The sequence below is a fragment of the Apium graveolens genome, chromosome 8, assembly GCF_009905375.1.
Source record: "Apium graveolens cultivar Ventura chromosome 8, ASM990537v1, whole genome shotgun sequence".
NCBI lineage: Eukaryota > Viridiplantae > Streptophyta > Magnoliopsida > Apiales > Apiaceae > Apium > Apium graveolens.
In genome coordinates this window covers 29,663,954-29,736,042 of record NC_133654.1, presented here as the reverse complement: position 1 = coordinate 29,736,042, position 72,089 = coordinate 29,663,954, and the positions used below count along the sequence as shown (strand labels likewise).

The window sequence follows — 72,089 nt, the reverse complement described above, 5'->3', positions numbered from 1 at the left end:
ATATTGTGGTTGTTGTTGTTGTTCATCAGCTACTAGAGCAGTAGACGTGCTGACCACTCTTCCTTTCCCGTAAACTTCCTTCTGCTGAATCTGCTCCAACTCATAAGTCTTTAACACACCATAGAGCCTCTCCAAAGAAATCTCACTCAGATCTCTTGCTTCTCTTATGGCAGTGATTCTATGTTCGAGATGAGTTGGCAGTGTTAAAAGGAACTTTTTGTTGACCTCCCTGATGGAATAGTATTTACCATTAATGTTTAGGTTGTTGATCAATGCATTGTACCTCTCAAACACTTCAGTTATTCCTTCTCCTGGATTGGATTTAAAGTATTCATACTCAGAGGTTAGGATTTCTAGTTTGTTCTCCCTAACTTCCTCTGTGCCTTCATTAATAATCTCAATAGTTTCCCAGATATGTTTGGAATCTTTACAATTCATCACATGTCTATTCATCAGGGGATTAAGGGAATCTACTAAGATTAATTGAAGGCTAGCATCCAGGGAAGCTTCTTCTATTTCAGCAGGAGAGAAGTCCTCAGGATCCTTCACATAAGTTCTCGCTTTGGTGATCACCACATCATTTTCTATTACCTCTGGTTCCATAACCATAGGAATTTTTGGACCCTTCTTCAACACTTGCAAATATTTGGGATTAGCAACCTGTAAAAACAGTAGCATCTTCTTCTTCCACATAACATAATTTTCTTTATCGAAAAGTGGAATTTTAACGGTTCCAACTTTTTGTGTAGTCATTATGAATTTTTTGAGTGAATAAAAAATTCAAGAAGTGAAAGAAACACAAAAGTCTAGGATCTAGATTTGTACGTTAATCAGAAGGCTCTGATACCAATTGTTAGGTCCCAATTTGTTTTAGAAGGGGGGGTTGAATGCAAACAATACCGTTTAGTCGAATAAAATGCGGAATAAAATTGTGAAACAAAATTCAAGTTAAATAAAACTTTTATTAAACTTGAAAGGTGTTACAACTACGGTATCGGTTACAAGGGATTAATCTCAAATCAATTATTACAAATTTAGAATAAATTCGACATGAACTTTTTCTATTTTTGTAATTAAAAGATCAAATGCTAAATGCGATTTGAGATTAAGTTCTAGGGATTTTAATCCGCTAGATTGATACACAAGAACAAGATAAGTATTTCTAGTTGATTGGATTTAACTTTACAATCTAGAAATTGATCTTGAAGTTGCAGATGAGATGTAATGTTTTTCTGCTGCTTTTATCTTTTGTTCTTGTATTGTGTTCTGTTAGATTGCCTTTTTATAAGTGTGTATGAATTGGATGCTTCTGCTTCTTTTAATCAACACAGCCGAGATTAATGAACTGGTATGACAATCCTTTGTCCAATAAGACTTTCGGTGTGACAATCTTTAGAGCTAGCAAGACAATTAAAATGAACTAGCAAGACTTTCGGTATGACAATCAATTGTCATACTGATTGTCATAGTAGTACAAATGAAATTGTCTTACTGAATTAATAAGTGATTTTAATCTAAATAATAATTCCATCAAGACAGTCAACTGAATTAGCATGACTTTCGGTATGACTATCAATTGTCATACCGATTGTCATACTAGTACAATTAGTTGTCATACCGATTGTCATACTAGTACAATTAGTTATCTTTTTAGAATTAAAACAGATTTTAACCAATTAAAATTTTGTAAATCCTTAATATTAATTCTAAATTAATTAATCAATTTAATTCAATTAATCAATAAATTAATCCTTGCAGATATAATTTATTTTCTTAATTAAATTATATGACTTAATTAATTAATAGAGAATTAATACTAACTCTGAGCAGCATCCATTCTTTTGACAATCTTCTGAAAGTCACTGAGACTTATGAATCAATTCCGCCACTTCAATGCTGACACTCGATGTACTGTCTGGTTCATGAGTGACTAACTTTGGTGACGTTTCTTCATGTCTTGACTTTGATATTCTGATTGAATCCTTGTAATAAATAATACCTTGACGAGATCTCTGTCACTTGATTAAATCCACGATCTTGATTTATATCACTGAGGCATGATCAAATTCTTGAACTTCTTCCAGTGAATCTTCAAGTCTGCAGATGAACAATGTTTCTTTATTCTTTGACAGATGTTACTTTGTGAGATCTCTCTGATGATTAATCCACTATTTACTTATTACATTCTTATTTGAGTTGAGTTAAATACTCGAATAAACGAGTAGGCTATGACATATGCCTTTCACCCTTGGTTTAAAGAATTGTTTCAGCCTTTGGAGATTTGATGCAGGAAGACCGTCCTCTTTCCAGATAGTTCATGCTCATCTCATTCATACTAATTTGCTTGACTTGAGAGTGATGGATGGTTGACTTAACTGGCTCCTTGACTTAACTGGCTCCTTGACAAGTTCAAACTTCTTCTATATTTCCTCATCAATCTTCTCCCAGTTGACTAAACTCAACTTTTCCTTATCAGCTGCTCTTAAGTTGGCTGCTGCTGCATTGATCAGATCTATACTATCTGTAACTGATGGCTTTGAGATAGTAATTGAAGGTACAATTACTTTAGTGATTTGAATTTGAAGCCTCTCCCCCTCACTTGATCCTTTCTCCCCCTTTTTGTTATCATCAAGTTGAGCAGATGAGGGGGTTTGAGCAGCCACCAGTTGTAATAACCCCAATTTTTGGAATTTTTGAAACACTGATGAATAGTAACTTTTACTGATGATGATGATTAAGGAAAATTATCATATCACGCTATATAGGAGTACTGTTATGGAAATTCTAAGCTTATATTAGTATTGGAGGGTGAAAATAAGTGTATGTAAAAGCCGTCGGATTTCGAAAACGAGCACTTTTATTTTTCCCCGAGATTTCCACCAGACATTAAGGGATTTATGGAATTAATATTAAGATGAAGGATTTTAAATTCAAGAATTATAAAAGAGAATTAATTTAGGTATTTAAAATACCAAGAAGATTTTATCAATAAAACCATTGAGGTATTTAACCAAACGATCAACGAGATTGAGTGATAACTGGAGAAAGAAATGAATAACGACTCTTGTAAATACCTTTGCAAGTGGCAAGGCAAGTGGATGGTTGATCAACCAAGAAACCAAGTGATAGTTAGGAAGGAATGGCTAGTTAATTATCTAGTTAACTAGGGATGATCTCATCTCACCACAAATCACCAACACATGGCAAATGGTGAGATCATCTTCCACTAACTCCTTTTTTTATTATTAGCCTATCAAAATATCAAGACAACCCATCATTATCCACCACATTATTCCACCAGCACAAGAAAGCAAAAGCATTTCCTGCCCCATTTCCATTGCTCTCGGCCAAAACAGAACCAGCACATTAAAACTGTTGTATCTCCTTCATTTCTCACTCAAATGTTGTGTTCTATAGCTCGTTGGAAAGGTACTGAGATATCCTACAACTCTTGTTCACAAGTATCATCCAAATAAGGATGGTAAGACCCTCATTTTTACATTTCTTTCAATCGGACTTTTAGAAACTTCAAAGCCTAACTTTGTGTTCTTGATTTCTTTGGAAAGATCAAGCTTGTAGGAGGCTCCCTAAGGCTTCCTAGCAACTTACCACCTCCCAAGGAAGGTATAAACTTCAAACCCTAGCCTTTAATTTGATTATTAGTGATTTTGATGGTTGGTTTTCTAAATGAGAAGCATGACCTTTGATTATTAGTAGTTTGATTTGGATTTGGAGTGATTTGGTGAATGAATCTTGTTATAGTTAATAAAACTTGATTGTGGTTGGTTGAGATGAAGAATCTGGAGAATAAGGACTGGTATATTATTATTTAGTTGTGGTTTTTATGTGTTAATAATTGTGGGTTGTTTGGTGAGGTTTTGGTGTAGTGAGAAACTTGAAAAACTCGTAAACATAGCCGTCGTAATGCCCGTTTTCCGTTTTCCTTAGGCTGTTGTACATGAATCTCGGACCAGATAACTCACTGAACAATCTGTAACATTGTCATGATTAGCTAGAGCGTTTCGTAATCTTCGTTTTGATATGTGGTACACTTGGTTCCGATGTACGGTTTAGGAGAAACGACCGTTTTAAGTAACGGCGTTTCGCGAATGAACCTTTACCCCTCGCTTTACTTTGAGACCTTATTTAAGGCCCTTCAAAGAGTAATTAGATTTTGAAACAATTACTTAAGGTGGATTAGGATGTTGGTAAAGTACTCGCGAAAGATTCACCTTAAAATTCGTAATGATTAATTTATTAAAATTAGTGGAGCCGAGGGTGTGCGAACGATTAACGCAAATCGTTAAGCGTATAAGCGACGTTAGGGTCTAAGTGGATAAAGTCTAGTTTCTTAAGAGACCGTGGTTTAATTCCGGCTTATATTGTTGTTTATAGGTTACCGGACCCAATCTAAGCTAAGTCTACCCCGGAGCACTCATGCAAGTTTTCTACCCGTTATACTGTTGTTGTGATGTATATATGTATATGCATTATCTTGTGATAAGTGCATGATTATTATTAGCAAAGTCTTGCGATATATTGGAGCATGTGATATGATATTTATATGCATGCCTGTTTCGTAATCTTGATATCTAATTGTTGATTCAAATGCTTATAAGTTGCTTAATACCTATGCTAGAGATAAGCAGTAGTTGCGTATACCCTTAGTATAGGGGACCCAAAGGTGAACATTTTCTAAACCGGGAGTCGATGTTCCCGAGTATGATATATATATTTATATATACTTATATATGGATATAGTTTTCAAAACTATTAATCGAATAAGGTTTATTCGATAACTTTATTTTATTTAATGAATATTATTTTGAATATTCGTTCGAGGACTTATTACTCCGCTTATTTTTTTAAATAATATTCTTTATTTTATTAAAGAATAATGTTTCGATTATTCAAATAAAGATCATACTTTCGTATAAGTATATCTTTGGTTAATTATTATTCATTTCAAGTATGAGTTTTAAAACTTCTACTTTAATTATTTTTATAAAGATTATTTAAATAATAATATTCAGATATTTTCTAATATATCGGGACTGATTTATTTTATTAAATCAGCATTACTCCAAACATTCTTAAAAATGTTTTCGAGTCTTCAAAATGATTTTAAAAGTTAGAGCGGATCCCAAAACTCGTTTTCAGACTTAAGATCTTCCTTTCGAAGAGGATTTAAATACTCGCTCAAAACTTAAAGGATCCGGCTCTGTGGTATATTTTATATTCGCAACGTGGTTGCTGTTTTGAGAAAACAATTTGATTACTTGCCCAATGTTCAGGAAGTAAGTCCATCTAATTGAGTCGGCATAAGCGACAGGCCAGGGTACGGTCTATGAAGGTGTAAGAGGCTGGGTGACAATCCATCCAAGCGTGAGTGGTCGGGTAACGGTCTAGCGCAAGGTCCTAATGCGGCCAGGGTGATGACTGGTGAAGAATTTATCCATCTACAGTAGAATTACTTAATGGGTATCTTTGCCTGATCAGCAAGATATCGGGTTTATGCCAAAATTCTTTTTTTTTCAAATTCATTGGATATTACAACTTTGTTCATACTTTACATGACAGAGGTTTTCAGGAAATGTATGAGAGAGATATATGGATATATATATATATATATCGGGACTTAATGAAGTATCTCGTAACTTCATTTTTTTTGAATGATATTTCAAAGATTGAATCTATTCAAATCTTATCTTGTAGTCTCATCTATGTGATGAACTTTTGAAACTGATTATACCTTGAACGATGGTAGTTCAAGTAGTATTCAGAAAAGATATAAGTATATTGGAGTATCTCGTAACTTCACCTTTTTAACTTATATCTGGTTAGTGATTATCTTATGCATGACAAAGATTTTCAGAAAAATGTTGAGACAAGGTTAGATATATGAGATCACCTTGCAACGATATTTTTATACAGTTATAAATTGGAACTCTGTGTATATTATGCATGGCAGAGGATTTCAAAGATTTTGAAAAGTATATATGTATATATATACTGAATATTTTGCGACTTCGTCGCATTAAGATATCAAACTTGGTTCATTTCTTTTTGACCAAGACTTTCATGAGTACTATGATGAGAATGCTCATATATTGTTAATCATTATACATATTATTTTGGTGGGCTTGTTGCTCACCCTTGATTTCTTCTTTCATCACACAACAACAAATAGAAAAGATTAACAGGACCAAGCTTCCAATTCGGAAGTGGTTAGGAAACGTTCCGCGGTTTTCTGGAAGCGTTGATGCCGCTGTAGCTGAGGTAGGAATTACCAATAGGCTAGGCTTCCAACTTTTGATGCACCAGACTTATGTATCTATATGAATTGTAATAATGGAAAGGAAATGTAAATTTATTCAGAAACCCTTTTGAGGTATAATGACTTATAATTGTGGAATAAAATGACTTATGTTATTTTTGGTATTCATCTCTGAGACTATAACTTGTGGTGTGTGTGTGTATATTGTGGGGTCACAGTACGCAGTGGTTGGTTGTTTATTAAGATTAAGAGTTGTTAAGGGAATTGGAACTCGTGACAACCCGGATCCCCGACCCCGGATTTGGGGGTGTTACAGAAATGGTATCAGAGCTAAGCGTTATAAACCTCAGAGATGATGCGTCGTTAAAATGATATGTTCACTAAGATAATAAGAACTCTTTCCAAGTTCATAGTCGGACTACCTAACGTAGTACTGACGGTTAAAACCCTTATTGGAACCCTTATAAATATCGTGATAGAAGCGTAGTTCGTTATCGTATATGGTAGCGGGACTACGAACCCTGAAGTTCAAGAGCAATAACATGATGATGTTTTACTACATATTGGGGATCAGATTGTGGATCCAATGGAGCACCCTAATGAGGGACCGGATGATATTCATATTGAGGATGTAGCGGTTGAGGATGTTATCCCAGAAGGGATTATTGCTGAGAAGGATCCCGTGGAGGATCCTAACAAGACTGAAGAGATGATCACTGAGGAATTGATAACCATGGTTAGAAAGACTACCAGAGGTAGGATTGGACGGTCACTACCGGAGGTTCGTTCAAGTTTGTAAAGATAGTATCCCCTTTAGCACGGCTTACTCGCAAGACTGAGAAGTTCGAATGGATAAAGAAATGCGAGAGCAGCTTTCAAGAGCTGAAGCAAAGATTGGTGACAACCCCTATATTGGCGTTGCCAGATGGAAAAAGGAGATTTTGTGATTGGTAGTGACGCTTCGCATAAGGAATTAGGATGCTTCTTATACAGCACCACAAGGTAATCGCGTACGCGTCAAGATAATTAAGGGAATATAAAATTCGATATCCCCACCCATGAGCTTGGGCTCGTGGCAATAGTTTTGCCCTAAAGATTGGAGGCACTACTTTTATGGAGAGAAGTGCGAGATTTACACAAACCATAAGAGCTCAAGTATATTTCCACACAGATAAGCTCAACATGCGCCAGAGGAGGTGATTAGAGCTAATCAAGGATTACGAGTATGAGATTCTTTATCATCCAGGGAAAGCCAATATGGTGGCTAACGCCCTTGGTAGAAAGGAGAAACTCAATATGATAATGTCTTCGGGAGAGTTGATAAAAGATTTTGAGAAAATGGAAATAGAAGTGAAGATAACTGGAACCGGTACTGAAAAGCTATTGAGATTTGCAATGCAGCCCGAATTACTAGAAAATATCGTATGGTGCCAAGAAAAAGGGATGAAGGAAGGCAAAGCGCCAATGATTGGAGAAGAGATTAATACCGAGAAAGATGATAAGGGAATAATGAGGTATTCCTACAGAATTTGGGTTCCAAACATTCAAGAGCTTAAACATGAGATCTTAGATGAAAGCCATAGTTTAAGGAATAAGATTTAGGGAAAACCTTGAGTTTGATAGTCAGGGAGGTCACCATCAAGATAGAAGGAACCCATAATATAATGAAGTGGAAAACAAGGATTTTAATGTATAAGATAACCCCGATTATGGGAGAAGGATGAAACATTTCATACTAAGAAAAGAGAAGTCGAGCAAGATAGGGAGAACCATGACGGTACTCCTATGGGGAAAATCATGGACCTGCCTAAACAGAACTTATACTTTTACCCCCAACCACCACCCCGAGGAAGCAATGCGGTGGGAAATTCTTTCAGGACCTTTAAGTCGCTAAGCTCTCAGAGTTCCAAGGAACAGGTTGACCTAGTCGAGGCAAGAGCCTGGCTAAAGGAAATATAGGAATCATTTGATATTCTAAATGATTGACGAATCACAAAAGACTATTTTTGTCACTTACCCTCCTAAGAGAGAGGCCACCCGCTGGTGAAAGGCCAAGAAAGGCATGGAGCCAGAGGTTGTTATAAACTGATTAAAGTTCAGGCAATTGTTTTCGGGAAAGTACTTCCCAAGGTTATGGAGGTAGTGTAAAAGCTTTAGAGCCAGAATAAAAGCGGACGAGTATGATGAATTATGAATCTAAGTTATAAAAGTTGTCAAGATTCGTTCTGAGGACACGAATCCAGAATGACGGGATGTTTGAAATCAATGTTTATGTTGTGTTGGTTCATGTAATTGTTGTAATAGAAACAAAAAATAAAAGACTGAAAAGGGAAGGAGTATAAAGGGATATAAAGGAAATAGATTTGAGAAGTGATAAGGGAGTTAGGTATGGGAAACCCTAAGAAACCCTTGCAATAAATATAGAGAAGTGTGTCATCATCAGCGCGATGGTGACTGATCATGAGATAAATTCAAGGTTTGAAGGCGTAAGCGATACATATAGTTAATTCCCTTGAAGTTGAGAGTATTTGATGAAACTTTGAGATAGATCGATGGATTAATAAGGAAACACGGATGGACTGAGGAGACATGATAACAAGAATTTAGGAAAATGGGATGAAGGAAGTGACCTTCAAAAATGTGAAGTGTATGTAACACCTGTGGCTTGATGCCCAAAAGGGAGACTCTAGGTATATTAGGTATTCCAACATTGAGATGACTGTTGAGATAAATAACAGAGGTAAATGAATAGTTAGAACTAAGAAGTTCACGTTGAACACGCCCAATATCTTCCAGAACATCCCTGCTATCATTACCAAATCATGCAAGAAAAGCAGATAACCATTGTTATCTTTTGGAGGCCATATGGATTGACCTCAGTTTGGAAAAGGATGTTACCATGACACTAAGTATAGACTATCGAGGTGGGAATGATTGAATGAGATACCCTTGTCAGGGATAGATGAATTGATTTATCAATGGAAGAGTGGAAGTACCTTTTAAAGGTGGAATTAAGGATGGAACCTCGATAACTTGAGATGAACCATGGGGGGAATGCATAAAGGTTGGCATTTCACCCTTGATGGGGACATTATGAGTTTGGGTGGTACGGAATAAAGGACTAAGGCAAAAATAACCTTTAAAGATCAGTGGAGAAAGTTTTCAGAAATATATAGACAATGGTTCTAGTATTAATAAATGGTATCTTGATATGCCATGTACCTAGGGAGTACATGATGAAGGATTTAAGGATAACCTTAGAGGTTTTACAAGGAGAAAGGTAATATTCAAAGTTCTCAAGAATAGAAAGTTTGATAAAGAAAATATGACGTAATAATAATAATGTTAAGTGGGGCACATGTTAAACCATGAGAAAGTATAGATTGAACCAATGAAGGTCAAGATTGGTAAAAACAAGAAGGACCTAAGATAAAAGATGTCCTAAGTATGACCGAGAGTCAGTCGTGACAATGTTAACCTCTAAAGACCGAGGCAATAACTTTTGAAAAAAATGGTGATATTTTTTTTCTCACCAAAGCGTAAGGAAGAGCGTTTTCGCACAAGCAGTGATTAGAAATGAGGTAGAAAATTTAGTTGGAGATCGTTCAAAAGACATTGATTATAAGGAACTATTACTATCAGGAAAGGCCAATGAGGTGGCCGACACTCTAAGTGTAAGAGAGCAATTATAGGCGGTCGTGCCAGTGGAATACAGTGATGAGGGTTAAAGCCGTGAAGGTTGTATTATGGTGTGAAAGATTGACATTTCTTCTGATGATTGTGCGATACTCAACCGTAATAGTAGTTTGGTAAAGATTTAATTTACGTTATCGCTGTGAGTGGGCTACATATCTTAAAAAGTCCTATCTTGAGATAAACCAGGACCATGTTACGAAAGGGCTAAATGAACCTTTGAGCTCCATATCTTAAAATAAAGACATATGGTTAATAGTGGTGTTAACCTACTATCATTGCTTTGATTGAAACTCTTCTGTAATTTTATCTACTTCATGTCATATGTACGTCAAGTTCAGGAGTGTTCTTCATGAATCATGAACGGTGATCATGTTGCCTCCTTAGAAGAATTCGATACGATAGTTATGGACTCTGAATGGTTAGATATTAAGATTACAAGGAAAACAAATGACTACCGTAGGCCCGTGGTGGACTATAGTAATGCATCAACGATTCTTTGAATAATGAGATGATAAAAACCGTGAGAGTTGTATTGTAATAGATGTTAAGATTGAGTACCCCTAATCGGGTCGTGGTGATGTATAAGTCATCATTGATAGACTAATTAAGTCGATTATCTACCAATTGAATATTTATTCCTTCTTATCAATAGAGAGTTGTATTACTATACGAGGAAGGTTGCGGTGCAAGCATAAAATTCTAGTAACGATGATGTCTAGAATGAAATGCCATAATCGATTTTCGATGTCGAGGGAGTTTCAAAGGTGATTGTGTATAAGCTCGAGCAAGAGCATGGATCCATAGAATGATGGACGGAATAGTAAAAATATTTAGGCATGTGAAATGCGATGCTATAATACTTGATGTTGATATATATACATATATATTATGTTCTCCTATGACAAACCTCTATAGTTCAGGGGTAGATTCCAAGCCAGATATTTTGTGGCAGTATTTTTTTTATATACAATTCTCTACAATTCGTTCTTTTTTCTCCTTTTCATTTCATGTAAGCTGAGAAGAACAACCCTTCCAGAAGGGGCGGTATTGCCGAATGACTATCTATCTGTGTGATAGAAGCCTAGTAGGATACCACATATTGTTTAATTGTTTGTCAAGTACTAAAGGCTGGCCACCTTCTGTACTTACTATGCAATAGAACAAGTGTTCATGATCAAAATGATCTCTCAATAAATTCTTTTACTTCTATACGATGCATCAAGCTTTCAAATATGGAAGCCGCTAGAAAGGAAGTAGTATTAGCGCGGTGGTATTCCGATTCTAACTCGTACGTGATACTAAGGTTGACGCGATTATTAAAAGGTTATAGAACGCTAACGAGCAAAAGTATAACCGATATAATATTAGGTACGGAGGATAGTAACGATTATGAACTAGGAAAGAGTGGGTATTGATAAGCGAAAGCTATAAAGCTAGATGATATAATGAGAAGTCTGTGTGATAGACTTGAAAGGAATTTGGAATGATCACTTAGCACGGATTGAGTCTTCTTACAATGATAGATGATATGTCAGTATCGAGGTGTCACCTTATGAGATCCTTGAGGGAAGACAATGTCGATCTCCCTTATGATAGGATGAAGTTGGAGAGCGCAAGATGCTCGGACCCGAAGTGGTCCAAAGGACCAAAGATATAGTGGATCTGATCAGAGGATGACTGGTAGAAACCCCGGGATGGACAAAAGAGGTATGCTAATTTGACTCGAAAGGACAAAGAATATGAAATAGGGGACCTAGTAATGATTAAGGTATCCCTTGGAAAGGATTGATGAGATTCACAAAGGAAGGAAAGCTAAGTCTACAATTTGTTGGACCCTTGGAGATATTAAGACGTATTGGGAAGTTAGCATATGAGCTAGTCGTACCCCCGAACTTGTAGCAAGTTCATAACGTGTTCCACGTTTCAATGTTAAGGAAGTGTAATCCGGATGCCAGACATATAGGGGCATATGAGCGCATAGACATGCACCCAGACGTAACCTATATGGAGCAACCAGGAAGGGTTATAAATCGAAAAGGAACAAGTGCTTAGGAGAAGGGTTATCGTGCTAGTCAGGGTTTTGTGGCAGAACCACCATGTGGGAAAATTGACTTGAGAATTAGAAAGTGCAATGCTAGAAAAGTATCCCCAACTGTTTTCTATCTGATTCCGGGATGGAATCCTTTTAAGGAGGGGAGACTGTAATAACCCCAATTTTTGGAATTTTTGAAACACTGATGAATAGTAACTTTTGCTGATGATGCTGATTAAGGAAAATTATCAGATCACGCTATATAGGAGTACTGTTATGGAAATTCTAAGCTTATATTAGTATTGGAGAGTGAAAATAAGTGGATGTAAAAGCCGTCGAATTTCGAAAACTAGCACTTTTATTTTTCCCCGAGACTTCCACCAGACATTAAGGGATTTATGGAATTAATATTAAGATGAAGGATTTTAAATTTAAGGATTATAAAGGAGAATTAATTTAGGTATTAAAAATACCAAGAAGATTTTATCAATAAAACCATTGAGGTATTTAACCAAACGATCAACGAGATTGAGTGATAACCGGACAAAGAAATGAATAACGACTCTTGTAAATACCTTTGCAAGTCGCAAGGCAAGTGGATGGTTGATCAACCTAGAAACCGAGTGATAGTTAGGAAGGAATGGCTAGTTAATTATCTAGTTAACTAGGGATGATCTTATCTCACCACAAATCACCAACACATGGCAAATGGTGAGATCATCTTCCACTAACTCCTTTTTTTATTATTAGCCTAGCAAAATATCAAGACAACCCATCATTATCCACCACATTATTCCACCAACACAAGAAACCAAAAGCATTTCCTCCCCCATTTCCATTGCTCTCGGCCAAAACAGAACCAGCACATTAAAACTGATGTATCTCCTTCATTTCTCACTCAAATGTTGTGTTCTATAGCTCGTTGGAAAGGTATTGAGATGGCCTACAACTCCTGTTCACAAGTCTAGTCAAAATAAGCAAGGTAAGACCCTCATTTCGTCATTTCTTTCAATCGGACTTTTAGAAACTTCAAAGCCTAACTTTGTGTTCTTGATTTCTTTGGAAAGATCAAGCTTGTAGGAGGCTCCCTAAGGCTTCCTAGAAACTTAACACCTCCCAAGGAAGGTATAAACTTCAAACCCTAGCCTTTACTTTGATTATTAGTGATTTTGATGGTTGGTTTTCTAAATGAGAAGTATGACCTTTGATTATTAGTAGTTTGATTTGGATTTGGAGTGATTTGGTGAATGAATCTTGTTATAGTTAATAAAACTTGATTGTGGTTGGTTGAGATGAAGAATCTGGAGAATAAGGACTGGTATAGTATTATTTAGTTGAGGTTTTGATGTGTTAATAATTGTGGGTTGTTTGGTGAGGTTTTGGTGTAGTGAGAAACTTTAAAAACTCGTAAACATAGCCGTCGTAATGCCCATTTTCCTTAGACTGTTGTACATGATTCTCGGACTAGATAACTCACTGACCAATTTGTAACATTGCCATGATTAGCTAGATCGTGTCATAATCTTCGTTTTGATATATGGTTTACTTGGTTCCGATGTACGGTTTAGGAGAAACAACCATTTTAAGTAACGGCGTTTCGCGAACGAACCTTTACCCCTCGCTTTACTTTAAGACCTTATTTAAGGCCCTTAAAAGACTAATTGGATTATGAAACAATTATGTAAGGTGGATTAGGAAGTTGGTAAAGTACTCGCGAAAGAGTCGCCTTAAAATTCGTAATGATTAATTTATTAAAATTAGTGGAGCCGAGGGTGTGCAAACAATTAATGCAAATTGTTAAGCGTATAAGCGAACGTTAGGGTCTAAGTGGATAAAGTCTAGTTTTTTAAGCGACCGTGGTTTAATTCCGGCTTATGTTGTTGTTCATAGGTTACCGGACCCACTCTAAGCTTAAGTCTACCCCGGAGCACTCAGGCAAGTTTTCTACCCGTTATACTGTTGTTGTGATGTATATATGTATATGCATTATCTTGTGATAAGTGCATGATTATTATTAGCAGAGTCTTGCGATATATTGGAGCATGTGATATGATATTTATATGCATGCCTGTTTCATAATCTTGATATTTAATTGTTGATTCAAATGCTTATAAGTTGCATAATACCTATGTTAGAGATAAGCAGTAGTTGCGTATACCCTTAGTATAGGGGACCCAAAGGTGAACATTTTCTAAACCGGGAGTCGATGGTCCCGAGTATGATATATATTTTTATATACTTATATATGGATATAGTTTTCAAAACTATTAATCGAATAAGGTTTATTCGATAACTTTATTTTATTTAATGAATATTATTTTGAATATTTATTCGAGGACTTATGACTCCGCTTATTTTATTAAATAATATTCTTTATTTTATTAAAGAATAATGTTTCGATTATTCAAATAAAGATCAAACTTTCGTATAAGTATATCTTTGGTTAATTGTTATTCATTTCAAGTAAGAGTTTTAAAACTTCTACTTCAATTATTTTTATAAAGATTATCCTTTATGGGAATATTATTTAAATAATAATATTCAGATATTTTCTAATATATCGGGGCATGATTTATTTTATTAAATCAGCATTACTCCAAACATTCTTAAAAATGTTTTCGACTCTTCAAAATGATTTTAAAAGTTAGAGCGGATCCCAAAACTCGTTTTCAGATTTAAGATCTTCCTTTCGAAGGGGATTTAAATACTCGCTCAAAACTTAAAGGATCCGGCTCTGTGGTGTATTTTATATTCGCAACGTGGTTGCTGTTTTGAGAAAACAATTTGATTACTTGCCCAATGTTCGGGAAGTAAGTCCATCTAATTGAGTCGGCATAAGCGACAGGCCGGGGTACGGTCTATGAAGGTGTAAGAGGCTGGGTGACAGTTCATCCACGCGTGAGTGGCCGGGTAACGGTCTAGCGTGCGGTCCTAATGCAGCCAGGTTGATGACCGGAGAGGAATTCATCCATCTACAGTAGAAAAATTTACTTAATGGGTATCTTTTCCTGATCAGCAAGATATCGGGTTTATGCCAAAATTCTTTTCTTTCCAAATTTATTGGATATTACAACTATGTTCATACTTTACATGAGAGAGGTTTTCAGGAAATGTATGAGAGATATATATATGGATATATATATCGGGACTTAATGAAGTATCTCGTAACTTCATTTCTTTTTAATGATATTTCAAAGATTGAATCTATTCAAATCTTATCTTGTAGTCTCATCTATGTGATGAACTTTTGAAACTGATTATACCTTGAACAGTGGTAGTTCAAGTAGTATTCGGAAAAGATATAAGTATATTGGAGTATCTCGTAACTTCACCTTTTCAACTTATATCTGGTTAATGATTATCTTATGCGCATGGCAGAGGATTTCAAAGATTTTGAAAAGTATATATGTATATATATACTGAATATTTTGCGACTTCGTCGCATTAAGATATCAAACTTGGTTCATTTATTTCTGACCAAGACTTTCATGAGTACTATGATGAGAATGCTCATATATTGTTAATCATTATACATATTATTTTGGTGGGCTTGTTGCTCACCCTTGCTTTCTTCTTTCATCACACAACAACAAATAGAAAAGATGAACAGGACCAAGCTTCCAATTCACAAGCGGTTAGGAAATGTTCCGCAGTTTTCTGGAAGTGTTGATGCCGCTGTAGCTGAGGTAGGAATTACCAATAGGCTAGGCTTCCAACTTTTGATGCAACAGACTTATGTATCTATATGAATTGTAATAATGGCAAGGAAATGTAAATTTATTCAGAAACCTTTTTGAGGTATAATGACTTATAATTGTGGAATAAAATGACTTGTGTTATTTTTGGTATTCATCTCTGAGACTATAACTTGTGGTGTGTGTGTATATTGTGGGGTCACAGTACGCAGTGGTTGGTTGTTTATTAAGATTAAGAGTTGTTAAGGGAATTGGAACTCGTGACAACCCGGATCCCCGACCCCGGATTTGGGGGTGTTACACCAATTTTTGAAGTAGATCAGTCTGTTGGGCTTGATGGAGATGAATGGCAGTTAAAGATGCTTCCATGGCTGACATTCTTGTGTCCAAGGCATCTATCTTGGTTGACAGATCAGAATTATTCCTTAATTGCCTCTTGATGTCAAGCATTGTAGCTTCTGGAAGTTTAGAGTCTATCCTGTCTGAAATAGCCTTTTCCATCTCCTCAATATCATTCTTCATAGTATTCACATCTCTAGCATGCTGGAAGCCTTGGATTTGTTGAAGTTGCAGGGAGGCTAGATGTGCCTTAAGGAGCTTCTTGGTGTTGGCATTTGTAGTGGTTTGAAGAGCAGTATTGGTCTGATTGATTAATTGGATCTGGGTTGTCTTGAAGTAATGCTCATCACAGTGCTTTGAGAATGCCCATGATGGTATACCAGACCTTGAAGTTGAGCCTACTTCTCCCCTTATGTCCATTGCTTCATCTTCACTGTCCCCACTCCTATCTCAAAGAAATCAGCTGAACCACCAGTCTCATAGTCCACATCACCAGCTGTAGAAGGCAAAGCTGTAATGGCATCCATAACTCTCATTATAGACTGTGTGGTATGCATCAAATTCAGCATCCTTTCTGCATTGTCATTGCCCTGTTTAGCTAGAAGTTGATAAGCTGGAATAGGGTGAGTAAATGCCTCAGCATCAAGGGAAGTGGAATCTATAACATCTTTAGGATGTTGAGATAGTCCTTCCCTGTCTGCATCCTGGACATTCATTGACTCACTAGCAATGACATCCATCCTTATTGCTCCAGTACCTGCATTTCTCTCATTTTCTCTCTTTTGTTACATCAGGGTCTCACCCTGGCTCCCCACCCTCACACCCTCACCTTCACCTACTAAGGTGGGACTCCTCTCACTCTCTTTTTCCAATCTTGAAGAAATGGATTGCAGATTTTCACTCATTTCCTCTCCTTTTTCCTGGGAGCAACCCAGACTCTCACTCAAAACACTCTTCTCTCTCAATCCTAAGAGTGACTGTACAACCACTAAATCTTCTGCACTTGAAATAATTGAAGTTTGAAGTTATGCAGAGATACTCGATGGATGAGTGATATCCATCGAGTGAGTGGTTTTGCTATCCGACAGATAACTGCTATTAGGCTTATCCGTCGGGATACAATCACTACTCGACGGATGAGCAATATCCGTCGAGAGAGTAGAAATAAATGAGCTGGGAATAGAAACTATTGTTGACTCTGTGCTGATTGAAGATATTTTAGGCATAGATGACACAATAATTCCTGAAAGAATTGGCAAGTGAGCCAACAAATCATCTAAAAGATGATGCTCACTTGCACTAGATTTTGGCTTCCCCAACAGAGTTAAAGAAGGGGAATCAGGAATTGATGTGTTTATCATATCCACATCCAGAGAATTTGTTGGTGAGTTTGGTGTTTGAGGTGCTTCTATAAATAGATATTTTGGCTGTGACTCCACATTTATTGGAGTCATATCAAACTGAATTTGTGAAGGTGCACTGACTGTGTCTTTAGCACCAGTATGCATAGTGTGTGTACCCTATGCATCCCCAAAGGTTTTTGATTTCTTCTTTCTGGTATAAGTTTGGGGTGAGCTTGTATCCCTAACCCTCTTGGCCTGTGCTCTTGGTTGAGAGCTTTGTTCAATAGCTGCATCTTTTTGGGAGGATGCAGCTAGAAATGAGCTTTTGTCCTTTTTAAGCACTGCAGTTTGTTGGGAAACTGCAGTGTGGCTAGGCTGGGATTCACTCAATTTTCCAACCTTATTCTTGTGGTTTCTTTTATGTTCACCCCTTCCCTCACATAACTTACCCTCCTTCACACTCCCCTCTTTGGCTTTAGTGGATTTTTCAACTGGCATCTTTTGGGAGATTTTGCTATCCGACGGATAACTGCTATTAGGCTTATCCGTCGGGATACAATCACTACTCGACGGATGAGCAATATCCGTCGAGAGAATAGAAATAAATGAGCTGGGAATAGAAACTATTGTTGACTCTGTGCTGATTGAAGATATTTTAGGCACAGATGACACAACAGTTCCTGAAAGAATTGGCAAGTGAGCCAACAAATCATCTAAAAGATGATGCTCACTTGCACTAGATTTTGGCTTCCCCAACAGAGTTAAAGAAGGGGAATCAGGAATTGATGTGTTTATCATATCCACATCCAGAGAATTTGTTGGTGAGTTTGGTGTTTGAGGTGCTTCTATAAATAGAGATTTTGGCTGTGACTCCACATTTATTGGAGTCATATCAAACTGAATTTGTGAAGGTGCACTGACTGTGTCTTTAGCACCAGTATGCACAGTGTGTGTACCCTGTGCATCCCCAAAGGTTTTTGATTTCTTCTTTCTGGTATAAGTTTGGGGTGAGCTTGTGTCCCTAACCCTCTTGGCATGTGCTCTTGGTTGAGAGCTTTGTTCAATAGCTGCATCTTTTTGGGAGGATGCAGCTAGAAATGAGCTTTTGTCCTTTTTAAGCACTGCAGTTTGTTGGGAAACTGCAGTGTGGCTAGGCTGGGATTCACTCAACTTTCCAACCTTATTCTTGTGGTTTCTTTTATGTTCACCCCTTCCCTCACATAACTTACCCTCCTTCACACTCCCCTCTTTGGCTTTAGTGGATTTTTCAACTGGCATCTTTTGGGAGATACCAGAGGGGGCTTTCTTTGATTTGGATTTTGAAATAATTGTAGGTTTGGCAGCTTTGGTAGGCAACTGTTTGGTTATTAACACAGTTGTCATAACTACACTTGAACTCAAAGAAATTGTGGAGGCTGGAATAGTTGAAGGGATAGGTGAACTTACCTCACTTACCTGAGGTGTTTGCATTACAGGAAAATAGAACATTGGCACATCCTTGTGATGATTGGCCCTGTTCAAATCCGCAATGAGCCTTCTCTCTTGAACCCAACAATCTAGTTTGTTGTTAGGGTTCTCAAGCACAATCTCTTCACAGAGGTGGTTAGCTAATAACATAAGAAATCTAGCATAATACACATTCTTACCTCTTTTATTTAACTCTCCTAATTTAAAACCTAACTCAAACAAGACAAGGTCACTGAAATTGTAGAATTTATCTGTAACTAGCATGTAGAGCATGTTAAGCATGGAAATATTCACTGAATCAAAATTACTGACCTTTCCTGAGAAAACCTTTGTAACTACATCACACAAGTAACTCCACTCTTTCCTAAGACCCATTCTCCTAATATCACTCAGTTTAGAAGTGGGGAGTGCATAGTGTATGATATTAAGCATATTGATTATATCAGTGTCAGTGTGTGGTGAAGTCACATTGTTAACAGGAATTTTGAAACATGCTTTTATCACATCACTATTGATACAGAATTCTTTACCTTTAATGGTTAGAGTGATGGTCTTATCTGTAGAGTTGTAGGTAGCAGTGGTCCACATCTCTTCAACAACTTCACAGAAGATTGTGGGTGATTCCAGCATGGCATAGTTGAGCTTGCAACTCTTCACAAAGTCCATCATCTTGTGATAGTCTCCAGATTGCTAAATACCCTTGTTCACTAGTGCGGTGAAATTGTTCTTCTCATAAATGAACCCAGTTTGAGACATAATCTTTACAACAAGTGCCATTGTTAGAGAATAAGAACTTGAAGAGAAAGAGAGTAAGTGCTTTGGGAGAGAATGAAATTAGAGCAGTTGAATTGAGAATGATAAAAGAAAAGCAATTGCAATAAAATAAGCTTTTATACTATCTCAAAAATAACTGATAAAAATAATAAATTAAAATAAAGTAACCAATAGAAATTGCCTAAAATAGCCGTTTTAAAATAAACTGTAAAAATTTCACCCATTATCCGTCGTGTTATGCTTACAAACTGTAAGTATACTCGATGGATAATGTACAGGGAATTAATGGTTGAGATTAAGACAATTCGACGGATGAGGATAAACTGTTATCCATCGAGACATGAAATAATCCAGAAACATAATTGATTTTTGTTAGCAAATAATATATCGACGGATGATCAAACTCGATGGATAAGGATCATCCGTCGAGATGTAAATTTTGACTAAGCCAAAATCTCATCTATGACTGAAAAATCAATTAAATTTCTGGCTGCATTTCAACTTGCAAATTAACTCAGATAGATTTAAGAGTAATTAAGCATACCTAACTCACTTACCAACCTTGAAAAGGTGGATTCATCCAGTGGCTTGGTAAAGATATCTGCAAGCTGCTTCTCACTTGGAACAAAATGTAGTTCCACAGTACCATTCATTACATGTTCCCTTATGAAATGGTACTTGATATCTATGTGCTTTGTCCTTGAATGTTGTACTGGATTTTCAGTGATGGCAATTGCACTTGTGTTATCACAGAAAATAGGAATCCTTTCAACTTGCAAACCATAGTCTAACAATTGATTTTTCATCCATAAGATCTGTGCACAACAACTACCAACATCAATATATTCAGCTTCAGTTATAGAAGTAGAAACTGAATTTTGCTTTTTACTGAACCAGGACACAAGCTTGTTTCCTAGAATTTGACAGGTTCCTGTTGTACTTTTTCTATCAATTCTACAACCTGCATAATCTGCATCTGAATAACTAGTTAGATCAAAACCAGAATCTCTAGGGTACCAAATGCCAAGATTTGGTGTTCCCTTGAGATTCTGAAAATTCTCTTAATAGCTATTAAGTAAGATTCTCTAGGATCAGCCTGAAATCTAGCACATAAACATGTAGCAAACATTATATCTGGCCTACTGGCTGTTAAGTACAGAAGTGAGCCAACCATGCCTCTATAACTTGAAATATCCACAGACTTTTCAGTAGTGTTTAATTCAAGATTAGTTGCAGTGGACATGGGAGTTTTTGCAGATGTGCAGTCCATTAGATCAAACTTCATTAAAAGATCAAAAATATATTTAGTTTGACTAATGAATATTCCATCACTAACTTGCTTAACTTGTAAGCCAAGAAAGTAAGTTAGTTCTCCCATCATACTCATTTCATACTTACTTTGCATCAATTTGGCAAACTTTTTGCAAAGTTTCTCATCTGTAGAGCCAAAAATAATATCATCTACATAAATTTGAACAAGTATGCTAGAGCCATTAACATTTCTGAAAAATAAAGTTTTATCTACAGTACCTCTTGTGAAGTGATTTTCCAAAAGGAACTTTGATAAAGTGTCATACCAGGCTCTAGGTGCTTGCTTCAGTCCATAAAGTGCTTTCAAAAGATAATAGACATGTTCTGGAAAATTTGGATCTTCAAAGCCAGGAGGTTGACTGACATAGACTTCTTCCTCCAAATCTCCATTCAGAAAGGCACTTTTGACATCCATTTGATAGACCTTAAAATTGGCATGGGCTGCATAGGCTAAGAAGATTCTGATGGCTTCAAGTCTTGTAATAGGAGCAAATGTTTCATCAAAATCTATTCCTTCTTGCTAAAAATAGCCCTTAACAACCAATCTAGCTTTGTTCCTGACTACTATGCCATTTTCATCCATCTTGTTTCTGAATACCCATTTGGTATCTATTGGATTCTTTCCTTTAGGCTTGGGCACCAGCTTCCATACATTATTCCTTTCAAATTGGTTTAGCTCCTCCTGCATAGCTAAAATCCAATCAGGATCCAACAAAGCTTCTTCTACCTTCTTTGGTTCTTCTTTGGAAAGAAAGCTGCTGTATAGACATTCTTCCTGAGTTGCTCTTCTTGTTTGAACTCTAGAAGAAACATCACCAATGATAAGCTCAAAGGGGTGATCTTTTGTCCATTTCCTTTGTTGAGGTAAATTAGCTCTAGATGAAGAAACCTCATTGTTGTCTTGATGTGTGATTGAGTTTTGATTGTTAGAAACTCCCCCTGAGTTTGTGGATCTTTGATTTGAGAAAGGGGAACTTTCTATAGGTGATCTATCTTGACTTCCTGCTCCTTTTGATAACCCGACGGATGGTGAATTTTGAGTACTAACGGATGAAGCTGGTTGTCTCCTGACGGATAACACAGATTGCCTCCCGACGGATGAAGCATTATGCAACTTGACAGATGCTGAGTTTTGTGCTTCATTGGTAGTAGATTTATCTGCATTATCCTTAGATACTGTTTCTTGATCACTTTCATCATCACTGTCATCACTAACCATCTCCACATTGTCGAATTTGAGGCTCTCATGGTAATCTCCATCTTTCAGTCCTTCAATCTTTTTATTATCAAACACAACATGTATTAATTCCACAACAATATTGGTTCTTAGATTGTAGACTCTATATGCTTTACCAACAGCATACCCAACAAAAATTCCTTCATCTGCTTTAGCATCAAACTTTCTATTTTGATCAGTTTGATTTCTCAGAATATAGCACTTGCAGCCAAAGACATGAAGAAAATTTAGAGTTGGCTTCTTGTTTTTGAATAATTGATAGGGAGTCATGCATCTGGCTTGATTAACCAAAGAAATATTCTAAGTGTAGCATGCAGTATTTACAGCTTCAGCCCAGAAATATGTTAGCAGTTTAGATTCTTCAAGCATTGTCCTTGCAGCTTCAATAAGTGATATGTTCTTCCTTTCCACTACTATATTCTGTTGTGGAGTCCTTGCTGCTGAAAACTCATGCAGAATCCCATTTTCCTCACAAAATGCTCTCATGACAGAATTCTTGAACTCAGTTCCATTATCACTCCTGATTCTTCTAACCTTGAAATCAGGATGATTATTGACTTACCTTATTTGACTGATGATGATTTCACTAGCCTCATCTTTAGACTTTAGGAAATATGTCCAAGAGAACTTTGAGAAATCATCTACAATTACTAGGCAAAATCTTTTCCTTGAGATGGACAATACATTGACTGGTCCAAACAAATCCATGTGAAGCAGTTGCAGAGGCTCTTCAATTGTTGAATCAAGTTTTTTCCTGAATGATGCTTTAATCTGCTTCCCTTTTTGGCAGGCATCACACAGTCCATCCTTAGAAAACTCCACTTGAGGAATGCCTCTAACTAGTTCTTTCTTCACTAGCTCATTCATGGTCTTGAAGTTTAAATGGGATAGCTTCTTGTGTCATAACCAACTTTCATCCTGACTTGCTTTACTGAGAAGACAAGTTACAGATTATGTATTAGATGAGTTGAAATCAGCTAGGTACACATTTCCTTTTCTCACACCAGTGAGAACCACTTTGTTGCTTCTTTTATTAGTCACAACACAGGCTTCTGAATTGAAGGTTACTGAGTTGCCTTTATCACAAAGCTGGCTGATACTCAACAAGTTGTGTTTGATACCATCCACTAAGGTAACCTCCTCAATGATGACATTGTCCTTTGAAATCAAGCCATATCCCACAGTATAACCCTTGCTGTCATCTCTAAAAGTAATACTTGGGCCAGCTCTCTCCTTAAACTCTGTGAGTAGGGTAGAATCACCAGTCATGTGTTTTGAACAACCACTATCCAAGTACCAAAGATTCTTTCTGTTTCCCTGCACACATCAAAATCAAATCAACTTGATTTTGGTACCCATGTTTCCTTGGGTCCTGCCTTGTTAGCATTCTTTTTCTGTTTCTTAGGCTTTATCTCATTTGACTTAGGAATTTCAGATTTATCCTTAGTCATTTGAGTTGGGCCTTTGAAACCATTCATTTCAACAGAATTATCATGTATATTATGACTAACATGAAATGGCATGCTATGTGCAAACATGTTATTCCAGTAATGCATGCTAAATGTCATTTGTGGCATACTATATGCAACATAATAAGGATTAGGTACAAATGGCATATTAGCAAACTGTGCATTCATATTCTGTGTAGACATAGCATTAACCGGCATGGGAGGCATGGCATTTATGTTAGGAAATAGAGGTTGCATAGACATGGAAGTAGGCATGTCAGATTTGCAATTAACAGACAAATGATTTACACTACCATACTTGACACAGACTTTTTTAGGAGCATATTTATCAGGTGTGTAGTTATTGTGTTTGTTAATCCCTACTTTACCATTCCTATTGTTTTTCTTTTTGGTCTCTGTTTTTACCTCAATCTTTTCGACTCTGTCACTTAATTGTTTGACAGACATGTGACCAACATTAGCCTTTTTCCCTTTCTTAACTTGACTCGATTCTCCTGAAACAAAGTTCTTGGAAACAGACCCATACTTCTCATTCAGCTTAACAAGTTTGGCTTTACTGATAGGCTTGCTCACAGCCGAAGGATGAGGATTTTCATCATTCGATGGATAACACTTTTTGTTATCCGACGGATGATCCTCATCATCCGTCGAGTCTACATCTGTAAGCACTCCATCTACCAAATTAGGTTCTAGTTTCTCTTTGTTCTTTTCCAGGCTTCATCACAGAAAGACTCAATTCCTTGAACTTTGGTGATTTGAGCATGGACATCCCTGGATGTTTTCCAAGCTTTAATCACCTCTTGTTCACGCTCGAGCTGCTTCTTTAAAATTTCCTCTTTCTTCAAGGACTCAGCTAATTCCTTCTTGGCAATTTTACACTCAATTCTTAATTTTTCAAAATCAATAAACTGAGACTCAAGCACATTATTTCTCTCACTCAAAAACAAATTATTTTCTTTGATTTTAGCATTTTCTTCAGTAAGAGACTTAAGTGTAACACGCAAATGATATAACTCTGTAGACATGTCATTTATGGCATCATTACACTCAGCTTTAGATAAATGTGCAAGGTTTGTAGTAATTACCTGATTACTTGAAGAGCTTGTTTCTGTCTTATCAGACTTGGCCATTAGGGCTAGATTGACATAGCTGACATCTTTATCCAGACCATCTGCTGCCCAGTCATTTTCTTGTGTTATGAAAGCCCTTTCCTTTTGTTTGAGCAGCTCAAAGTATTTTTGCTTATGATCCACTGGCTCAAACGTTTTCTTACTGGAATCTGACTTCCTACACTCACTGGCAAAGTGCCCTGCCAAGCCACATTTGAAACATTTGAATTTTGATTTAGTAGTTTTTGAAACCTACTAAAAATGTCAGTGAGAGACTCATTTTCTTTATTGTGAAAATGCTCATATTGCTGAATCAAGAGCTGCATCTTGTTTTCTCTAACTTGCTCAGTGCCATCACAGATTATCTGTATTGTATCCCAAACATCCTTGGCAGTTTTGCAGTTGATAATGTTGTCAAACATATCTCCATTAACTCCATTAAACAGGATGTTCATGGCCTTTTTATCCATCCTGACTTGTTCAATGTCAGGATCAGACCATTCATGCCTTGGCTTGGGGACTGATGGCTCGTTTCCTGTTGCTGCTCTCACTGGAACATGAGGGCCTCTTTCTATGTAATCAACATAGGCCTCATCTTGAGAAAGCAAATGAAGATGCATCTTTACCTTCCAATGATGGTAATTATCTTTATCCAGAAAAGGGATCTTGACTCCAACATCCTTCTTGTTCATCTTGCTGTATTGTTTTGATCTTTAAACTCTTTATAAGTTAAGAGCTTGCTCTGATACCAATCGTTAGTCCCTTAACAATATGACAAGAATTACAGAAGGGGGGTTGAATGGAATTCTTGAAACTTTTTCTTGAAATAAAATATTCTAACTCAAATATAAATATAAGTGTATTGATTAGCACAATGCGGAATAAAAACTTAAGTGAATCAAGACACAAGTAATTAAAAACAAGAGTCTTTAAAAACTTTCTGGTGGATTTGAATGATTCCACCAGAGATATATATTATATATCGAGAGAACCCTGTGTGCAGAAATACTCACAACTGCTTACAACAATTGAACTTCTAAGACTGCAGAGAAATGCTAAGAATCCTGCTTACAAATGTTTCTCTTCTTTCTTGCTTAGATCGATAGTGTCTTAGTTGTTGCTACTTGGTTTATATACCACCAAGATTACAAAGTAATAAGACAAGATAATAAAATAAAAACTGTCTAGTCTATTACAATGCTACTCCATTACTCTATTCCAGCATCTTTGAATATCTTTATAATAGCATGGAAATGGCTATGCTTCTTTGTTCTCGAAAACCCAGTTGAATAGGCTACCACATTCCATTTGCATCCACTCGACGCATGTGACTGTATTGTCACTATCAATAGATATTTGATTTCTTTATCCGTCGGGTTCATGATCATCCGTCGAGTTATTGATCATCCGTCGAGTTGTCTATTTGATCATCCGTCGACTTCATTGTAGGTTATCCGTCGGGTAGCAAACTGGCACTTGACTTCATTTCATATATGCAGAATTACAAGACATCATCTATGTACAATTAATCAACCTGTTCTGCATATCTAGTTAAAGTCAACATGACTTGAATACTACTTACAGAATCTATACAATGGTGAATGCAGAAATGTGCTATAGACTTATTGTTACATAAGTTACTCACTCGATGGATAATAAGTCATCATCCGTCAGGACTATAATGAGTCATCCGTCGGGACTATAAATCTTATCCGTCGAGTGCTACATTATTTCACTAAGTAAGATCTATTAAGGTGTTTTGTTCATGAAATCATCAAGTACACAACATATACACAATAAATATCCACCGGGAGTAGAGAAGTCAGGAAAGCTACTCGAGAGCTCAAAAAGATATCGACAAGTCATTCTTTCACTAGAGAACTCAGTTTTATCGACAAGTATATATCCATTCGAGAACTCAGAGATATCTATAAGTCAAGTGAAGTTATGAAGATGATAGGGATAAATAAATCCTGATTACATAATTAAATATTACAGTTTGGGCTGCAAGGCCCAATAAGAAGATGTATGACATTCAGACTAGAAAGGTTAACATGTTGATCAGGCCTGATGGACCAGATCAGGCCTGATGGAACAAAGAAGGCCCAAAAACCCTGATTATTTATTAATTTCGTAATTAATAAATAAGGGAGAAAAACAGCTATTAAGATAAGTCCTAGTGGGGATATAAATCCTTGTAGATTGGCCTCCAAGGAACCTCATGGGATAAGGAATCAGCTTCCTACTCCCTAGGACTCCTAAGTCTATCCTAATTCAGAGACTTGACCACCAAGTCTCCTATACCAAGTCCAATTCAAGGACTCCCACATCTATATAAGGGGTCTCACCCCACAAACAAGAACTACGTTTTTTGGCTTGATTCTCTAATTCACAGAGATACGTAGGCATCTCGTAAAGGCAGGGTTAAGCTACGAAACACGAGAGCAGCCATTAAAGGCGTTGAGCTCCCGTATCTTAGTAATAAATACAATAATTATATATAATAGTTTTTTATCCATAACATTTGGCGCCATCTGTGGGAAAGCACAACAACAACCATGGTGAGAACACGGAGAACAATTAGAGCTCTGGAAGAAGGAACACCATCGGGGACAACCCAGGTGATTTCATCAACCGTGGAGATACCTCCCCACTCAACTTATGCATCTAATCAAGCGAAAGCCCAGATAGGGGCAACTCAACCTCAGCCACAAGGGACGACTCCCCCAACTATTCAAGGTACGAATCCTCAAGTTCAACAAGTACATATACCTGTGAATTCTCGACCCGTCGGGTATGAATATTCAACTGTTGTTACTACTAACCCCCCTTATAGGATGCCACTTTATCCCGAGGTTGGAGGAAGTGGATATGTTGGGCGAAGTGAAGCACGAGGGCAATCACCCCCTTATATACGAGGTTTGGCTCCTATCTCCGAGGATCGGGAATTTTCTGGTCCTTACACCGAGAGGGACTCCGAATCTTTGGATGATGAAGTGGCCCCAAGAAGGAGGCGTCCTCGCAAAGAGCCGATGGACGATGGAAGGCAACGCCCTCAAAGCACCCAAGGGGCGAATCCCCAAGAAGTGCAGGAAAGGATCAGGGCTCATGAGGCCGAGATCCAAAGGCTGAGGCATGACTTGGAGGCTCACCAGGCCACCAGACCCCAGATACCTCCTAGGGGGAGAAATCATCCTCCTGTCATAGACCTGGATGGTCCGGTACGGAGAAGGGCTGTTGTCCCAAGAACTGATCCAAGCAATCTCCTTCCCCTTGGAGATCCTGATGATCCAACTCCGCCCTTCACTAAAGAGATAATGAATGCCCATATCTCAAGGAAATTCAAGATGCCCACTATCAAAGCCTATGATGGCACGGGAGACCCCGCTAATCATGTTAGGACATTCTCTAATGCACTGCTGCTGCAACCCGTGAATGATGCTATAAAGTGTCGGGCCTTCCCTCAAACCCTGTCGGGTATGGCTCAAAGATGGTACAGTCGCTTGCCCCCAAACTCTATTGGATCGTTCAGAGAGTTAAGTCAGGCTTTTATTAAGCAGTTCATCAGTGGGAGAGTCCATGAGAAAAGTTCAGCATCTCTTATGAGTATTGTGTAGGGAGCTAAGGAATCCTTGAGAGATTACCTGAATCGTTTCACAAAGAAGGCTTTAAAAGTCCCGAACCTTGATGATAAGGTAGCCATGATAGCACTGTAACAAGGAACTAGGGATGAGTTTTTCAAGATGTCCTTGGCCAAATGTCCCCCTGAAAGCATGTTGCATCTCCAAGAGAGGGCAGGGAAGTATATCAAGGTTGAAGAAAGTATGAGGAAGACCGTAGTAAGTAATGAGCCCACTGGAAACAAGAAGCGGAAAAATGATTTAGAATATATTTCTAAGGATAAGTATCCTAGAACCGAACAAAATTCTGATTCAACCCCCAGGAAGGGAGGACCTGGGCAAAAGTTCACTGAATATGCTAAGTTGAATGCTCCTAGAAGCCAGATTTTGATGGAGATTGAGAAAGATAGAGATATTCACTGGCCTAAGCCCTTGAAGGCTGATCCTGCAAAACTAGATAAGAGCAAGTATTGCAGATTTCACAAAGATGTTGGCCATGACACCGATGAGTGTAGGCAATTGAAAGACGAAATTAGGTTTTTGATTCGAAAAGGAAGATTGAACAAGTATACTGGAGAAGGAGGGGACAGGAATAATAATGGAAGGAAGAACTTTGAAGATCGTAGGAGGGACCAAGACGATCATGGGCGGAATCCCCAACCTAGAGGGCCGGTTATAAATGCAATTTTTGGAGGGCCGCGACCTCGAGGGCCTGTGATAAACACGATCTTTGGGGGTCCAACTGCTGCTGGATTGTCCAAAAATTCCAGAAAGGCATATACTAGAGAGGTTATGCATATTATTGGAGAAGCCCCGAAGAGGGCCAGGACAGAAGTAACATTGGCTTTTGATGATTCTGACCTAGAGGGTGTAAAGTTTCCTCATGACGACCCGCTGGTCATAACACCGATAATAGGAAATAGCCCGGTTAAGAGGGTCCTTGTGGATAATGGTGCTTCTGTGGATATCTTGCTCCACGACACCTTTCTAAGGATGGGGTATAACGACTCCCAGTTGACACCAACCGATATGCCGATATATGGACTTGCTGGAGTAGAATGTCCTGTAGAAGGGATAATCAAGTTGCCAACCACCATAGGTACGGAACCAAGGCAAGCAACGCAGATATTGGATTTTGTGGTAGTAAAGGCTAGTTCAACCTATAATGCTATCATGGGAAGAACAGGGATACATGCCTTCAAGGCAGTCCCTTCTTCCTACCACTCAGTCATGAAGTTTCCCACCCGGAACGGGATTGGAGAAGAGAGAGGAGATTAAAAAATGGCTAGAAGCTGTTATGTGGCCTCTTTGAGGGCAGATGGAGTCGGGGGCAGGTTCTTCCTATTGAAGATATGGATGTCCGAGAAAATGATGAGAAGAGAGGAAAGCCAGTAGAAGACTTGGTTTCGGTTCCTTTAGACCCCGAGAATCCTGAGAGGATGACTTTCATTGGAGCCACATTAGAGGGGCCCCTTAGAGGGAAGTTGGTGAATTTTTTGCAAGAAAATAGTGACGTGTTTGCGTGGTCAGCAGCAGATATACCAGGCATAGACCCGGAGCTGATTACTCACAAGTTAAACGTGGATCCAAACCGGAAGACAGTGAAACAAAAGAAAAGAAATTTTGCCCCGAAAAGATAAGAGGCTATAAAAGAGGAAGTAGAAAAGCTCTTAGAGGCTGGTTTCATTCAGGAGATTCAATTTCCGAAGTGGTTAGCAAACCCTGTAATGGTGAAGAAGGCTAATGGAAAGTGGAGGATGTGTATAGACTTCACTGATCTGAATGATGCATGCCCTAAAGACTGTTTTCCATTGCCAAGGATTGATACTTTGATTGATGCCACTGCTGGGCATGAGATGCTGAGTTTCATGGATGGATTTAGCGGATACAACCAGATCAAAATGCATAAGGATGACATTCCAAAGGTATCATTCATCACTGACTTTGGTGTTTATTGTTATCTTGTTATGGTATTTGGTCTTAAGAATGCAGGAGCCATCTATCAAAGGTTGGTAAATAAAATTTTTAAGGACCTTATTGGTAAGACTATGGAAGTCTATGTTGATGATATGTTAGTCAAGAGTCTAGCAAAGACTGATCATATAACCCATTTGAGGGAAGCTTTTGAGGTTCTGAGGTACCATAAGATGATGTTAAACCCTACAAAATATGCTTTCGGAGTAGGATCTGGAAATTTATTGGGATTGATGGTCTCCAAGAGGGGGATAGAGGCTAACCCCAATAAAATAAAGGCAATCCTAGACATTGAACCACCAAAAACCGTCAAGGATGTTCAGAAGCTCACAGGAAAGGTTGCTGCGCTAGGACGATTCATCTCCAAGTCAGGAGACAAGTGCCTGTCATTCTTCAAGTCACTAAAGAACATAAAGGACTTTGTATGGAATGAGGAAAACCAAAAGGCATTCGAAGAGTTAAAGAAATATATGGCTCAGGCCCCGTTGTTGGCCAAACCATCTTTGAATGAAGTTTTATTCTTGTACTTGGTTGTTTCAGAGAGCGCCTTGAGCGCGGTGTTGGTTAAGGAGGAGCTGAAAGTCCAGAAACCCGTATATTATGTCAGCAAAATTCTGCATGGTGGTGAATTGAATTATTCAACTATTGAGAAATTTGCTCTAGCCTTGGTAATGGCTTCGAGAAAACCGTGTCCTTACTTTCAGGCTCATCAGATTGAGGTGCTAACAAATCAGCCACTGAGAAATATCATTCACAGTCCCAAGGCAAGTGGGAGATTGATTAAGTGGGCAATAGAGCTGGGAGAGTTCGATCTTAAGTATAAGCCGCGAACGGAAATAAAAGCCCAGGCGCTAGCTGACTTCGTGGTGGAATGTACCATACCCAACAAAGAAGTCGGGGGGCAGGAAGATACCATACCGCAAGATAAGGGAGTCGATAATGGGGACAGAGAGAAGGATGATAAGGAGAAAGAGTATTGGGTTCTCTATTTTGATGGAGCATCAAAAACAAACTCCAGTGGAGCAGGATTGGTATTGCAAAGCCCTGATGGGTTCTTAATTGAGTATGCTATGAAGCTAGACTTCCCAACCACAAACAATGAGGCAGAATATGAAGCCCTGATAGCTGGCCTTGGCCTAGCTGGGACACTTAGAGTCAAAAACTTAAAGGTCCGTGGAGACTCGAAACTGATCATATCTCAGGTAAAGGGAGAATTTGAGGCAAGGGATGATATGATGGCTAAGTATGTCCGCCTAGTAAGGGCTGTGATGACCCAATTTAATGAATTCCATGTTGAACACATTCCAAGGGAAGAAAATGCTAAGGCAGATGCGTTATCAAAGTTTGCTTCATCTGAGATAGAAGAAAGTTCAGGAAGTGTGTACTTCCGTGTTTTGAAGACACGAAGTATAGATGTTAAGCTTGTGGCTCCCATAGGCCTGGGGACGTCATGGATTGATCCCATCAAGGCTCACATTCAAACCGGTTGGTTGCCAAGCGATGCAACTGAAGCACGGAAGTTAACTGTTCGAGCACTAAGGTACTCTTTGATAGATGGGATTCTGTATAAAAGATCTTTCGTGGTTCCTTACTTGAGGTGTCTCAGGCCCGATGAGGCACGCTTGGCTCTTGAGGAAGTGCATGGGTATTTATGGGCAACACTTGGGGGGCAGGGCCTTGGCTCATAAGATAACCCGTTTAAGCTTCTATTGGCCAGAAATGATGGCTGATGCCAAAGAATATGTGAAGAAGTGTGATCGCTGTCAGAAGTATGCACCAATTGTTAGAAAACCCCCCGAGATGCTGACCTCTATCAACTCGCCTATTCCCTTTGCTATGTGGGGGATGGATATTCTAGGGCCTTTCCCCATGGCCACGGCACAAAGAAAGTTCCTGATTGTAGACATTGATTATTTCACCAAATGGATTGAAGCCAAACCTTTGGCCAAGATCACAACTAAGCAGGTTGCACAATTCCTGTGGGAAAATATTATGTGCCGGTATGGAATTCCCCGTATCCTAGTCACCGACAATGGAACGCAGTTTAATAACGAGGAATTTAAGAAGTATTGTGAAGAAAATGAAATTGAGTTACGGTTCACCTCTGTGGCTCACCCGCAAGCCAATAGGCAAGCGGAGGTAGCAAATCGAATAATCTTGGATGGACTAAAGAAGAGGATCGAGAAATCAAGAAATAATTGGGTGGATGAGATACTTCCAATATTATGGGCCTATAGGACTACCTGTAGAGTCACTACTGGAGCAACCCCCTTCATGTTGGCATATGGGGCAGAAGCAGTTGTTCCCGTGGAGATATCACATTCTTCTCCAAGGATTCAGGCTTTCAATGCTGAGGAAAATGAGGAAGGACAAAGGTTGGCTCTGGACTTAATCGATGAAGTGCGAGATGGGGCACATGCAAAGATAGTAGAGTATCAGAAGAAGTCTTCATTCTACTATAACCTAAGGGTTAAAGAAAGGTTCTTTAAACAAGGTGACCTAGTCTTGAGGAAGATAGAAGCTTCTGGGGTAGGACAGAAAGGGAAGCTTGCCCCGAATTGGGAAGGGCCGTACAAAGTCAAGAGCGTTCAAGGTAGAGGAACCTACAAGCTGGAGACAATGGATGGTTTTGAAGTCCCAAGAACTTGGCATGCACAAAACCTGAAGGTTTACTATGTGTAGGGCAATTGAATACGATTCTCACTTGTCTGGATGACAAGTAGGTTAAAAAGCACCTTGAAGCTTTGCTTGCATAGGATTTTATATTCCAGTAGAATTTATATTTTCAAGTTATTATTGTTAAGGGTCGAACCCATATTATGTAAGGTTTTGAAAAACCAGACTTCAAATTGAAGAGTTCAAAATTATTTCAACCTATGGATGTTTGAGTTGTGATAGTACTTGTGTGGCCAATTAGTTCAAGTTTGAATGCATATTAAAGTATCGGAAAGATAAAGGAGAAAGATGCGAATAAGGAAAGTAGCATATAAAATAACCCCGGAGGGTAATAAGTTTTGATACAAACAAAAGTCCAGACATTAGTTAAGGATAAAATTACAAAATGAAAAAACTACTCCTCCATGCGGGAGCCTTCATTCTCTTGCTCCTTATCAGCACCTTCAGCATCCTTCGCAGGAGAAGCGGGAGGAGAAGCAGTGTTAGGATCCAAGATGCGATCATCTGGCTGAGGGGAGTTGAAGAGGGCATCTATGATGTCCTTCGTCTCAGCCTGCTCAGGACTTATAAAGTCCTTAAGGTCGACTAAGCCCGGATGCCTCTCAGAAACCGCCTTTACGGCCGCATCCCATCCCTGAGTAAACTGTAGGGAATAAAGACCCTCATCATGAATCTCCATGAGATTCTTAAACTTGTCAGAATCCATGTAGTCATCAATGAGCTCATCCTTATCCCTCCTAAGTTTCACCAGCTCGGAATGAGCCTTAGCCAGCTCCTCCTTCTTTGTGTCCAGCTTCTTCTCCAGGACCTTGGCTCTCTCCTCTCATTTCTTCATCTCCTTCTCAAACTCATCAGAGTTACCCTTCCAGGACCTAGCCTGATGGAGGGCCGCCTGGAAGTAGGTGTTACTCTGTAAAGAAATATGAGTTAACACAAGTTCGTTGAAATACGAGAAAGTTGGAATTCAAAGAAAAAAGAAAAAAGAAAGTTACCGCAGCTTGGGCTTGAGAACCCAGAAGCTCAATAGTCTCGATATCACTCCCCTTAACAATGTCAGTAAAATCGTGGGGAGTGATGGAATGGTACGACCAATCCTTAGCATATTTGGTGGATCCAACCACCGTATCGCTCCTCCTGAAGCCCCAGTTAGGCCTGAAGGAATGTGCCTTAAGTGGAGGATCCACATCGTCCCCCAGCTCAACCACCGGGATGTGGGGCTTAAGGAAAGTAGGACCGTCAGGCTTGCTCCTGGGGTCCCTGTTTAGCTTGGCCCTCTTCTGGCGGCCAGACTCCCCTTCCTTGGGCCTGTTGACGTTATTGATGGCCTTGCAAGCTGAAAGAAAAAGATGGAATATTAAATTGCAGGAGATAAAATGTTACGGTTAAAGGGAAGGAAAAATAGCTATCCAGTTATAAATTTACCCTTATCACTGGCCTGAGAGAGACCAACTTTCTTCAAGGAAAACTCCTCTAAGAGGGTCCAGGTGTCTGTTTTCCCATCATCTGAAATTAAGGCTTGATAGGCCACCTCCTCCTCATCAGATAACCTGATGCTACCTGGACTCCCATCTGACACTTTGCAAAAGGGCTTACGGAAGAGTGTGGCCCAATCACCCCCGGCCCAGGTCAGCCTAACGAACTCATCCCTCCATTTGGGGTTGTTCTCAACTATGGAATTACTATCAAAGATATGGGGGATTTTGGGCCGTTGACGAATTAAAACCCAACCCGGTTGACTCATAGAGCTATTATAGAATTGGAAAACTTTCCTAAAGACCCGGGTTGACAAGGGTTGATGTTCCTCCAAGCGTTAGGAGGGAGTTGACAAGGGTTGATTTGTACATCAGCGAGTAAGCGAGGAATAAATTCATGGAATGGGAACCTAAGACCCGCGGTCAGGGCTCCTCGATAAATAAACAAGGTATCCCCCTCCCAGTTACATGTCCTATCCCCAGGGGCGGCTGGAGTAATCCTAAGGTGGGGTGGAAGTCTGTACAGGGTGTTCATGGACTCGATTCTACCATCTAACTCATGAAAGGTGTTACCATGGTTATACGAATCTAACTCAGATAGAGAGGGATATTCATCACCTCTAGAGTTAATCATATCAATTACGGAAATATACGGAGATTGAATTTGAATGTTTGTACCTCTCTTAGAAACATTCATCTTCTGCAAATGAGCCAAGTCACGATCCGCCATTGATATGCTTCGGTTGAATGCTCGAAACCCAGAAAAACTTGAGAAAGGTGGAGCTGCGGTGGCTGAGGTCGCCGGAAATTGCCTTCTCAAAGGGAGAACTCTAGAGAGAATTGTTAGAGAAAGTATGAGAAATGTGAAGTGAAGTGAGGATTCTCACTTCACACTACACTTATATAAGTGAAAAGCTCAGAATACGAGGCATTTTTAGGCCCATGTAGCCAGGCCCAACCTAAAAAAGCCCATCTACAAGAAGTATCAGGAATAATCTAGAAGCTCCCATGGAAAATGAAGGGTAAAAAATCGACCAGAATTTTAAGATGGTTCGATCAGAGTCCTGATCGACAAAGAAGAAAATCCTGATCGATATTTCATTCGATCAAAAGGGAAGAAATCCATTGAGTTCGATCAGAGTCCTGATCGACACAAAAAAGGATCCTGATCGATATCTCATTCGAACAAAAGGAAAGAAGTTCACTAAGTTCGATCAGAGTCCTGATCGACACAAAAGAGGATCCAGATCGATATATCATTCGAACAAAAGGGAAGAAATCCATTAAATTCGATCAGAGTCCTGATTGACACAAAACCGAATCCAGATCGATACTTCATTCGATCAAAACGGTAGAAAGCCACCTAGTTCGATTAGGATCCTGATCGAAATCGATCAGGAATCCTGGTCGATTCTGCCCATATCCTGGTCGAAGGTTCAACCGACTAGAATGTCACTTTGAAGGCTAGTTCGATCAGAATCCTGATCGAAATCGATCAGGAGTTCTGATCGATTCTGCATAGATCGTGGTCAAAGATCCAATCGACCAGAGTGTTACTTTCTGAGCTAGTTCGATCAAGATCCTGATCGAAATCGATCAGGAATCCTGATCGATTTTGTATACATCCTGATCGATTTTAAGCCAGAAAATTGAGGAAAATTCCAGAAAAATAAGGAAATTCCTTAAAATATTTTCTGAAAAATGTTGGTATTTTCAGAAATTAGGGAAAAATCCAGAAAATTAAGGATAAATCCCGGAAAATTAGGGAAAAATCCAGAAAATTATGGATAAATCCTAGAAAATTAGGGGAAAATCCAGAAAATTAGGGAAAAATCCTGGAATTAAGGGAAAAATTCCTTGAAATTAAGATAATTCCTGAATAAAAGGAAAAATCGTTATAAATGTGTAGGTCGCTCCACACTTTACACAAAAAACGAAACCCTATAAGGGAATAAATGAACTTAACTTTCGCGAAATCTTATACGGTTTCCCAAAAGTTGGGGGACAAATGATAGGGATAAATAAATCCTGATTACATAATTAAATATTACAGTTTGGGCTGCAAGGCCCAATAAGAAGATGTATGACATTCAGACCAGAAAGGTTAACATGTTGATCAGGCCTGATGGACCAGATCAGGCCTGATGGAACAAAGAAGGCCCAAAAACCCTGATTATTTATTAATTTCATAATTAATAAATAAGGGAGAAAAACAGCTATTAAGATAAGTTCTAGTGGGGATATAAATCCTTGTAGATTGGCCTCCAAGGAACCTCATGGGATAAGGAATCAGCTTCCTACTCCCTAGGACTCCTAAGTCTATCCTAATTCAGAGACTTGACCACCAAATCTCCTATACCAAGTCCAATTCAAGGACTCCCACATCTATATAAGGGGTCTCACCCCACAACCAAGAACTACATTTTTTTGGCTTGATTCTCTAATTCACAGAGATACGTAGGCATCTCGTAAAGGCAGAGTTAAGCTATGAAACACGAGAGCAGCCATTAAAGGCCTTGAGCTCCCGTACCTTAGTAATAAATACAACAATTATATATATTAGTTTTTTATCCATAACAGAAGACTAGAGATCTCGATGAGCTGAAGACCTCTACAAGCCAAACTCATTATGTAGTACTAGAGATCTCGATAAGCCTTTGTACTTATCAAGATATCAAGTGTTCAAATGAATCAAACTGGAGATCTCGAAGTACAGTCTCAAAGTACAGAATTGTAGATCAGTTTAATATCCAAGATAAACAATCAACAAATAATCCAACAGCTGGATTGACAAGTCTACAAAAAGCAGCTTGAAGAGTGTGCAAGATCAATGGCAAAGATTAACTGATAGAGGAAGATTAAAGTAAACACGGGATGCTAAAGATATGCTAAGCCAGAAATGGAAGATTTGCTTTTCTATAAATAGAAATGACAAGTGACAGTTTAGAAAATCTAATAGCATGTTTATTATCCATTGTGTAAACCAGCAGTTAACTGAGCTATAAAGTTAACACTGGTTCTCTAGTTAGCAGTAACAATTTAGATCAAAATTCTTGTAACACTCTCGAGAAGAAGCTGAGCTCTTTAACTTCGAAGAGCTTAGAAATTTTGTAGCAAAGCATCTTACTTTTTAATACAAAAATTAAGTGAGTTTTGAAGATCTGTGTTCTTTATTTTGTGCAAGTTTAATTTTTGCATGAACACTTTTCTATAAAAGATTTAATTTACTTTGTTCAACCGTTATATTTCAAGAAAAGCCTAAAATCAGAAAAACACATTCACCCCCCTCTGTGTGTGATTCATTACCTAACAAGTGGTATCAGAGCAAAATCTGAAAGAAAACATATTCAAGATCTTGGAAGAATGAATACACAGAAAATCAGTAGCATCAAAATTCCCACCTTTGACAAAGCTAACTACACTCTTTGGAAAAAGAAAATGATGTTGTTTATCAAGATGTCCAATCCACTCTACATTCAGATCCTCAAGAATGGACCCTTCATTCATGTGGTAAGGGTTGAGGAATCTACAGATGGAGACATTTTCATACCAGCTCATTATGCTCCAAAAGATCCTGCTGAGTATACTGATCCTGAAAAGGAGAAGGTTTCCCTGGATAGCAGTTTACAATTGATATTAATTGAGTCACTTGACAATGTGATGTACAACAACATTATCAACTGTGACACTGCTAAACAAATATGGGAGAAGATTGAAATACTCTGTGAAGAAACTGAGGAAGTTAGATCTAATCAAAGAAGGATACTGATTTCACAGTATGAGGGTTTCATGGCTAAGCCCACCTGAAGTGTTTGAAAGATTTAATAAGCTGATAAATGACTTGCAGCTTCATGACAAGTACTATGAAGTTGAAGAAGTGAATCTAAAGTTCTTGCTTACTCTTCCTGATCATTTGGAACAGAAAATCTCAGCAATTAGGGAAGGCAGAGACTTGAGCAGGATAACTCTGGAAGTTCTATTTGAAATTCTCAAAACCTATGAAATAGAGATGATTCAAAGGCAATCGCTGAGATCTGGTCAAGGACATGTTATGGATGGCTTAAGTGCTCTAATCGTTAATGAAAGCCAAACATCCAATGATGAACCAAGATCTCATATCTCAGTTGCCTCAACAAGTGAGCAGAGAACAATTGATTCACAAGAGCAAGTCATACTAGAATTGGAAAAGGATGAGTTCTACACTCTTGAAGAACTGGATGAGCTAGATCAGTCAATGGCCTATCTGGCTAGAAAATTCTCTAACATTAGAGTAAGGAAGCCAAGATACTTCAAAAGTAAAGGACAGTCTTTTAACAAAGACAACAGCTGGAAAGAGAAAGGGAAGTACAATTCTGATAGCAAAAGTGGTTACAAAACTGGATCTGTTGACAGATCTAAAATAAGGTGCTTCAACTGTGATGAACTAGGCCACTTTGCTACAGAATGCAGGAAAACCAAGAAGGAAAATAAATATAAGGCTTATCTTGAACTTGAAGCAAAGTATGAAGCTCTTCTGAAGAAACAGCAAAGCAAAACTTATATTGCAGAAGGTAAAAGTTGGGATGATTCTGAAAATGATGAAGATGAAGAACTTGGAAACTATGCACTCATGGCCTTGGAGCAAGGAGAATCATCCTCATCTAAATTACAGGTACCGACTCCTACCTCCATTGATTTAAATGCGAATCAATATAAGGAAACTGTTGAAAAGATGAGCACATAAATGTTTCACATTCATACAAGCATGGTTGCTGCTAACGAAGAAGTTAGCAGATTAACAAAGTTAAATGAGAAGCTAGAAAGTGAAAAACAAGAAGATGAATTGTTAATAGTGGAGCTTGAAGCCTTGAAACAAGAAAATGGCTATCTGAAAAACAAGCTCAAGTGTGCAAATGAGATTGAAGCTGTGCTAAGAGAAAAACTGGAGAAAAGTGAAGTAAAGTTGAAGTCCTTCAAGAATACATCTGAATTGGTTGGTCAGTACCATGAGAAAAATAAACCATGTGCAAACATTGCCATTGGTCTTGATTATAATACCTTAAACAGCAAGAAGAAAACCACTGGTGACAGAGGAAAAGCAACAAAGATTGAAAATGTTCCAGCAATGCTGAAAAATGTTGGGTCACCGGTATTTAAGACTTGTGAGTTAAACTTCAGTGAAGAAGAATTAATTATCAAGCAAGAAATTGCAGATGAGGATAATGAAAAGAAAAATGTAGATTCAATTCAATCTTCCAAGGCTGAAGAAAATCTTATGGAAAACCAAAGTACCAAGACTCTTGTCAAAAACCAAAATTGAAGATGCAAGTAAGAAGAAGAAAAATAGAAGTGGAAGAATTGGGAAAAAACAAAAGCAATAATCTGGACTATGTGGCAAATATTCCTGGAAAGAAGTATGGAATATGTAGTTCTACAAATCATCTAACTCATCTTTGTAAAAAGGGTGTTAGTAAGCCAACTGAAGGAACTTGCAAATACAATGAAGCAGATTTAGAAGATCCCTACTCATTCTGTGATAAGTTTGATTGCATCCCTTGCAATTTGAAAGTGATGAAAAGTTGTCATAAATTGAGAGTAGACCTAAAAGAAACACAAATTGAGTCTACATCAGAAAGGGAAAATGCACAACAATCATTGAACTCTATTTTATCTGAAACAAATCACTCTACTTCTGCTAAATCGGTTAATAAGAAGAAAGTACCCAATACTGCTTGAGTTACTAAACACACCTGAATCTCATTGTGTGCAGGTCAAAGTGAAGAAAATAATATGGATCATTGACAGTGGATGTTCCAGACATATGACAGGTGATAAGGCCCTGCTATCACAGTTCGAGGAGAAAGCTGGCCCATTGGTGACCTTTGGAGACAATAACAAAGGATTCATAATAGGATATGGCAAGATTGTTTCTGAAATGTTTTCATTGATGATGTAGCACTAGTAGCTGGTCTTGAGGTGAATCTTCTCAGTGTTAGCCAATTTGCAGACAAAGGCTTTGAAGTTTTATTCAACAAAGAAGAATGCACCTTTATCAACAAGATAACTGGTAAAATTGCTCTGAAAGGAGCAAGGAAAGAAAGCTTGTTTGTTGCAGACTTGGACTCAACAAATAAGGATGGTATTTGCTGCTTCTACACCAAGGCATCAGAAGAACAAAGCAAGCTATGGCATAAGAAGCTGTCTCACTTAAATTTCAAGGCAATTAACAACTTAGTCAAAAAGGAGTTAGTGAGAGACATGCCCAAGCTGGAGTTTGCTCAAGTTGAAGTCTATGAAGCTTGTCAGAAAGGAAAGATGAAAAGATCTAGTCACAAGTCAAAAACTGTGAATTCTATTAGTGCACCCTTGCAACTAATTCACATGGACTTGTTTGGCCCAGTAATTGTCTTATCTGTTTCAAGGAACAGATATGCACTTGTGATGGTGGATGATTTCTCAAGATACACTTGGGTAGAGTTCATGTACTCTAAAGATGAAACTCCACTTATCATAATTGAGCACATTAAGAAGATAGAAAAATAGGTTGAAGATTATAATTATGTGAAAAGACTGAGAAGTGACAATGGAACAGAATTTAGAAATGCTACATTAAGTGGATTCCGCAAAGGCAAAGGCATTGTTCAAGAGTTCTCAGCTGCCAGGATACCTCAACAAAATGGAGTAGTTGAGAGAAAGAACAGAATATTAGTTGAAGCTGCTAGAACAATGCTGCAAAATGCCAAGTTGCCAATAAGTTTCTGGGAAGAGGCTGTCAACACTGCATGTTATACACAGAACAAATATCTCATTAACAAGGCACATGGCAAGTCACCCTACTCAATCATGTCCAAGAGAAAGCCTACTGTAAAGCATCTTCATGTATTTGGAAGCAAGTGCTACATTTTGAAAGATAATTCTGATTATGTGGGAAAATTTGACTCAAAGGTCTTTGAAGCAATTTTTCTGGGATATTCACTGGGAAGCACAGCCTACAAAGTCTATGTTGTAACGTATGGGAAATTACGTCTGTATTATATCATATTTATAATAAATTATGTGTGTTAATGTGTCATTTATATGGAATTAACTGTCAAACCCTAATTGCTATGTGTTACGTGCATTCTGTGTCATCCTGGTATTTTTAAGATATTTTTAAGATATTTTATTTTTCATTTATAGCTTTCATTTCAAAAGTTATACGACCCGAATTATGATTTTAAAGCAGGTATTCCAAATAAAACAACAAGCCTTATTATTCATCAAACGACTTTTACCATCGCATTATTCTGAACATCTAGACATTTTATAAATTTTCTCATTTTGTGAAAAATGACTTTTCCGGACCCTATTTTTATAAATTATAGGACTTTCATTTATACCATTTCTTTGCATTTTTGCATTATTCACAATTTTTGGGAAATTTTAGCAATCTATTGCATTTATAAAATATTTAAAAATTAAATTTTAATACTCAAAAATTAAAAAATTAGGGGCTTATTAATTTTAAAAAGTTGTAGAATTAGGGCCTTAATTTTAATTAGGAGTATTGATTTCACTACTATAAATAGCCTAATTTTTATTTAATTATTATTAATTATTAATCAAAAATCAGAAAATAATTAAAATTCCCTGCAAACCGGGTCGGGTAGAACAGTTTCGGGTCGAAGAATCAATCAAGGATTTCTCACTGATTATAGCATCAAATTGTGTGATTCGAGTACTCAAATCAAAGGTTTTCATCTGTTCTTTCTGTTTTTTATATCAATTTCATGTTTTAATGCATCGTTTTTGATTTTCGATTTCTAGGGTTTCTGTTCGAATTAGGACTTTTTGATTGTAGGGTTATTATGATGTTTTGATGATTGATATAGCTTTGTTAGATGATTTACAGTCGATTCATGGTGTTTAATTGAACAAACGATTCCTGGATAGTGATTCACGATTATTAGGGTTTATACTCAATTTTCAAAACATAGCTTCATGATTTTTGTGAATATTTGGTTCCTGAATTGTTAAGGCTTTGATTATACGTGTTATTAGCTTTGATTTGCACTATTAAGTATCGAGTTTCATGTACAAATGAAGAAGTTGGTATTTTGGCCGGAGTTTTAATCGGTTTTGGCCGGAGATGAAGTTTGAGGGATGATTTTGGTCGTTTTTCAGTTGATTGAAGTTGGGGAAGTAATTTAGAATGATTTGAGATCAAAAAAAGTACCCAACGGTGCTTGTTTGGCCGGGAACAGAAGTCGCCGGACTCCGGGAAACCCACCGGAATCTGGAAATTTTCCGGTATGTTCATCCCCGACCCGGAATGTTCTTGGTGACCCGGTTGCAACCCGATTTGCAACCCGCGTTTGATCTGTTTTTGTCAGGATTGGTTTTCTGACAAATGTTTCTGCAAATTATTTTTATTTTTATTTTATTTTAATTATAAAATTAGTTTTATTTATCTTATAAATTGATTAATTAATTATTTAATTAATTGATTTTTATTATAACTAATTCAGAAATATTTTCTAAAAATCAGATTTAATTATTTTCTTAATTATTTATTATTTATTAATTATTCAAAAATGATTAATTATTTTGATAATTAATCAAATAATTTCAATAAATCATAATAAATTCATTTTAATCCCAAAAATTATAGAAAAATCATTTTTAATTCTAATTTTTCTTAAATAATTATTTAAAATTAGTTTTAAGGTTTAAAATTTAGTAATAATTATTTATATTGAATAATAAATTGAATTGTCTGTGTTTAATTGATATTAAATAAGACAGTTAGTCCGATTCGAGCGAAACGAAAGTCCTTTGACTCAGAAAAATGAATTCTTTTCATTAAAAATAATATTAAAACCTAATTTCTTCTAGAAATTAGTTGAATTTGTCATTTGTTTGATTATAAGTTGAATCGCGTGCCGAGACGAGTCCGAAAAATTCCAAAAAATAGGAAACGAGTCAGATAATGACCAGTTGAGCGATCAGCGAGTCGATTTTGATTCTAAAAATTATTTTAACTATAAAAATGATTGTGAATTATGTGCTTATATGTATTATGTGGTTAATCGAGTCTTACTTGCTAATATATAATATACATGTTAGTCATAAGCGCATGGGTAGATAATAAGAACGATGTGAAGTCAGTTGAAGATGCAATTAAAGTACGAAATGACTAAACCAATCTATTTCTCTAACAGAAGTTAAGCCGGGAAGGCAGGTTGAGCCGGTGAAAGACGAAGGTGATATAATTGAAGTGAGTCACACAGAAGGCAAGTTTTTCCCCTATTCTACTTTCAGAATAGTGATATTTCTTCAGATTCTTATCACGTTTGCACTCTTTTAATTCTTGTTCATATTTCATTTCGATTCTTGATTTCTCCTTTCCTTGAATTTCTTAATCATATTCCAATTGTTACTCATATATTAATATATTCTGATGATTAGAATATATCAAAGCATGCCGATTGTTCCGGTTGCTACTCCATGGACTGGATAGTGATTACTTTTGGGGATTAAGTTTACTTAATTCTAAGGACCGGGACATAACCGGATCCTTGAGATGGGCCGTAGTGCATGGGTGCCCGATTGGATCTATATATTGGGATATAGATATGCACTATATCCTGGCTGATCAGTAGGGTATAGATGCAAACTTGTGTCCAGTTTAGTTCATTTGTACTCGCCAGCAGTGGCCTTCTTTCTATTGTCGCGGGGTTATATCTTTGCAGATATACCCAGGTTACCGATTCAGTTAAACGGTTTTAACACTGTTTATATTTTGTGGACTTGTTGAGCAAATTTTTGGCTCACCCCTTTTTTGTTATTATTCACCTTATTGTTTTCAGTTAAGAAGGAATATGAAACCCATCAGGACTCGAGTGGTAAAGAAGCGGGTCAAGCCTCGGGATCCTCTCATACCCAAGGTGTTGATCCCAATCCAGGAAGAAAGCTTTGAGTTGCCTGATCAGGTGGAGTGCAGATAGTTAGCGTGTGTGTTTGAATAAAAGATGAAATTAGTTTAAAACTGGTTAGACAATGGTTTGCAATAAAGAGAGTTGTAAGATTTTGAATTTGGTTTGTAATAAAGTAGTGAGTGGTTCTTGTTTTCATACTTCAACCTAAAAAGATTTTGGTTAGTGTTAAAGGGGATTAGATACATTTATTTATTATTTGTTAATCAGATTGTACAGGTTTGGTGATTAGCTAGTAACCCCCAGACTTATACCCCGGGTCTGGAGGGTGTTACAGGTTTGGCATCAGAGCTTTAAGTTTGGTCCTTGAAAACAAGAGTATTAGGGTTAAGATAAGATAGGGAGATCACATAGGATAGAAATAATCAACTAGGAAGAGTAGTGTTAGGATTTAGATAAGATTAGGATAGGAAGGTATTAGTTCTAGGAATGATTTAGTGACCTTTCTTATTTCCTTAGTATATTATCAGATGGGGTCGTCAGGTTATTCGGGTTCTTCTGAGAGGACAGTTACCGGACCAGTCGCGCCAGTTGTGCCACTAGTATCTGAGTTTATGTTTCCTCCTCTTCCACCTCCACCACCATTGCCACAGGAGCCAGCACCCCCAGTGCAGGGGATAATTCATGACTCTGTAGAGATGTTTGATCCATTGGAGTTCTTTGAGCCGATGCTCTCCCTCCTATACCAGTACATGCTCCATAGACAGATGTGTTTCAGATGATCCCAGTTGAGGGGATTGGTGAGCATGATGTGGAGTTACAGTTGGGGTTACCACAGCAGGGTGCAGGGATACTGAGAGTTCCGTCACAGGAGTCAGTAGGACAGGTTGCACAGCCACATATGGTACCGTATCATGAGTACAGTGTTATGAGAGATGATATTGAGTACTGAAGAGCTCAGTGTAAAGAGATTATGCATTTATTTGATTAGAGAGACCGAGGACCGTTAGCCGCATTACAGCCAGATTATATGATGAGGCAGAGGTTACAGTCTGCTTTGATGAGTGCTATATGGGAGTTGGATGATTTAACACATGAGGGGCCGCCTTCTTTTACGGAGTTTTACAGGATTTTCTGTTTAGCTCAGACATTGGTTCAGATACTTCAAGACGAGCTGAGGCGTATTCCGCCGGAGTTCTGAGATGTTGACTACAGAGGATAGATGTACATGGATGCAGTCTAGTATGACATAGTGAGTAGTGTGTATGTGTGTAGTAGTAGCTTGACTTGTAGTAGTAGTTTGACTAGTAGCAGTGTCTATGACCAGCAGAGCGAGACTTTTTGTACCAAGCACTTACACCTGAGGCTGGTGTCATATATAAAATGAACTTTTTCAAAATTTCTTTTATTTAAATTTCAGTCTTTACAGTTTTACAGCATTTACCTTTACTTTATTGTTTTACAGCTTCTCGTACTTTAAATTCAGTCGAAAAAAAGAACAAACATTTCATTTAACTATTTACATTTCCTATTTTTATATTAACATAAATTGTTTATACTTCCTATTTTCATATTAAGCAAACTGTTTTCTTTCTTCAAACCATTATCTAAATTTTATTAATACAAGATAAATTGATTTCTTACCTACTGTCAATTATTTAATAAACTTTAAAAAGACATCACTTGTTTTATTATCATCAAATGGCACCCAAGAGAAAGACTAGGACTGAGACTTTCAATAATAATTTCGAAGAACAGACCAATGATACTGTGAACCAAATGTTCCATCTGATGCAACAACAGATGGTAATGATTCAGCAATAGATGCAGCAACAGCAGCAGCAGATTCAACAGCAAATGTTACAACAACCACCTTGTCCTGAGCCCCAGATACCACCAGCTATACCTATTATTACTTTTAAACAGTTTCAGTCGATTAAACCTCCAGAATTTGATGGGTCAGCAGATCCTCTTAAGGCTACCACTTGGTTGAAAGAAATAAAGAAAGCATTTGCGCTAGTAAAGATAGGTGAAGACCAGAAGACTGACTTTGCCAGTTACTTGTTAAAAGAAGAAGCGAATTATTGGTGAGAATTTAAAAAGGCTTTAGAAGATGAAGATGTTATTGCATGAGATAGGTTTAAAGAGATGTTCTTAGAGAAACATTTTCCTCGCTATGTGAGAAATCAAGTGCAGATTAAGTTTTTGGAATTGAAGCAGGGAAATATGTCCGTTACAGAGTATGAAGCCAAATTTACTGAATTGGCTAGGTTTGTCCCAGAACAAGTTGATACTGAAGAAAAACGAGTCCAAAGGTTTCAAGAAGGATTATGACTGCGGATCCATGGATAAGTTGCAGTTTTTGAATTAACGACGTATATCGCCGTAGTCCAGAAAGCCCTGATTATTGAAGGGGAAATCGAAAGATCTCAAAAGGAAAGAGGGAAGGGAAGTTTCCAAAGCCGCTCCAGCAGGAAACCAGGATTTCAAGCTCGAACAAATTTGAATTTTAAAAGAATAGGACAAGGTATCCAGAAAACAGGTAATCGTTTCCAAGCCCCCAACCAGCAGGGAATTATCAGAGTCCCAGTGCCATACTGTGGAACTTGTGGACGGAAACATATTGGCATCTGTATCAAAGCGGATGTGACGTGTTTTAAATGCAAGCAGAAAGGGCATTATTCTAACGAATGTCCAACGGGAAAAATAGCAGAAGTTACTTGTTACCATGTGGAAAGAAAGGGCATATCGCTAGGAATTGCAAAGGACCAGCAATGGCAGCTAGTATTCCGAAAGTGTTGGCATTACCTCCTCCACCGCCGCCTAATCAACCCGGAGCAAGAACTTTCAACATGATAATAAAAGAAGCAGTGCAGGGTCCTAGTGTAATTGCAGGTACGCTTTTGGTGAATTCCGTATATTCGAAAGTATTAATTGATTTTGGAGCTACCCGTTTATTTATTTCTGAAGAATTCCTTGATAAATTATATTACGAAACTTAATGGTTTGGCGAGACATTAATTATAAAATTAGCAAATGATGACCAAGTTCTAGTAGATCGAGTATGTCATGCGTGCGATATAGAAATAACCGGACATCATTTCTTCGTAGACTTGATTTCTTTTAAGTTAGGAGAGTTTGACGTCATCTTGGGAATGGATTGGTTAGTTTGTCATAATGCTCAGATCGATTGCGCGAACAAGAAAGTCAAATTACGAACAACGGAAAATGCAACGGTAATGTTCAAAGGCGAAAAATAGTGGAAGAAATTTCTAACAGTAATGCGGACCAAACGATTGCTTCGACCGGGATGTGAGATGTATATAGCCTACGTATTAGATACCAAGAAAGGAAGTCCCAAAATAGAAGACATTCCAGTTGTATGTGAATTTCCTGACATCTTTGCGATCGAGAAATTGAATTTACGATTGACCTAGCGCCAGGTACAGAATCAGTTTCGAAAGCTCCATATCGAATGGCTCCCGTCGAGATGAAAGAATTGTCAACGTAATTGCAAGATTATCTAGACCGAGGCATCATAAGACCCAGTATATCCCCGTAGGGTGCACCGGTATTGTTGGTGAAGAAGAAAGATGGAAGAATGCGATTATGTATTGACTATCGGGAATTGAATAAGCTCACTATCAAGAATAAGTATCCTTTACCGAGAATCGAAGATTTGTTTGATCAGCTAAAAGGAGCCACATGGTTTTTGAAGATAGATTTATGATCGGGCTATCATCAATTAAAGATTAAAGCAGAAAATATCCCCAAGACTGCATTCCATATTAGATATGGACATTATGAGTTTCTTGTAATGGCATTCGGTTTGACCAACGCGCCAGCAGCATTCATGGATCTGATGAACAGGGTATTCATGAGGTACTTGGATAAATTTGTGATTGTATTTATTGATGACATCTTGATTTACTCAAAGACGGAAGAAGGGCATGCTGGGCATTTGAGGATAGCTTTGGAAATTCTGAGGAAAGGGCAACTGTACGCGAAATTCTCGAAATGTGAATTCTGGTTAAAGGAAGTGCAATTTCTAGGGCACATCATCAGTAGGGAAGGAATTCAAGTCGATCCAGCAAAGATTGAAGCTGTATTGAGTTGGGAAAGGCCGAAAACCCCGATAGACGTTCGAAGTTTTTTGGGATTGGTAGGATACTATAGAAGATTTGTCAAAGATTTTGCGAAAATAGCAACGCCACTGACCAAGTTAACTCGAAAAAATGAAAAGTTCGTATGGGATGACAAATGTGAAGAAAGTTTCCAAGAGCTGAAGAATCAGTTAGTAACCGCATCGGTACTTATATTGCCAGACGAGCATGGAAATTTTATCATTTACAGCGATGCTTTATATCACGGATTAGGATGTGTATTGATGCAGCACAGTAACGTCATTGCATATGCTTCAAGACAGCTAAAACCTCATGGACAGAAATATACTACGCATGATCTGGAATTAGCAGCGATCGTATTTGCATTAAAACTTTGGAGACACTATCTCTACGATGAGAAATGCGAAATCTACACGGATCATAAAAGTCTGAAGTACATTTTTACGCAGAAGGAACTGAACATGAGACAACGCCGATGGCTGGAATTGATTAAAGATTACGATGTTACGATCAATTATCATCCAGGAAAAGCGAATGTTGTGGCAGATGCGCTGAGCCAAAAAGAAAGATTGAATCTGTTAACTTCATGTGAAGAATTAACCCAGGAATTTGACAAGTTGGAAATCGAAATTCGTAATCCCAATGAATCTACTGAAGCTATCTACGCTATGAATTTTCAACCAGAATTACTAGAGAAGATTCGACGCTGTCAAGAACAAATGATGAGTCAAGATGACGACTTAACAGGAGAAGAAATTACAACCCAGAAGGATAATGAAGGAATTCTACGCTTTACATCAAGAATATGGATCCCTAACGTGGCAGAACTAAAGGAAGAAATATTACGAGATACGCATAATTCGAAGTATTCCATTCATCCCGGAAGTATAAAAATGTACCGTGATCTGAAGGAAAACTTTTGGTGGCCGAATTTGAAAAAGGAGATAGCGGAATGGGTAAGTAAATGCTACACATGTCAATGAGTTAAATTGGAACATCAACGTCCGAGTGGATTACTGCAACCATTGGATATTCCGGAATGGAAATGGGAACATCTAGCGATGGATTTTGTGGTAGGACTTCCAAGGACTAAAGCAAATTATGATGCGATATGGGTAATCATTGACAGACTAACAAAGTCGACACATTTTCTACCAATTAATGAAAGATTTTCGCTCGACAAGCTAGTGCATTTGTATCTCAAGGAAATTGTGATGCGACATGGAGTTCCAATATCTATCGTATCTGATCGAGATCCCCGATTCAATTCAAGATTTTGGAGACAGTTTCAAGAATTTCTTGGAACTAAATTAAACATGAGTATCGCTTATAATCCGCAAACCGATGGGCAAAGTGAAAGAACTATCCAAACAATCGAGGACATGCTACGAGTTTGTGCGATTGATTTCGAAGGCAGTTGGGATGAGCATCTACCTTTGGTTGAATTTTCTTACAACAACAAATATCATGCAATCATTGGAATGCCACCGTACGAAGCGTTATATGGAAGAAAATGCAGATCACCATTATATTGGGATGAAGTTGGAGAACACAAGGTTTTGGGTCCATAATTAATCCAACAGACTAAAGAAAAGATAGAACTTATTCGCAAACGACTGGATGCAATAAAAAACAGACAACGCAAATATGCAGATCAAGCTAGGAAGGATATGGACTACCAGGGAGGAGAGCACATGTTACTCAAAATATTTCCATGGAAAGGATTAACAAGATTTGGCAACAAGGGTAAATTGAAGCCACGATACGTTGGACCGTTTGAAATTTTGAAAAAATTGGGAAAAGTTACGTACGAATTAGCTTTACCGCCTCATATGCAACATATTCACAATATGTTTCACGTGTCAATGCTTAAGCGATATAATCCTGATTCTAGGCATGTAATCGAGTATGAACCGATAGATATCCAACCTGATTTATCTTTTGTAGAATAGCTGATAAGAATCTTAGATCGGCGAGAGAAAGTGTTGAGAAATAAGTCTGTGACTTTAGTGCGAGTATTATGGAGAAACTCTATGGTTGAAGAATCAACCTGGGAACTTGAGAGTGAAATGTTAGAGAAATATCCTCATTTATTTTTATAGTGAGATTCTGAGGACAGAATCCTATTAAGGGGAGAAGGATGTAACGTCTGGGAAATTACGTCTGTATTATATCATATTTATAATAAATTATGTGTGTTAATGTGTCATTTATATGGAATTAACTGTCAAACCCTAATTGCTATGTGTTACATGCATTCTATGTCGTCCTGGTATTTTTAAGATATTTTTCAGATATTTTATTTTTCATTTATAACTTTCATTTCAAAAGTTTTACGACCCGAATCATGATTTTAAAGCAGGTATTCCAAATAAAACAATGGGCCTTATTATTCATCAAACGGCTTTTACCATCGCATTATTCTGAACATCTAGACATTTTATAAATTTTCTCGTTTTACGAAAAATGACTTTTTCGGGCCCCATTCGGTGTTAATAACCCCACAAAAATCACATTTTTTATTTTTTATAAAATTATAGGACTTTCATTTATACCATTTCTTTGTATTTTTGCATTATTCACAATTTTTGGAAAATTTTGGCATATATATTGCATATTTAAAATATTTAAAAATTAAATTTTAATACTCAAAAATTATAAAATTAGGGGTTTATTAATTTGAAAAGGTGTAGAATTAGGGCCTTAATTTTAATTAAGAGTATTAATTTCACTACTATAAATAGCCTAATTTTTATTTAATTATTATTAATTATTAATCAAAAATCAGAAAATAATTAAAATTCTCTGCAAACCGGGTCGGGTAGAACAGTTTCGGGTCAAAGAATCAATCAAGGATTTCTCAGTGATTACAGCATCAAATCGTGTGATTCGAGTACTCAAATCAAAGGTTTTCATCTGTTCTTTTTGTTTTTGATATCAATTTCATGTTTTAATGCATCGTTTTTTATTTTCGATTTCTAGGGTTTATGTTCGAATTAGGACTTTTTGATTCTAGGGTTATTATGATATTTTGATGATTGATATAGCTTTGTTAGATGATTTAAAGTCGATTCATGGTGTTTAATTGAACAAACGATTCCTGGATAGTGATTCACGATTATTAGGGTTTATACTTAATTTTCAAAATATAGCTTCATGATTTCTGTGAATATTTGGTTCCTGAATTGTTAGGGCTTTGATTATACGTGTTATTAGCTTTGATTTGCACTATTAAGCATCGAGTTTCATGTACAAATGAAGAAGTTCGTATTTTGGCCGGAGTTTTAATCGTGTTTGGCCGGACATGAAGTTTCTGGGATGATTTTGGTCATTTTTCAGTTGATTGAAGTTGGGGAAGTAATTTAGAATGATTTGGGATAAAAAACAGTACCAAACAGTGCTTGTTTGGTCGGGAACAGAAGTCGCCGGAGTCCGGGAAACCCACTGGAATCTGGAAATTTTCCGGTGTGTTCATCCCCGACCCGGAATGTTCTTGGTGACCCGGTTGCAACCCGATTTGCAACCCGGGTTTGATCTGTTTTTGTCAGGATTTGTTTTCTGACAAATGTTTCTGCAAATTATTTTTATTTTTATTTTTATTTTATTTTCATTATAAAATCAGTTTTATTTATTTTATAAATTAATTAATTATTTAATTAATTGATTTATATTATAAATAATTCTGAAATATTTTCAAAAAATCAGATTTAATTATTATTTATTTATTAATTATTCAAAAATGATTAATTATTTTGATAATTAATCAAATAATTTTCAATAAATCATAATAAATTCATTTTAATTCCAAAAATTATAGAAAAATCATTTTTAATTCTAATTTTCCTTAAAAAATTATTTAAAAATTATTATTAGGGATTAAAAATTAGTAATAATTATTTATATTGAATAATAAATTGAATTGTCTGTGTTTAATTGATATTAAATAAGACCGTTAGTCCGATTCGAGTGAAACGAAAGTCCTTTTACTCAAAAAAATGAATTTTTTTCATTAAAAATAATATTTAAACCTAATTTCTTCTATAAATTAGTTGACTTTGTTATTTGTTTGATTATAAGTCGAATTACGTGCCGAGATGAGTCCAAAAAATTCTGAAAAATAGGAAACGAGTCAGATAATGATCAGTTGAGCGATCAGCGAGTCGATTTTGATTCTAAAAATTATTTAAATATAAAAATGATTATGTGACTTATGTGCTTATATGTATTATGTGGTTAATCGAGTCTTACTTGCTAATATATAATATACGAGTTTGTCATTAGTGCATGGGTAGACAATAGGACCGATGTGAAGTCTGTTCAAGACGCAATTGAAGTACGAAATGACTAAAACAGTCTACTTTTTTAACATAAGTTAAGCCAGCAAGGCAGGTTGAGCCGGTGAAAGTCGAAGGTGATATAATTGAAGTGAGTCACGCAGAAGGCAAGTTTTTCCCCTATTCTACTTTCAGAATAGTGATATTTCTTCAGATTCTTATCACGCTTGCACTCTTTTGATTCTTGTTCATATTTCATTTCGATTCTTGATTTCTCCTTTTCCTTGAATTTCTTATTCATATTCCAATTGTTACTCATATAATGATATATCCTGGTGATTAGAATATATCAAAGCATACCGATTGTTCCGGTTGCTACTCCATGGACTGGATAGTGATTACTTTTGGGGATTAAGTTTACTTAATCCTAAGGACTGGGACATAACCGGATCCTTGAGATGGGCCGTAGTGCCTGGGTGCCCGATTGGATCTATATAGTGGGATATAGATTTGCACTGTATCCTAGCTGATCAGAAGGGTATAGATACGAACTTATGTCCAGTTTAGTTCATTTTTACTCGCCTGCAGTGGCCTTCTTTCTATTCTCGCGGGGTTATATCTTTGCAGATATACCCAGATTACCGATTCAGTTAAACTGTTTTAACACTGTTTATATTTTGTGAACTTGTTGAGCAATTTTTGGCTCACCCATTTTTGTTGTTATTCACCTTATTGTTTTCAGTTAAGAAGGAATATGAAACCCATCAGGACTCGAGTGGTAAAGAAGAGGGTCAAGTCTCGGGATCCACTCATACCCAAGGTGTTGATCCCAATCCAGGAAGAAAGCTTTGAGTTGCCCGATCAGGTGGAGTGCAGATAGTTAGCGTGTGTGTTTGAATAAAAGATGAAATTAGTTTAAAACTGGTTAGACAATGGTTTGTAATAAAGAGAGTTGTAAGATTTTAAATTTGATTTGTAATAAAGTAGTGAGTGGTTCTTGTTTTCATACTTCGACCTAAAAGGATCCTGGTTAGTGTTAAAGGGGTTTAGATACATTTCTTTATTATTTTTTAAGCAGATTGTACATGTTTGGTGATTAGCTAGTAACCCCCAAACTTATACCCCGGGCCTGGAGGGCGTTACATATGTGATTGATCAAAAGAAGGTCATGGAAAGCACAAATGTGACCTTTGATGATGAAAAGTGTCCAGGATTGGAATGCCTTGATGATAATGAAGCTGAAGCCCTTGCATTTGAAAACCTCAACATTGATAGTGACCCTGATGAAGAAGATGAAGGTATTGCACAACAAATGATGAATGAAGAGTCTACCGAACAGGAAAATCATGAGAATGAAAGCTTATCTCAAACACTTGAAGTTGATGGCACAAACTCAGGGGGAGAAAGAGAAGAAGGATCTACCAGTCACACCAATAATGAAGAAAATGATGAAGGCACAAGTCAACACACTCACACAAGAAAGTGGGATAGAAGTCACTCCAGAGAAGTAATTATTGGTGATCCTACTGCTGGTGTGAGGATTAGAAGTGCAACTGCTAATGAGTGCCTACATGCATGTTTTCTGTCCCAAGTAGAGCCTAAGAAAATTGATGAAGCTCTATTGGATCCTGATTGGATATCTGCCATGCAGGAAGAGCTGAATCAGTTTGAAAGAAGCAAAGTCTGGAAGTTAGTTCATGCACCAAATAATAGAAGTATTATTGGAACAAAATGGGTGTTCAGGAACAAAATTGATGAAAATGGTATAGTTACCAGAAACAAAGCAAGGTTGGTTGCTAAAGGCTACTCACAAGAAGAATGAATTGATTATGATGAAACTTTTGCTCCTGTTGCAAGACTTGAAGCTATAAGAATTTTTCTAGCATTTGCTGCACATTCAAATTTTAAAGTGTATCAAATGGATATCAAAATTGCCTTTCTGAATGGTGAGTTAGAAGAAGAAGTTTATGTGCAACAGCCTCCTGGCTTTGAGGATCCAAAATTTCCTAACTTTGTGTATAAGTTCACCTGCATCTACACCTATTTCTACTGCAACAAAGTTGGATGAGGATAAAAAGGGCAAGAGTGTAGATATCTCAAGCTACAGAGGGATGATTGGATCATTGCTTTACTTAACAGTAAGTAGACCAGACATCATGTTTGCAACATATCTATGTGCAAGATTTCAATCCAATCCAAAAGAATCATATTTGATGGCTATAAAGAGGATTTTCAGATATTTGAAGGGAACTCCAAACTTGGGATTATGGTATTCTAAGGGAAATGGTTTTGAAGCTGTTGGATACACATATGCAGATTTTGATGGATGCAGAGTTGACAGAAAGAGTACCAGTGGAAGCTGTCAATTTCTTGGACAAAGACTTGTATCTTGGTACAGCAAGAAATAACAATCTGTATCAACTTCTACAGCTGAAGCTGAATACATAGCTGCAGGGAGTTGTTGTGCTCAAGTGCTTTGGATTAGAAATCAGCTAATGGATTATGGCCTAGTGTTACACAAAATTCATATCATGTGTGACAATACTAGTGCTACATCTATATTAGCTAATCCAATAAATCATTCTAGGACAAAGCACATTGACGTGATGTATCATTTTATTAGAGAACATGCTACTAATGGTACCATTGAGCTCATTTTTATACCAACAGAAAAACAACTAGCTGACATTTTTACTAAACCTTTGGATGAAGCAACTTTCACTAGACTTGTAGGTGAAATTGGAATGCTCAATTCTTCATCCTAAGGCAAGAACTCAGCTAATGTTTTGCAGCAGATTAATCTCCAGTAAATCAAAGTTAATTTGATTAAATTGGAAATTAACTGAAATATGAATTATAAATATTTCAGAAATCTCTGCATATTTGTTTTTCAAATTCAATTAACTTGGAATTTTTCAAATTTTGAATAAACTGCTTAGTTGTTAATTTACATCATTTATATATAAAATTAACACAAGGCAGAATTACAATAACCAAAAGTATCTAGCGAACTGAGTTCTCGATAAGTATAAATTGACTTCTCGACAAGTCATTTTAGGACTTCTCGAGTGAGTCCTCGATAAGTCAACTCACTGACTTCTCGAGTGACTTCTCGATAGGTTTAAAATGACTTATCGACAAGTCCTTGTAGAATTCTCTAATAATGTTCATTCACAGAGTTCTCTACAAGTACAATTCTTGACTTATTAATAACTCAGAACTGAAATAATTTAAATTAATAAATTATTTTTGGTAAATTACTTTTGGAAAATTTATTCTAATTTTATTTCGAATTTATTCAAATAAAAGTTAGAATTAATTCAGTCCACTTTTTGGACAAACTGGGTATTTATTTGACATTTCGATAAGTCAAGTTTGAGTTCTCTATAAGAGTAATTTAAAATGACTTCTCGACATGTACTTCACTTCTTTAAATGACTTCTCGATAGACAACTCCAAATGTCTATTTTTGAGTTCTCAACAAGTCATATACTTTCACTATAAATACCCAGACTTCTCGAGTAATTTGAACTTGGAATTTTTCAAAATTCTAAGTAAACTGAATATTTATTACTTCATATCCTCATTATATGAACTGAATAAATAACAGATCAAAAGAAGCAAAAAGTATGAAAAACTGAACAAATTTAATTCATAAATTTTATTCAGAAAAATACTTTTGACATATTTTGTCTCTAATTTCTCTGACTTATTGACACATTTATATGCTTATATGATTTCTTGTTTACGTGGAAATAGGTTAGTCCAATGTTAGTAGACTAGTACATTATTTGTATTGTTTTGAGTATGCTGATAGTGGTTAATTTATTTGACTGAATGCTGATAGGAGGAGTTACTTTTTGTGTAGGGAGTACGTGCTTATTTGCATGTGGAATAGTCACTCTCTAAAGTAAACTAATATTCTTGAGTACTTGCATGGGGAATAGTAACTAGTCATTTTTAACTGTCAAATATGCGTATGTGTTTATTATTCGTATTATCCGGGCAACTCAAGAGTGTATTGGTTTCTATCTTTACTTCCTCTATAAATTAAAAACGCCTCCCTCTTTATCATTCATCACCACTCTCTTTCTAACAAACTATTTTAGCCTCAAAACTCACCTATTATTCTTTTCGCTCCAATGGCTGCCCTGTTTTCCACACACTCAACCACAATGTTTATCTTCCAGCTCGAAACTTGACTGACAATACGGTCTATTATGACCCTTTTGGACTTCAAATCCGCATCAATGTGTTCGTATGCAGCCCTTTTGATATTCTACGAGAGATCTTTGATGAACTCTCATGGGGTGATCAACTTGGTATTCTTTTCTTTGAGATGGAAGTCTCTCTCGAGCAGGAGAGACGAGCCAGGGTGGCTGAGCAGCAACGACTTCCTGCTCTGGAGCTGCAGGAGAGAATCATTTCTCTTGCAAACTCCATGTCCAGAGCGTATGAGCGCAGGGCAAGGAGGTTGGAGGCAGAGAAGAAGGAGCCCAAACTAGAGTAGTTAGGATTAGAATTTACTTGTTAAATCTATTTCTTAATGTACTATGTTTCCATTTTTAATGGAAGTTCTGATTCTTGTCTTGCAATCTCTTGTTTGTGTAATAATTACTATGTGCTTATATCTATATTGAATTTTGTCTTCTCTGCAATAATGCTTGCAACTAAAATATCTTACAATGTATTTTTCTAATGAAACTCCAAAAAGATATATTTGTTCAATGCATTACAGGTCTAATACAAGACATCAACAGGGAATTCAAATAATCAATTCACAGGTATTTGTGCTAAACTGCAGCTAAAACATTTTAAAACCAAACTGCAGTTTACCCAGGCATAGCAACATAAACACAAACTCACACACAATCCCACTCAGGCAGCTCTCAAAAGGAACCTGTTTTACAAAAGGACAAAATCACCAAAATGTTCTTCGGTTGTTTTATTATTTGAGAAAAAGGAACTGGTATCATAAACATGGAAACTTATCAGTTTTTCATGAATATCACTAATGCACCTTCATGTGCAAAATAGTCCTCCCAGACTGAAAGGTTGAGGCTAGTACTCCTGAGGGGGAGCTATCTAAATCCTCTCAAATTCAATTGGAGGTTCCTTATGAAGGAACAACTCCCCTCATAACTCTAGCAGAAGCTTCCTTAGTAGTCAAATCTAGAAGAACAATTGCCTATGACAATGTCATGAGAAAGGCAAGCATAGCACATTCAAGTGCAAATATATTGCAAGACATACAAGGGTTTGAGGCTGGTGCACATGACAGTAACCTAGTCAAATCCCCTTCAAATTCAATTGGAGGTTCCCACTATAAGTGGAGGACAACACACTGTCAAAACCACAGAGAAATCTGTGAATCAAACTGTGATCCTAGTCACATATGTTTATGAACTCACTCCTCTGATGAAATGAGTATGATTAGACCTATATGGATTACCCCTAATCATATGATCACAGACAACTCTTCTCAGCCACCTCTTATTTTTGTAAGTCAAACTCAACTGAGCCTTTCATGTGAGAATGAGAGAAAAGATTGAGAGAAAAAACAGAAAATAAGAGAGGCGGGATCCTTCCTGGAAAAAGGAGAGGTAGAACGAGTGTCTGGATTTAGCAATCCTTGTGAGGTTACTCTGACTCTTAAAAGTCATGAGGATAGTGCAGTGAGAAGTAGTGAGACTACTTATTCAAAAGAACAGAGAGCTTAGGATTTTCCTATTCTAATCTACTTGGTAAACTCATCACTACAGACTTCACTAAAACTTGAAGCTGCTGATAGTGTTCTACATGAACATTGACAAAAGCTTGAACAATGTGCACCTAGCTGGATCTTTCTTCATGAAGATAATGTCAAAAAGGGGGAGAATATATCTAAATGCCAAAACAGCTAATGGATGTTGCTAGATAATAGTAATCTTTTCTTGATAGGGGGAGAAGGAAGAATAAATCTAAATGTAACTCAAAAAAGAAGATCAGATGGGAAAATTGGGTTCTTGGGTTCTGTATATAGATAAAGTTTTGACATCATCAATCAGAACTTGTACAAAATTTCATAATGAACAAGTTGGGGGAGATTGTAATATATAATAGATGATGTCAAAGATTACTGGAGCTAACAATGTCATTAGCATCTATGATCTGAGTGGAAGATTAATGAATAGTTATTTTCAGTAATCAGTTAAGTTTGGGGCCAACCCTAAGTAAGTTGTATTGTTATCTAAATTTGTATTATGTACTTGTAACACTTAAAGTATGTAAAAATGCAAAGGAGCAGACTGGAGTCTTTTTCCTAAAACAGTATCAAGCCTAAGGATTCAATCTGAAAGAAGATCAAGAAGATCATGCCTCAGAAGAATTTTGAAGAAGCTTGGAGTTGAATAAATCTGTTTGGAGAAAAATTTTCTAAGTCAAGATCTCTACAAGTCACAGATTTAATGTTATAGAGAAGTCATTCGACTCCAGAATGACTTATCGAGAAGTCATTCAAACTCCAGAGAGTACCGACGGATAAGCAATATCTACTCGACGGATGAGCTATATATCCACTCGATGAATGATTAACATCTACTCGACGGATGAGCAATATCTACTCGACGGATAAGCTATACATCTACTTGACGGATGAGCAATATCTACTCAATGGATAAGAAATATCCACCGGGAGTAGAGAAGTCAGGAAAGCTACTCGAGAACTCAAAAAGATATCGACAAGTCATTCTTTCACTAGAGAACTCAGAGTTATCGACAAGTCTATATCCATTCGAGAACTCAGAGATATCTACAAGTCAAGTGAAGTTATAAAGACTAGAGATCTCGATGAGCTGAAGACCTCTACAAGCCAAACTCATTATGGAGTACTAGAGATCTCGATAAGCCTTTGTACTTATCGAGATGTCAAGTGTTCAAATGAATCAAACTGGAGATCTCGAAGTACAGTCTCAAAGTACAGAATTGCAGATCAGTTTAATATCCAAGATAAACAATCAACAAACAATCCAACAGCTGGATTGACAAGTCTAAAAAAAGCAGCTTAAAGAGTGTGCAAGATCAATGGCAAAGATTAACTGACAAAGGAAGATTAAAGTAAACACGGGATGCTAAAGATATGCTAAGCCAAAAATGGAAGATTTGCTTTTCTATAATTAGAAATGACAAGTGACAGTTTAGAAAAGCTAATAGCATATTTATTATCCACTGTGTAAACTAGCAGTTAACTGAGCTATAAAGTTAACACTGGTCCTCTAGTTAGAAGTAACAATTTAGATCAAAATTCTTGTAACACTTTCGAGAAGAAGCTGAGCTCTTTAACTTCGAAGAGCTTAGAAATTTTGTAGCAAAGCATCTTAATTTTTAATACAAAAATTAAGTGAGTTTTGAAGATCTGTGTTCTTTATTTTGTGCAAGTTTAATTTCTGCATGAACACTTTTCTATACAAGATTTAATTTACTTTGTTCAACCGTTATCTTTCAAGAAAAGCCTAAAATCAGAAAAACACATTCACCCCCCCCCCCTCTGTGTGTGATTCATTACCTAACACTTCAGCATCTTCACATTCAACCATCAACCTTAATTTATCATGCTCTTATGCTAGTTTGAGACCATAATACATTTCCCACAACTGTGAAGTGGTTGGTATTTCCAAGCCTATGACACCACCACAACCCCTCACCCAGTCTCCATTACTGTCCCTTATTATGCAGCCAACAGAGCTCTTCATTTGTGATCTGTTAAAAAGTCCCTAAAAATTGAGTTTACAGTAGTTTGGGATATGTTTCTTCCAAGAGGCCATTTTGGTAGTTGTTTGTGTGTTATAATTTGTGTTGTACTATAGAAAACAAGGTAAATAGGTACATGTATTTATAGTACCAGTTGGTTTTAGGTTTTAATGGCTAGTAGGTGGTAATTTAAGAAGTTTACAAGTTATAATGTTTGAATGTAGACCAGGACTATGAGTAGCCAATGCATGCAAGTCATGTTACTAACAAGGAAGACTAATGCATACAAATGTGTCTATGGTGGAAGAAAACTGTAAGCAAAATAATAATAATATATAGACTTGAAACTGCAAAATGTTATTACATTACAGAAGTTACCATCTCAATAACTTTGAGTGAATTACATATTTAATATTTGTTTGCAATTGAAACTGCACCTTACTATGCTAATTTAGTTTCAAAATTTGAAACTGACAAAAAAATACAGTGCCTAAATCAAGGAAATAATTTAACAAAAAATTCTTGTCATAGACCTCAAGATTATAATTTCCATATTGGTAGCTTCTCTTCCTTTCTTGCATTCTTAGAAGCTTCAATTTCTTTTACACTAGTAGTTTGCTTCCCCTTGACAGTAAATTTCTGTGGTTGAATTTCCATAGGTGTGTTTTTAACTCAGGCTGGATATAAGATTTAAAAATCCCACCTTGAGTAGTCCGTGAATTGACATTTGGCACTGGTTGTGTGATGCTAGTAGGTACATCTGTGGGAGGAGTTGCAACCATTGATTGTGGGACTTTTTTTGGTTTGTTAGCCTCTTGTGGGACCCTTTTCTTCTTACTGGATCCTTGAGCACCACAAGGTGGCTTATTCAGTTTCTATCACCATAAAAAACTTAATCAGATAATGCAACATGAAATATTATGTAGTACACAACTTATTAAGTAATTCATACAAATTAATATTACAAGTACATTTGCTGGACATGATCTGGCATTGTGTTTTTCTTCATCACAATGACTGCACCTTCCTTTTGTATTTATCCTTTTAAGCTTGCAAACATTTCCTTTCACAGTCACCGACATATCATTCCTCTTGTTCCTCTTTTTCTTGGGTCTTCCTGGTTGCACTTTAATTTCTGGAGGCAATGGTGTAGGAAATGGGGTCTTCCCCCAATATTGTTCACTATTTATTGGCATTACTGTGTATGTGTATGTGCTCAAGAACATATCCTTATAATAGGTCTTGTGAATGTAGTCAACCATTTCTAGATTTTTCCATTTTATGCATGCACAAGCATGATAGCATGGTAATCCAGTTAGGTCATATTTTCTACATGCACAAGACTTAGAGTCCAAGTCTACCACTATCTCATGCCCACCATCAGTCATTGTGCATAAATATTTACTTGCTCCACTCCACTGAACCATACAGCTCCCACTAAAACCAATTTCCATAATTTACATGTATTTTACTCTTGTAAGTATTGTTGCATAAATTAACTAAAGCAAATATTATAATAGAAGCATGATGGCCTTACTTGCTAACTTTTCTCATTGCATTTGGGCATATTGCAGCATTTTGTCCCTCCTTGTCTGAATTCTTTCCATAACAACTTTATGTATACCTTGCAGTAGGCCAATAATTGGCAGGTCCCTATACTCCCCAATGCTATTATTAAATACCTCACAATGGTTGTTGACAAACATACCTGATAGACATGTTGTCAAAAATGCAGACCTTGACCACTGTGACCTAGGCCTCTCCATTAGCCATGCATAACACTTCTTGGATAACTAAAGTTAAAATTATAAAATTAGCAACTAAGGAAATTGGTACTATGAATTATGAAATGAAATTGCAGTAGCATTACCTTTTTTAGTTCCTCCATATGTTTGTTAAACATATAATCTGTTGTAGCTCTAGAAGCCATCCATAACAGAGTTCTTAGGCCAATCCCTTCATGTATCTTATACATATTTCTGTACAAATGCATGACACAGAATTTATGCTCTGCATTTGGTACAACATTTTACAAGTGCATTGATCAAACCCCGCAAAAACAATAATATGCAGTTAGCTTTTTATGATTATGAACATATCAAGACAAACTAATTTCTTACCTTTTGTCTATCAGAAATGAAAGTCCAAGCTCCACTGTTTTGAATGTCCACATCAGTTGCCAAGAGCTCTAAAAACCAATTCCATGATTCAGTATTTTCTGCCTCAACTATTGCCCATGCAATGGGATACATTTCATCATTGGAATATGTCCCAACAGCAGCTAATAATTGCCCTCCATATGGTCCATTTAGATGACAACCATCAAGCCCTATTATTGGCTTACATCCAGCTTTAAAACCCTTCTTAACAGGGCCTAGACACACATAGATTCTTTTAAACCTCCTCATTTTCAGGTGTAGGTTCTTCTAACACTAGTTCAACAGTGCTATAAGGCATAGCTTTTTTCACTACCTTTATGTAGTCCCATATCAAACCATACTATTTAATATGGTCCCCCTTGATATCAGCAAGTGCCATTCTTTTTGCCCTTCCCACTGTATGGATACTGATCTCACATCTCCAATCATTCACAATTTTTTTCTGAAAAGCAGGCATTGGCCAGGTTGGATTCATTCTTATGTCATTTTCATAATGTTTTGCAATCCAAGATGATGTCATATTCTTCTGCTTAAAGGTCTCATAAGTCCTTTGGTAGTTTTTGATTTGGAAACTAGCAGAGTTGGTCTTAGGGGAGGCATAAATCTTCCACTTGCACTTGGGATCTTCACATATAAATTGAACCCTATGTCCAAAGTTCCTAAGCTGCTCCACTGCCCTCCTATGTTTAATGGACTGATTTCTGACAGCACTTATAAATGTACTAGCACTGCTAAAAACCATTATAACCTCAAATTTGGGATCACTCATGTCATTTGTTTCATTAAAAGCAGGGTACCTAAATTCATCATCATCATCATCTGTACTATTGGCAACCCACATTTCTACATCACAATCATCAAAATCACTCAAGTCAGATAAAACACCTCCTTGTCCCTCATTATCATCCATGAAATTACCACTATCAAGAGTCCACTCAGTCACATTGTGTGTCTTAAGGAATTCCTTCTTTTTTTCCCTAACTTACTTGACAGCAACCACATCTTCATTTGTACTATGTACATTGGAGCTGTCATTGTAATATCTGGGATATATCGTGTAATTATTTTTGCTAATAAATAAATATTATGTATGTTCAGTAATTACTCTGTGAATTATTTGTTAAGTGATATATGTGTTTGAATGTTTAAAAAATAATATAAATTGAGTATTGTAATTTTTATATGTCCAACATAAAATATAGATAATTGTCATATCTTCCTATTTATTTTTATGTTAATTATGATTTTATAGGAAATATATGGATTTTATAAATTCTTTTTCTGAGTAATTATAAACTATTTTATACAATCGGGAACCAACCGACGTCACCTGTTTTTACGTTTTTATAACCCGAAACTCTTCTAAGAACTCCTTCGTAACCTAATTGCAATATTTCGAGCATTTTCCATGTTTCGACTTTTTCGATCTGGCGTACGGTTTGTCCTGCGCGGGTCCCGGCGCAATATTTTCGATACATTATTCATTTCGGTAAATCAATAAAACTCGTATTTTCGATAAACGGGATCTTTTTATTAAACTATTACAATTATCACCTCGTAATACGTGTAACCAGGCGCTGAGACCAAGACCGCAGTACAAATTGTACCGATTTTGATAATTATCCTGAAAACCGGTACCGTTTGGATCTGTTTTTATAAATAAACGTACTATTTTATATCTAGAACGATCCAACGGGATACTAATTTTCTGTAAATATAAATAGCCAGTACAGTATCTATTTCTGGTTCAGATAAGCATAAAATACAGTAAAAATCCTGTAAAATCCAGAGAAACCCCTAAATTAAATTATGTTCTTCAAAATCAAACCCAAATTCGGAGGCGTTACCAGTCTCAGATTTTGACGCTCTTATACTCAAATAAATCAAGAATCACAATCTTTCATCAAAACATACCCAGAAACATCAAGTGATTTTATAATTAGTTGTTTTAATTCGAATTTATTGATATTCAAATTAGGATTTTTTGTTCTAGAAGTTGTTTGTATGATTTTATGCTTACATGTTGAAGATCTTTTCTTCCTGATCATTTTGGTATATTATATGACTGATTTGGAGTTCAATAACATATAGAAATTGTTGTTTAATTATCGAATAGTAAAATTAGGGTTTATAACCGTTTGAATGTTTTCAATTGGATTTGGGAAATTCTGTTCTAGGGGTTAGCAGTCGAATTGGTTGGTATGTTTGTGTTCCTTGTGAAATTTGCAATTGAACCATGTATAGTACATCAACAAACGATTCCTGGAAGTCAAGTAACCGAGCTCGCCGTGTTTTGTTGAGTTCGCCGGAGTTCAGATCGATTTTGACCGGAGTTTGGTCCGAAGCTGTTGTTCGTGATTGATTTGTGTATGTCTGTGTTCCTAAAACGATTTAGAATCGTTTTACATCAAAAGCCCTGATAAACGAAATTGTTTTGAACCCCAATTGAGGTCACCGGAATCCGGGAAGGATCACCGGATTCTGGATTCGTTCGGCGGTTCATCCCGACCCGGCGACCCGGTTTCCTTACCCGTTTTTTTATTAAAAACCCGGTTTTGATCCAAATTAATCCTAAACCAAAGTTATTTTTAGCATTTTTACAAATTAGTACCTGAAAGTTTCCAGAAATTTCAAGAATTTGATTTCTGTTTAAAATCTTTTAAAAATTGGATTTCTTTTCTAAAATCATTTTAAAAATTGTTTTTAATTTCCAAAAATTCCGAAAATGATTATTTTAATTCTAAAATTAATTTTTAATTTCAAAGATAAATCCAAATTATTTATTTAATTAATTTTAATTAATAATTAATTAACTGATTGGTTAATTAATTTAAACATTAATTGATTAATTAGTTTAGTTATTTATTAATTGATTTTAATTAATTATTTAATTTGATTTAATCATTTAAAATTGATTTAAAATTCTGAAAAATAATTTCGAGCTTTAAAATATTATTTTAAAATATATTCAAGGCTCGATAATTATTATTAAATGATTTTAAGTTCGAATTGAGCATTCGAACACTATTATTTAATTATAAAATGATTCGGAGACCCGTTTTAATTCCGAAAAATGTTTTAAAAATCATATTAAATACCCGAAAGCCTGTTTATGACACGAGACTCCTTTATAAATGATATATCATTGATTGTTTGATGTGTTAAGTGTTATATGTGACTTGTTGATTGACTGTCGGTCTATATGTTCGGTGTTTACTTGTTTATAGCGTAACTTTCAATCCGTTAGTCGGATTTGGGTAAAACGAAGGGTAGATAGAAGTGTATTGCGAATAGAATCATATGAGTTGAGTATTTATAGATGCTTATGATATGTGAGCAGAAGAGGCAAGGCATACAAAAGGGAAGCAGATAGTCGAGGAGTAGACGGTTGTGATTGAAAGTTAGTAAAGTATAGCAAGCTAGTACCAGGCAAGTGTTCTAAACTTTCTCGAGATATATTGTAGTTGATTGATAGTCATGTTTTATATTATAAGTGCTTTGAAGCACTGAACCCTAAACCTTGATTCCAGTTATTGATCTTTGAGCCGTAAATCTTATTTATTTTCTGAACCATTGATTGTTGAATACCCGAGTACAAACCACAGATATACGATACTACTCCACAAATACATACAAACTAAATACCAACCACTGAATCAAATGACTTACATATTCAAACCATTGTACCCTATGCTTTGAAGAAAAACCAAATCCTTGTAACCTCGAAACGTTGATTCCTTTGTTACCCAATTCTTTCATTACCTAACAACCATTCTTTGAAATTTCCATATTGTTCCTTTGTGAAGATTGAAACCATCTCGTTATTGAACATCCAATGTTTCTTATGATTCTGTTTATTGCTTTACATTAATTATTCTATTATTATGTTAGAATTGTATTGTTTTATAAAATTGTGGACCAGATTCGTGGTCAGACCAGATTGGTGGTCAAGTTAGGCCAATGTGGCCTTGGATCCAGTAGTTAGAGCAGAGCTGTGTGCCTTGCTCGGGTTAGTGCGTGACTGATCAGCACCCTAACCTTGGTTTTTAAAATGAAAATATAATATCCAATTCTAAATCATTAATCATTGTTCACTTAACACTTTAACCCTTTTCACTTGATGATCATTATTCTCAGTCTTGTCATTGTGACTTGCTGAGCTAGTTAGCTCATTTGTGCGATGTTGTTTATGTTCTTTTCCAGTGAAGAAGGAACCAGTTGGTAGCGAGGATCCCCAATCCAGTGCGAGAGCTAGGGGTCCAGGTTGATCGAGTTAAGCTAGCTGATGGCTTTTAAGATAGTTTAAGTTTGTAAATGTTTGTATTAATGTTTAATATTCAGTCTGATTTTGAATAGTTTGGATTTGGACGTTTGTAATTCGAGATTATTATATTGCGATATGATTTCAGATAGCAGCGATGGCCGACTCTTTTATCCCCGTATCAGCTGATCACTCAGAGCCCTCAGTTGGAGGACCATCTTCAGATCCATGTCCTGTTGTTCCACCAGTGTTGGCTATTTTACCTCCACCTGTGTTACAGCCCGTACCACTGCAGGCTATTCCACCCCCAGGCATGAGGCCACCTATCAGAGGACCTCCACCAGCTGATTCAGATTCCACTGGGCATTCAGTTGCGGGTCCCCCATTCCAGTCTACATTGCATCCTGTTCCTTATTACCGGTATGAGGCTCTTTTATTGGAGCGTGATTCCTTGTTGGCACAGATCTGAGAGCTGCAGCATATCATCAGGACTACAGATGTTGATCATGGTGTGAGGGAGCTTCGAGAGGAGATCCATGTGACACGCAGGATTCTTGAGGCTAGGCTACATAGAGCTACATTACCTGGTTGAGGCCCTGATGCACTTATGGGATGGGCTAGTGAGGTGATGGAGGACTTTGAGAGGCTAGGAGGACCAGAGTTTCCTTGGAGTTAGAGCCAGAGGCACAGAAATGGATATGTTGAGCAGTGTTGTTGTGGTTGTTTAGTATGTACAGTAGTGTGTAGTATGTATCAGTAGACTTTTGGGTTGTATTTATAGACTAGATCTGCTGACTAGTGAGTAGGTTTGTTGTACCTTTTGTTTTTACTTCCGAAGCGTCTTTACGCTTGTACTACCTAAAATTTTTGATCTATATATAGCAGTACCTTTTCCTTTCCAGCATTGTCATTTACAATACTGCACCTGTTTTGCTTTATTTATCTATTGCACCAGTTATACCCCTGTGATACCATATACCCTATTCCCTTAACTGTTTATATTATGTAAAGAAACATGCAATTTACTTAGTTCAATTGTTACAACTGTTTTCAAAAAAGAGATATTTCTGTTTTACAAAACTTTTCTTTTATGCGAAGGATTTGATTTAAAAGCTAAATAAGTTGTTTGATTCTTTACATAAAATGCCTCCCAGAAGAAATACCCGCACCAATAACTAGAATGAAGAAACCAATAACAACAATAACAACCAAGATGATACCAACCAGAATACAAACCCAGGACCCATAGACCCAGCAATAGCCCAAATTCTCCAAATCTTGGCCCAACAGACAGTTTACTTGACTCAACAACAACAAAGACAGACCAATCCCCAGGTAACTTTCAAAACTTTTCAGGTGGTAAACCCACCGGAATTCAAGGGTTCCTTAGATCCGATTGAAGCGAATGTTTGGTTAAAGGAAATAGAGAAGTTGTTTGCTTTAGTTAAAGTAAAGGAAGAACAGAAGGTGGAGTTTGCAAGTTATTATTTGAAGAATGAGGCCACCTATTGGTGAGAGACTGTGAAGACATTGGAAAGTACAGATGTTATTACTTGGGGGGGGTTTGAGGAATTGTTTTTAGAAAAATATTTTCCCCAGTTTGTTTAGGATCAGATGGAGTTGAAGTTTTTAGAGTTAAAGCAAGGAAATATGACGGTAGCTGATTATGAAAGAAAGTTTGAACAATTGTCAAGGTATGTGCCATCATATGTAGATACTGACAGGAAGAAGGCCAAGAGATTCCAACAAGGTCTGAAGCCATGGATTAGAGGGAAGGTAGCCATATTTGAATTGGATACCTATGCAGGAGTTGTACAGAAGGCCATGATTGCAGAAACTGAGAGTGAGATGTCACCAAAAGAAAAGGAAAGTAAGAAGAGCAAGTTTGAAGGGAATGAAGGTCAGTCACAACCAGGGAAGTTTCCAAATTTTAAGAAGGGCAAGTTTCATCCAGGGAGAAATTTTAATTTCAAAAGCAAAATGCAGGCGACGGAGGTCAAAGCAATCGTCCAGTCAATGTGAATCAGCCGAATCAGTTGAGGTTAACATTTCCAGATTGTCAGGTATGTGGGAAGAAACATGGAGGAGTCTGTAATAAGTTGAATGTGGTTTATTTCAAGTGTAATCAGAAAGGGCACTATTCGAGGGAGTGCCGCAATCAGCTAGCGAGAGAACCAGTAAATAAGGATCAGCCTATCCGGAATCCAGCGGTTAAGGTTCCAGCTATTGGATTTACATGCTTTAAATATGGGAAGCCAAGACATATAGCCAGGGATTGCAAGACACCAGTCCCAGTCAGTAACGCATTGAGAATTATGGGATCTACCCCAGCAGTGAATGAGACTCCAAGGGCTAGAGTTTTTGATATGTCTGCGAAGGACGTTATCCAGGATACTGATGTCATGGCAGGTACGCTTAATGTGAATTCCTTATGTACCAAAGTGTTAATAGATTCGGGAGCAACTCGATCGTTTATTTCACAAGATTTTGTTAATAAGTTAAATTGTCCAGTTGAGTATTTAAATGAAATAATGAATGTGGAATTAGTAAATCAAGAGCGTGTATCTGTTAATCAAGTTTGTGGGAATTATGAGATTGAGATTTCTGGTAGTAAGTTTTGTGTAGATTTGATACCATTTAAGCTAGGAGAGTTTGACGTTATCCTAGGAATGGATTGGTTATCTAAGCACGATGCCCAGATAGATTGTCGAAATAAGAAGGTAATGGTGAAAACGCCAGACGAGAGGATAGTAACGTTTAAGGGCCAGAAGCAAGTAAAGAAGTTTTTAACAATGATTCAAGCCAAAAGGTTACTACGACAAGGATGCGAGCATTTTGTGGCATATGTGATTGACAGAAGTCAGGAGCCAGCAAAACTTGAAGATATTCCAGTAGTTAATGAATTTCCAGACGTGTTTCTCGATGAGTTACCAGGACTTCCTCCAGACAAAGAAATTGAGTTTGCGATCGACTTAACACCCGGAACGGAACCGGTATCCAAGGCCCCGTACAGAATGGCGCCCGTTGAGATGAAGGAACTAGCAAAGCAATTACAAGAGTTGTTAGAGAAAGGAGTAATCAGACCCAGTGTATCCCCGTGGGGTGCACCAGTACTATTTGTCAAGAAAAAGGATGGAAGCATGAGACTGTGCATCAATTATCGGGAGCTCAACAAGCTTACAATCAAGAACAAGTATCCGTTACCCAGAATTGATGATTTGTTTGACCAATTGAAAGGAGCCAAGTACTTCTTCAAGATCGATTTGAGATCGGGATATCATCAACTAAAAATTAAGCCAGAGGATATACCAAAGACAGCTTTCAGAACAAGGTATGGACATTATGAATTTTTAGTGATGTCTTTTCGATTAATCAATGCCCCGGCAGCATTCATGGACCTGATGAACAGAATTTTCAAGGAATACCTGGACAAGTTTGTTATTGTGTTTATAGATGATATTTTGATTTATTCAAAGATAGAAGAGGATCATGCAAAACATTTGAGGACAACTTTGGAGATTTTGAGGAAGAAAAAGTTATATGCTAAATTTTCAAAGTGTGAGTTTTGGTTATAAGAAGTTCAGTTCTTAGGACACATAGTCAGTAATGAAGGGATCAAAGTGGACCCAGCGAAGATTGAAGCAATTACAAATTGGGAAAGACCGAGAACACCAACAGAGGTAAGAAGTTTCTTGGGATTAGGGGGATATTATCGCCGATTTGTTTAAAATTTCTCAAGGATTGCAACACCATTGACGAAGTTTACACGGAAGAATGAAAAGTTTATATGGAACGATAAATGTGAAGAAAGTTTTCAGGAATTGAAGCGAAGATTAATCACGGAACCTGTTTTGTCGCTTCTAGATGACCAAGGGATATCATACTCATGACTTGGAGCTAGCAGCCATAGTATTCGCTTTGAAGATTTGGAGACATTATCTATATGGAGAAAAACTCAAGATTTATACGGATCACAAAAGCTTGAAGTACATATTCACACAGAAGGAGCTTAATATGAGACAGAGGAGGTGGTTAGAGTTAATCAAGGATTACGAATGCACGATTAACTATCATCCCGGTAAAGCAAACGTTGTAAAGGACACGTTAAGTCGGCAAGAAAAGTTGAATGTGTTATCAGTACCCGAAGAGATATACAAGGAATTTCAGAAACTGGAATTGGAGATTAGAGTTTGCAAGCCTGATGAAGTAAAAGTGTATAGTATGACTTTCCAGCCGGAGTTATTAAAGAAGATAAGGAAGTGTCAAGAAGAGGTAATGGATCAGGACATTAACCGTTTGGTAGGTGAGGAATTGTGTACACAAAAGGACGATCAAGGTATTCTCAGGTTTTCTTCTAGAACTTGGATTCCACCAGTGATGGAGTTGAAGAATGAAATTTTACAGGAGGCTCATAATTCAAGGTATTCAATCCATCCAGGAAGTACCAAGATGTACAGAGATTTAAAGGAAAATTATTGGTGGCCAGATATGAAGAGGGAGATTGCGAAATGGGTTAACAGATGTTATACATGTCAGAGAGTTAAAGCAGAGCATCAGAGACCAAGTGGATTGTTGCAGCCATTGGAGATTCCATAGTGGAAGTGGGAACATATTACCATGGATTTCATAGTCGGATTACCAAGGACGAAAGCCAATCATGATGCCATTTGGGTTATAGTGGATAGACTTACCAAGTCAGCTCATTTTCTGCCTATAAATGAAAGATTTTCACCAGACAAATTAGTCCATATGTACCTGAAAGAAATCGTAGTTCGTCATGGAGTTCCTATGTCTATCGTATCCGATCGAGATCCGAGATTTAATTCGAGATTTTTGAAAAAAATTCAAGAACGTTTGGGAACGAGACTGAATATGAGTACGGCTTACCATCCACAGACGGACGGCCAGAGCGAAAGAACAATCCAGACAATCGAAGACATGTTATGTGTTTGTGCTATTGATTTCAAAGGAAGTTGGGACGAGCATTTAACCTTGGTAGAATTTGCTTACAAAAACAATTATCATGCCAGTATTGGGATGCCACCCTATGAAGCTCTTTATGGATGCAAATGTCGATCTCCTGTATATTGGGATGAAGTAGGAGAACGCAAAATACTTGGACCTGAATTAGTGCAACAAATGAAGGAAGTTGTTGAAGT

At 37.1% G+C, this 72,089-nt stretch overlaps 1 protein-coding gene across 1 annotated transcript; it reads right to left on the bottom strand.

The window, feature by feature from the left end:
• Nucleotides 1-61,050: 61,050 nt before the first annotated feature.
• Nucleotides 61,051-62,918, bottom strand: LOC141679444 (uncharacterized). Its single transcript, XM_074485947.1, has 7 exons — nucleotides 62,631-62,918; nucleotides 62,381-62,476; nucleotides 62,219-62,303; nucleotides 62,048-62,102; nucleotides 61,482-61,947; nucleotides 61,269-61,385; nucleotides 61,051-61,149 (listed from the first exon to the last, which is right to left on the bottom strand). Exons 1-7 carry the CDS (start codon nucleotides 62,916-62,918, stop codon nucleotides 61,051-61,053), a joined length of 1,206 nt encoding a protein of 401 aa, XP_074342048.1.
• Nucleotides 62,919-72,089: the final 9,171 nt, after the last annotated feature.

Bases quoted from the DNA above. Each gene is read 5' to 3' on its own strand.
- LOC141679444 (XM_074485947.1), bottom strand. From the start codon at position 62,918: ATGAGGAGGTTTAAAAGAATCTATGTGTGTCTAGGCCCTGTTAAGAAG. The intron at 62,304-62,380 runs GTAATGCTACTG...TTTTAACTTTAG, and splicing joins ATATGGAGGAACTAAAAAAG to TTATCCAAGAAGTGTTATGC. The intron at 61,150-61,268 runs GTACCTACTAGC...ATTCAACCACAG, and splicing joins TTGCAACTCCTCCCACAGAT to AAATTTACTGTCAAGGGGAA.